Source organism: Somniosus microcephalus, chromosome 20 (genome assembly GCF_052327205.1).
Source record: "Somniosus microcephalus isolate GS21.2 chromosome 20, FLI_Smic_1.0, whole genome shotgun sequence".
Lineage (NCBI taxonomy): Eukaryota > Metazoa > Chordata > Chondrichthyes > Squaliformes > Somniosidae > Somniosus > Somniosus microcephalus.
In genome coordinates, this window is record NC_141006.1 from 32220467 (window position 1) to 32292555 (window position 72089).

The 72089-nt window shown below is 45.4% G+C and overlaps 1 protein-coding gene across 1 annotated transcript; it reads right to left on the reverse strand.

Annotated features, from left to right (window-relative positions):
* Positions 1–355: 355 nt before the first annotated feature.
* gnl2 (G protein nucleolar 2) lies at positions 356–43542 on the reverse strand. Its single transcript, XM_085962425.1, has 16 exons — positions 43343–43542; positions 37261–37342; positions 36318–36412; positions 33416–33555; positions 27467–27651; positions 26429–26495; positions 25333–25491; positions 24331–24444; positions 18319–18447; positions 16913–17017; positions 14415–14573; positions 12093–12200; positions 9641–10092; positions 5866–5948; positions 4774–4850; positions 356–544 (listed from the first exon to the last, which is right to left on the reverse strand). Exons 1-16 carry the CDS (start codon positions 43404–43406, stop codon positions 410–412), a joined length of 2154 nt encoding a protein of 717 aa, XP_085818551.1. The 5' UTR covers positions 43407–43542; the 3' UTR covers positions 356–409.
* Between the last annotated feature and the right edge of the window lie 28547 nt (positions 43543–72089).

Here is a 72089-nt window from a genome sequence, read left to right on the forward strand (position 1 = left end):
GCTGAAAGCTTCTCCACAACCAATTGTCAGGAAGTGTGAGTTAAGCCCGTCAAGCCAGGCATTATTTCTCCTCTGTTTCAAAAGACCGCCTCCTTTCTGGATTCCATTCCCCAGCAAGAGAATCTCACTCAAATGAGCCGAGTTTAGAGGCAGACAGCTCCGAGAACTTGCAATTGTGAATTACATTTGCAGCCAAGCACTCAACTTCAACTGTCATTACAATTAAATTGTGTATTTTTTGTGATCAACTAGAGGGGAATGGACCTTGCACTGAAGAACAGTGCCACAGTCACCAACCACCCCACCCCAGGCACCCAAAAACAATTATGGTATTAAATAGAGTTCGGTACATGTGTAAAAATAATTTTACTTTTATTTAACAAAAAGAAGCATGTCTTTTTCTTCAAAATTATCGTTTCTTTTTAAATTTCTGTGATTTGGATGCATTGGTGTTTTTGTTTTTATTCTTGTTCTTCACATTGTGCGTTTCATAGTATCGCACGCCAACCTTCCTAGAGTGCTGCAGCCGGTCCAGTCTTCGCTTCTGCAAATATAAAATCGCACAGGTCAGAGCAAGAGCTGAATGCTCAACACTAGATTTACTAGCTATACAAAATTCACACTTAAGACATCCCTTTATTTGCCTATTTAGGCTTTACATAGAGTTTACAGCACAGAAACAGGCCATTTAGCCCAGCTGGTCTATGCTGACGTTTATGCTCCGCACAAGCCTCTTCATCTAACCCTAACGGCACACCCGTCTATTTCTTTCTCCCTCATGTTTATTGAGCTTCCCCTTAAATGCATCTATGCTATTTGCCTCAACTACTCCCTGTGGTAGTGCGTTCCATATTCTTACTACTCTTTGGGTAAAGAAGTTTCTCCCGAATTCCCTATTGGATTTATTAGTGACTATCTTATATTTATGACCTCTAGTTTTGGACCCCCCACAAGTGGAAACATTGGCCATGATTTCGCCTAGCGAGGCGGGTCTGGAGCAGCCAGTAGCGCGGTCCCGGGGCAGCCAGTAGCGCGGTCCCAGCCCCCTGCCTGCTCCAGCCCACTCTGTTGAAGTGATTTTACGATGATTAGGCTCGTTAAGCCCGCCCAGCGAGGTTCCTGGCCAATTAAAAGGAAGCGGGTCTGATGATGTCATTTGACGACGCTTCATCAGCCGGTTTCCTTAAAGGGGCCATGTCCAAATTGTTTTTGACAGTTCTGCTGTCAGTGTTCTACAGCATTGAGGTGCTGCAAACACTGACAAGCGCTGCACAGAGGTGCACGGCTGCACCCAGGCTCTCCCTCCATATGCTTATGGAGGGAGTCACAGCACACAGGGAGGTTCTCTTCCCTTCCAATGGGCGGAAGAGACCTCCCCAGGAGATCATCGCAGCCTGGTTGCACATTGCACAGGAGGGCACAAGCAGGAAAGACGTCAGGAGGACCAAGGTGCAGTGGCACAAATCTTTCAATGATCTCAGTAGATCACGAAATTCTACTGCCAAGCCACATTCAACTTCATCCTGCTGTGCCACTCATCACATCCCCATCACTCTGCCATTCCTACCCTACTCCTGCACATCCTTACTCACACCAACTTACCTTGCACCTCCGCCCATCCCTCTCTACATTATCATTCCCCATCTCACTAGCCACCCCTCAACCTAGTGCAAGCATACCAACTAACAATGCACAAGGGTAGGCACTTGGGTGTTTTAGCCAATGCTCATGTGAAGTTTCTGGTAATGTGTTGTCAAACATTGAAACCTTCATTTTCAACACTTTGCGTTCTTGGACAGATTTGTTTGCAACTTTGGAAGTGGCTTAGTGAGTTGCAGTGAATGGTGGGACATAAGGGTACCCCCCACAATGGTGATGAGTGTGAAAGGAATGGCTTGGGCATTGTATGGATGCTTTATGGTGTTGGGTGGTGCCAACCTGGCACATCATATGGCAGCCAGGGTGTGCAGCGTCAAGTGAAGTAAATGTGGCAATGGTGAGACCATCCCTGGCGTCCCGGGCAGCAATGTGTTCAGGTGCTGATGCCCTCTGCCCTGTGTAGTATCAGGTGATTGCGGAGAAGGTTGGTGTGGATATTGATGCTGCTGGTGTGCCTGGTGATGCTGGTATTTGGATTCTGAGGACCAAGGTGAGATTTTTTCAAGGGCACCGATGCTGATGGAATAGATGGCAGGTGAGGTTGAGATGACAGACGCGATCTGTCAAAGGTGAAACAGGTTGTTCCAATGAGGTGACACTGGATAGAGACTTTACTCCAAACACTTGCAGCCTGCATAAAGCTCAATCTGTCTTCCAAATGCAGTAAACAACAGCTTCTAACCGTAGAAAGTGAACACCTATGAAATGGGAGCTTTTACAGACCATTTGCAGCTGTCAAGTTAGTAAATCATCCGATGCTGACACAACACCCGACCTCCTTACCTGACGTGATCCCCGAGCAGCGGGGAAGCCATTGGTGACCACTAAAAATCTAAAGGGAAGCTTAAAATAATGCTTTCCAGCTAATGATCTAAATTGCCTCCCTCGCCACTTGGTGTCGGGTCTGTTCAGCGTTGACAGACCCGACACCTGGGAGACTAGCGCGGAGGCGGGTTGACAGCGGGGTCCCGACCCGCTGTCAATCATTTGAAATTTCACAGCTGACCCGCCTCCAATCCTGTCCTCTCAGCACCAGCAAAATTCCGGCCATTTTCTCTACATCTACCCTATCAAACACATCTGTAATTTTAAAGACCTCTATCAGGTCACCGCTCAGCCTTTCTTTACTGGGAAAAGAGCCCCAGACTGTTCAATCTTTCCTGATAGGTATAACTCTTCAGTTCTGGTATCATCCTTGAGAATCATTTTTGCACTTTCTCCAGTGCCTCTATATCCTTTTATAATATGGAGATCAGGACTGTGCACAGTACAACAAGTGTGGTCTAACCAAGGTTCCATACAAGTTTAACATAATTTCTCTGCTTTTTAATTCTAAGAACGTAAGAATTAGGAGCTGTAGGCCATACGGCCCTTCGAGTCTGCTCCGCCATTCAAGATCATGGCTGATCTTCAACCTCAACTCCACTTTCCTGCCCGATCCCCATATCCCTTGATTCCCCTAGAGTTCAAAAATCTATCTATCTCAGCCTTGAATATACTCAATGACTCAGCATCCACAGCCCTCTGGGGTAGAGAATTCCAAAGATTCACAATCCTCAGTGAAGAAATTCCTCCTCATCTCAGTCTTAAATGACCGACCCCTTATCCTGAGACTATGCCCTCTAGTTCTAGACTCTCCAGCCAGGGGAAACAACCTCTCAGCATCTACATGTAAGCAAGTGTGAGGTCATCCACTTTGGACCTAAAAAGGATAGAACAAGGTACTTTCTAATGGTGAAAAGCTAAAAACAGTGGAGGTCCAAAGAGACTTGGAGGTCTAGGTACATAGATCATTAAAATGTACAGAAAATAATCAAAAAGTTGAATGGAATGCTGGCCTTTATATCTAGAGGACTAGAATACAAGGGGGTAGAAGTTATGCTGCAGCTATACAAAACCCTGGTTAGACCACACCTGGAGTACTGTGAGCAGTTCTGGGCTCCACACCTTAGGAAGGATATATTGGGCCTTGGAGGGAGTGCAGCGTAGGTTTACCAGAATGATACCTGGACTGCAAGGGTTAAGTTACGAGGAGAGATTACACAAGCTAGGGTTGTAGTCCCTAGAATTTAGAAGGTTAAAGGGGTGATCTGATCGAAGTTTTCAAGATATTAAGGGGAACAGGTAGGGTCGAGAGAGAGAAACTCTTTCTGCTGGTTGGGGAGTCTAGGACTAGGGGGCATAGTCTAAAAATTAGAGCCAGACCTTTCAGAAATTAGGAAACACTTCTACACACAAAGGGTGGTAGAAGTTTGGAACTCTCTTCTGCAAACAGCAATTGATGCTAGATCAATTGTTAATTTTAAATCTGAGATTGATAACTTTTTGTTAACCAAAGGTATTAAGGGATATGGGCCAAAGGCGGGTATATGGAGTTAGGTCGCAGATCAGCCATGATCTCACTGAATGGAGGAACAGGCTCGAGGGGCTGAATGGCCTACTCCTGTTCCTATGTACCCTGTCAATCCCCTTCAGTATCTTGTATGTTTCTATCCCTCTTGAAATTAACCCGTGCTTGGTTTGCTTTATTAACCTGCATTGCTACTTTTAATGATTTGTGAATCTGTACCCAGAGATCCCTTTGCTCCTCTACCCCATTTAGACTCTTATTTTCCAAGCAGTACGTGGCCTCCTTATTCTTCCTACCAAAATGCACCACCTCACTTATCTATATTGATATCCATTGGCCAATTACAGCCCATTCTGCAAGTTTATTCATGTCTTGTATTTTGTCACATTCTCTCTCAGTATTAACTATAACCCTCAATTTGGTGTCATCTGTAAATTTTGAAATTGAACTTCAGATTTCCCTAGTCCAAATCATTTATGTTAGTTTTAATTACAGCTGCACATCACTTACAACAGCCTAGACAACAACCTGAAACTGTCTTAAGTTAATTAGACTGCATCTTTACCACATTCCACTTCTGTGGGGTTTTTTCGAATGAACTCCATGGGGTATTTACACAAGGTAAATTGAGAAGAACTTTTGATCAGGTGAAATGCTTTGCCACACAGTCGAGAAAAAGAGGCTTCTTTATTAGTTACATTTGTTACTCTGCTCCATTCTAATAGGTTTAATGTACAATCTTGGATAGGAAACAAAAAGCTTGCCTCTTTGGATGAGAGTTTGGCAGGAGGTTGTTCATCATCGGGTTCATTCTGAGCTTTTCTCTTTCCTTCTGTACAACCTGCAAATTGTTGAACAGAAGTTTTACACAAACAGCGCCCCGTCGGGAACGAGAAAGCAAAAATCCTTTGAAAAGGAGCTGTATTCCACCGCTTATAGAAATGATGAGTTGATATCAGGGAGGGGAGGGGTGAGAGCCACCCTCTCCCCAACATCGTCAGGGACAGCATTTCACATTTTTATTTAAAACAGGAAATAATCATAAATCACAAATGCGAAAGGTAAACATTCCAGTGATTGTTTTAGTTAAAGAGTCCTTGGTTAGTGTCACATTTAAGGCATTGAGCATCTTTAAAAATACTGAAAACAGTAAACTGGATACAGCGTCACCCTTTGTGATCTGCAGGAATCAGTGTTAAAAACACCATACAGGAAACTTTCGGAATGTCCAGAAAGCTCTATCTACCGGCAAAATTCAGGAGCCGTTTCCTGTAAGTTTTTTTACTTCTCGTTGCTTTTTTTTTTTTTTTCCAGTCGTGGCTCCCAAGCGTCTAGCTGAAGCTGTTGCTTAGCTACAGAGACGCTTTTAAGCTGTGGCCGACTGTTTTGAAGCTGTTGCTAAGCAACAGAGTTTGTTGTTTCATACGGAGCTGAGAAGCTCCGTATGTTTTAACATTAGCGCTGGTTTATATGGCAGTTTTGATGGGACGGCACCAACTCGGTCCCGTCAGTGCCGGATACCAGAAAGTTTCCTGTATTTCTTGATGTAATAACTGAAAATAAAGTGAAGGCCGCACATGAAAATAATGCCCGCATCTCATCATATATATCTTAAATAGATGGTTACGAGAAAATCCCAGCGCAGAATTTACAATTCATAAGAAATAGGAGCAGGAATAGGCCACTTGGCCCCTTGAGCCTCCTCCGCCATTCAATAAGATCATGGCTGATCTTGGGCTCAAAGCCACTTCCCCACCCGCTCCCCATATTCGAATCCATATTTTAATTGGTTTCTGCGGAAAGAAAGGGTTGCAGCAGTTTTATAAAAAATTACCTCCCAGGATATCTGAACTTACCCTTTTCTTTTGATTCCTCTGCTTGATCAGTTGCCTTTTGACCTGACTTTGCAAACAATTTTGCAGTAAGTCCCCTGGGAATCCTAGAACATTAAAAAATAGTAGAATTTTGCACAGAAAACATCCACAAACAGACTCCTCCTGCTGCAGCAAACGCCAGAATTTACAAGCCTCGAAATTTAAATCTGACATTTTATTGTGACATTGAGGGGGAAAAATTGGGTGAGTAGCGCCACTTGTTAACGCCGAAAGAGGCAGTCAGTGGCTGTAGCGCCACTGGCTGCGCCTCCCGCGATATTCAGCAGGGGCGCTAATGGTGGCGTTAGCCTTTTGCGCTGCGCCGCCACCGATGACGTCATCGGTGTGCGCAGCGCCCCATTCGCGCCCGGTTCACGGGGCCTTGCTGCGCCGGCAGAGGCGCAAGTTAAGGTGGAGGTGTGGGGCGGCCGCTTTTTCGGCGGCCGCCTGCCAGCACCTCCGTCCCCGGCCTCCTGGTTCCCCCCCCCCCCGCCGCGGCATTGCCAGCTGTTTCCTGAGAGCTCGGCACTTCTCCTTGGTGCCGGGCTCTTTTGCCGGCACTCGCGATCAGGGCTCGTGCTGTTGCAGTCCCCTACCCCTTAACAGTGGGAGGAAGGCCTGCAGTACCGCAGCGTGCTGTGCCGCAGCATGTGGCGTTGCGGCACGTAGCGCTGCGAAATTCACTTTCAGCGCCCTAAGAGGGACGCGGAGTGCCTCGAGCCTCACCCCGTCTCCCTCTAGGGGCACTTCAACTGAATTTGCGGCGATCGCTAATGCGGCGAAAATTCCAGCGCCCAGGTGAACTTTGCACCGCTTGGGCGCCTCAGGCCAATTTCTAGGCCCGAGAATTGGATTACTGAACGTTTGTTGCAAGTAGGTGCAACCTCCTACAATTTTTGTTTTAAATTTCAGCTAGGTTGTAAAAGAGCTGCTGGGGTAACACAGGAAATATATCCGCTCTCCCTATGAAAGTAGTCACAAGCTAGATTTATTAACGAGCTGAAGACTAGCCTTGTTCCAGAGGATGCAGAGAGAAAAGAAATAAAGCAGGATCTAAAGGCAAAAATGATCTACAGCAGCAAAGTCAAGAGTTCAGTGAGAACAGAAAGTCCTAAGCAGTTCTGGAGGATAGGGAACAGAAATGGCCCAACAAATGAACAAGCTAATGCACTGAGGGCAAAACTCACACATTTATGATTGATTGATATACTCCCTCAGTTTCTCTTCAAGGGCACAAGTCAAAGACTCAAGTAATACTTTCTAATGAAGATCTTATGGTTCATTTCAGCAATGTCGTAAGCAATGGAATAGCATTTTATTTTATCCTCCTGGAACTTTAGTTAAAAGCTCAGTTATAGGTTCAAAAAGAGCGATCTTAAATAAAATATTTTGTTTTGATGTACACTGGAGTCGCATGCTATTCCCTGAGCAAAGGGGGAGTGAATTCCATTTTGCAATTGACTGCATATTGTTATGTGATGATCCCCACCTACACTGAGATTCACGCTCACCGAAGACTGGGGAATAAAAACACAACTTCTGAATAAAGCCAGTGCACAGTGTTCTCACACACATTTTGAATAATGCATTGATTCATTTGCTATTCAGATACCTTCATACTATTACATTACAGTTGGCTAGCTGTGGATGATACCAGCAGTCAGAGCAGCAGTACTGTGTACAATACCTTGTCAAAAATTTAATGTGCAGAGAGGGTGGATTTTTAGGAAGATGATAAAACCCAAGATTATTCAAAAAAAATTGATAGATTTCTTTAATTATGTGGATAATTCATAAATTTCATTTACATGCCTGCACGCAGCAAGACCTGGATGACATTCAGGCTTGGGCTGCTAAGTGGCAAGTAACATTCGCGCCACCCAAGTGCCAGACAATGACTACCTCCAACAAGTGAGAGTCCAACCACCAGCCTGACATTCAACCGCATTACCATTGCCAAATCCCCCACCATCAACATCCTGGGGGGGTCACCATTGACCAGAAACTTAACTGGACCAGCCACATGAATAATGTGACTACAAGAGCAGGTCAGAGACTAGGTATTCTGCAGCGAGTGACTCGCCTCCTGACTCCCCAAAGCCTTTCCACCATCTACAAGGCACAAGTCAGGAGTGTGATGGAATACTCTCCACTTGCCTGGATGAGTGCAGCTCCAACAACACTCAAGAAGCTCGACACCATCCAGGACAAAGCAGCCCGCTTGACTGGCACCCCATCCACCATCTTAAACATTCACTCCCTCTACCACCGGCGTACCGTGGCTGCAGTGTGTACCATCTACAAGATGCACTGCAGCAACACCCCAAGACTTCTTCGACAACACCTCCCAAACTCTTGAACTCTGCCACCTAGAAGGACAAGGGCAGCAGGCACAGGAGAACACCACCACCTCCAAGTTCCCCTCCAAGTTACACACTATCCGGACTTGGAAATATATCGCCATTCCTTCCTCGTAGCCAGGTCAAAATCTTGGAATTCCCTCCCTAACAGCACTGTTGGAGTACCCTCACCATACGGACTGCAGCGGTTCAAGTCGGCGGCTCATCATCATCTTCTCAAGGGCAATTAAGGATGGGCAATAAATGCTGGCCTTGCCAATGACGCTCACATCCCATGAACGAATGAAAAAAAACTCATCCACCCTTTAGCACCATTACAGTCGATCCCAACCCAAGCTTCACCCAGCATCCATATATGCATAACGAGTTTGGGGCAGGGAACTTGACATTGAATTCTGATCAGGTGCTGAAACCCCAACTAATCTCTCCACTCCCCCTCCTCAGCCCAAGGATGCCGTGGCAAATGTAGCACAATCACCGCTATCATCTGGAGATCAACTAATTTCACCTTTTAATTTCTTTTGTGCTCAGTGAGGTTTGGTGTTTAGAAAAGGAAAACTTTCCATTTGGGCATCCAACTTCAGCTCTAATCTCAGTATATACAAACCAGGTAGAGTAAAGCTCTCTTTGCTACAGCTCCAATCTCATTAGAACAATGCCCACTGCACCAGTATGGTATTCTTCCATTTCCCACAACAACCATCCTGAGCCAATTTACTGCCAAATTTGGGACAATGTTATGTTTTGACCACATGCCTATCCTGAGCTGAATTTAAACCCAGGACTGAAAGGTCAATCTCTAACATTGTTGCCCTTTAAAAAAAAATAAAGAAGGGTTGTTAGCTAACTTGCCTGCTGCTTGAATCCAATCCTGTTACCAATTCCCACTCAGCTATAACCCCACATGCTCAATGACCTACACTGACAACTGGTTTTGCATTGCCTCAAATTCTTGTCCTCATCTTAAAAACTAGCCACAGCATTGTCCCATCCTATCTTTGTAATTCCTCCGGTCCTCCAACCTCCTAAACATTCCGTTCCCCTGACTCCAGCCTCTTGTGTACCCCCCTTTCACCCCACTATTAGGAGCTGTGCCGTCAGCTACCTAGATCCCACTTTCTGGAATCCCTCCCCAAACCCCTCCATGTTCCTCACCCTTTCTAATCACTTCTTTGGCTCGGTATCCACCTTCCTCACACCTCTGAAATGCCTTGGGATATTAAATAAGCACACGTTGTTATGTAAATACAGCCTAAACGTTTTGTTAACCAACAGAAGGCCGCACCAACTAGATCTGGCAGTCCAGTCCCTACCTGAGCAGATACGGTCAATTCAGTAAATATTGCTATTAAGAAACAATTTCTTGTATCAATTTGTTCTGTATGGGGGAAGCTTACCTAACAGCAGAGAATCTGTTCGCTTTGGCTTTATCCAAGAACTTTTTGTATTTAGCAATCTTTTCATCCAAATCCTGTAGCACTTGTTTTGTTTTTTTTGGTTTGCCCTCAGGTTGAGGACTATCTTCTTGAAGATTATTTAGATCAGCCCCAGTTGGTTCTTTCACTTCACTACCCTCCTTGTCCTGCTCCTCCTCCTCTTCTTCCTCGGAGCAGTTTTCCTCATCGTCGGAAATGTTTACAGGTAGGAGATCGGTCTCGGAAAATTCGGGCGCCACGTTGATTTTCCCAAAGTTCTGCCTGACTTGTGCGACAATTTGTTGTGCCACATTGGGTTTCTCCGTTTTTTCTGGCTCACTTTCTACTTTTGTTTCTACATTTGCTTCTTCCGAAGACTCCTTCGCTTGATTAATGTCGTTAGGTTCTTTGTCCACTTTCAACGTATCTAATGGCTGTTAAAAAAAAACAGGAGGGAAAACTATTAGAGGAAATGCAGTCAGGCTTTGCGTGCGCATTTTGTGGAACATGAGCTCAAATATAAGCCATGAGAAAAATCCAAACAAAAAAATTATATATTTAAAACTAGTGACTTTCACACAAAAACATCAAGGTACAGATCACATTAAAGAACACCAAATCACCAATGAAAAACCAAACAAACATACTTAATGATGAGTTCAAGCTAAAATAATTCAGGAGCACGCATAAAATAGCGCCATGTATTTAGTGCAATGTTATGAATAATTGTAACATTTTATATGTTCAAATCAAAACAGATTTCTTGCCATCTGTAACATTACCAGGAGCTCAAATTATAATTGGTTGCTGAAAAGAAAACAATTCATTCACAAAGGCAGTGAATTTCTAAGCAGTTATTAAAAATCAACACTTCAATTGCTTTATAAATTGTGCCGCTGTCTAATACTTCTTACATCGCTTTACTATCAGTACTTATCTTTAAAACAAACTGTTAACTGATATTCATTTTACATTCTTGTTATTCCAGATTTGTTACAATCTATAAACAGTGAGTGCTGATGGCATTGAGGAGCTTAATTAATATAAATAAAGCACATATTAACACAGCTCCCAAATACAGTCAAGTGCATCAATTCCTCCAAGACAATTTTCCCCGAATGAGAGCAACATTCAACTAGTTAAAATATTTATTTTGAAATTAATGAAAACAGGCAGAGAAAAAAAAAAGACAAATATTGGCCCTGATGGAGAGAAATCTCATTACATAGCTTTATGATTTCATGGTACAGGGACAGCTAGTTAATGCAAAACATTGCATTATGCACCACAAGGCACAAACACTTCAAAAGCCTTGGTGCTAAACATCACTGTGGTTGTATTTACTGTGCTCTGGGTTATATGCTTCCTTTAGACAAACATCATGCATCCATAAATATTTTATGTTCAATTCAGCCTCAGAATTAAATGAAAACACAATTTAAAAAAAAGATCCCACAAGAAGTTGACTACGAAGAGATTTCTGTCGCAACAAGACGTCAGGAGAAGGTTCTAAAGGTAATCTTGGAGTGGCAGCTATGGCTGCTTCCATACATTCCCTCGAGCAGCCTCGCTCCTGACATAATTGGGACTAGTTATTCTGTTTCCATGCAGACCATTAGCCTGACTGCGCCCATGCCCAGCACAAATGGGGTGCAAGGAAGTGATTGCAGGTGTCATTGTTTCTTCTGATAGTGACAATATGGCTCTATCAATCCAGCCCCCTCCAATGCCAGCACAGGAGGAAGCATCTGGCCTGGGCCAGGTAGGCATTGAATGCACAAGTGACACGACGCTGGAACGATGTTCTGCAAGCGTCAGCATCATTGAGACGAGAGCCACCTCGGTCCTCAAGGGTACCATTGGTATAGTCCCAACCACAAACTCCATATCCCCCGACACCGAAGTAGCACCGTACAGGAGTCAAGAGGTTCGATTCCCATGTGTAAAAACAGTTTAAGGCACGGTGATGAGAACAAATAATAGGACATAATGAAGACACTCAGCAAATGTGGGAATTCTATACCGCCTGAATTGTCCAGGTCAATGACTGAAAGGCATCAAAGATGCAACATTAAAAGTTTATTCTTGTTTACTTGCTGCCATTTAGGGTTAGGGTTAGACTTAGACTTCCTTCTGCAGATCATACTACAGTATATGTTGTATATTTGAGCAGTTTTGTGAAAGTTGAAGGGAATAACTGCAGCCAACAGCTCAACTAGCACTTGAAAATGGCTACTGTTGCTTTCAGAGTTAGTATCATTTAAAATTTTGCTTTATGCTTTGGATTATGTTTGTATCAGTTTAAGATGGTATGTATTTCAGTTTTTTTAATATTATATAATTAAATGTACTTTTATATCAACAATTCACACGGAGCATCAACATGGATTTATATTAGCGGACACACAATTTTTATAATCCAAAAACATATTACCTGTGAGCTTACTGCTGCATTTGGTGGTTTTACAAAGAAAGGTATCCGTCCTCTTTGCCAATCGTTTAGTACCATTTTGGCTACAGTTTGTATGTCAGGTTCTCCGCCCTGGGAAACAATAAAAGGTGGTAAACAGAACCAAAACTGACTTTAGGAAGAAAAAGAGAAAACATAAAAACTGTCAGCAACAACACATACTATTTTAATTATTATTGATCTCCCACACCAGGAGACTGAAAGCACTGCACTGTAGACAAAGATTTCCAAGACCACGTTCAAACAGAGATCCAGCTCTGGTACAACACTGCAATATGTAAGATGCAGTTGTTCCACATTTCTTCTTTTACCGATCGTTCCCTGGTGATTGTCATTTTCTTTACCAAGTGTAGCTTGCTCTTCTGAACCAAGTTTCTAAATGTACCGCAATATGTACTTCCCTTACTCGAACATTATTGGAAAATTTGTCACCACCTTTCTGCAATTTATTGTAAACCAATATCTTGCAATAGTAGCAGTCACTTTAAATCGTTCAAATTCAGTACAATAGGCATCAACCGAAGGAACCAAATTCTATACATGGTTAATCTAGCAGTTATTGATTAATGAGCATTCTTCAAGAAAACAGTGGAACAATCACAATACAATGGGCAATAAGCACCATTAGCCAGAATATAGTATATTCCAAACTCTTCTAAGTGCAGAATTTATTTAAACTGGTAATTAAGTCACAATTCATTATTTAGTAGCTCAAGCAAGAGGAAACTAAATTAGAACTGGGATTCACAGACACCCTTTGACAAGAGAACTATACCAGGCTACATACATGATATGGTATTACCACAGTTAACAGTGGAATATAGCATTTAAAAATAAATAAAGTTATTGCACTTGGGTTATAGATGCTCAAACTATGTACAAAAATGTTTCTTTCTATTTCACTCTAAGATTTGAACATATAATTGAGGCTGACTCCAATGCATTACTGAGGGAGTGGTACATCATCAGCGGTACCGTCTTTTACATGAAACATGAAACCAAGTCTACCTGCTCAGGTCGATGTTGAAGGTACAATTAAGAGCAGTACATTCTCCCAGTGTCCTGGCCAACATGCCACAGTCAATCGCCAGCCAAAAATAGATTAACTGGTCATGCATTTCCTTGCTACGTTCTTGGATCTTGCTCACTGCAAAATGGCTGCCTGCATAACAGCGAGTACTTTTAACACTATTCACTGTACGTGAAGTACTTTGGGACATTTTTGAGATGTAATGAGGCCCTATATAAATGCCCTATAAGTCTTGCTTTTAAGTCTTTCAAATTCCCCTGTTTATAAAAACCCACAGGATTTCCTGGCAGTCAGCCTTTGTGAGTTCTGCAACTTTTCCCCGAGGTTGTCACCGGCAGCAGGAGACCCACGAGTCAAGAGTTGGCAGCCCAGCATCCTACTCCACACAATACAAGTGCAGCTGCTTTGTATTTTCATCCTCGATTCCTTATCTGCTGGGTCTAAATTTAAGAGCCGGCTCCCGGGCTGTGCCAGACCACCCAGGCATGGCTTTACGCAACTGTCATGCCACCAACAGGGAGATGCTGCAGCCTCCAATTGGCGTGGTCGGATTGGAAAGCAAAAGGAACAGTACTTGGAACTGTATCCATCACTGCTCCACGGCACTGAGCGTTGGCGCAATACACAGTCACTTTAAAACTTTTCTTCTTTCAGATTTCTTCCGACAGTTTCTGCATAGCATGCCAGGTAAGCGGGAGGAAATCGGTTGTGTACAGCGAGAAGTGAAATCGCTAACCCCCCACCCTCACAAAACTACTGGCTTGCAAACTGCTGTGGTATCAATTTTTGGCTAAGTATACCTCTTATGAAGCACCTTGGGACGTTTTTCTACTTTAAAAGATGCTAAATAATGCAAGTTGTTATTGCTGCTCCACTGGTCAAAGGGTATATATAAATCAGTCGTCCTTTTATGCTAAACAAGATATTTAACAGCAGGTAACATCACACCTTTGCCTGCATAACAATTAGAAACACAGGGATTGTTAAAATTTGGAAAAGAAATATTTTTTTGGGAAAGTTCCTTTTCCACAAATTGTGTCCTACACTGAAAATAGTTTGTCAGTTATCTGTTTTTCTGAACTTGAATTTTAAGCTGGCAATTGTAAGATGTATCTTTCTTCTCGCTGCCTGTAGGTTAGTGGATGAAGTGGTTTAAGACTTCACCACAGATATTATTCACTTTTAGTAATTTCAAGACGAGAGAGGTATTGTACTTCGTGATGTTGAAATGAATGACAAAATAAAAACCAAGTCACCTTGAAAAGCTTCCCCATTCTGAAAGCAAGCTTTTCTAAGAAATCCACTGCATGGCCCCAGCAATCTATCTTGTAGGTCTTGCTGATGTATTCTGCTTTAGCTCTTTCCAGCACTGCAGCAATGTGATCTTCAGGACATTTGATTTTCTCCACCTGAACCTGTAAGAGGAGCAGGAGGAAAAGAAAACCATCGTAAGCGGACAGGGTCTCTCAAACTCAGTCAGCTCTTAACTTGGGTCCGAGTGGGGTCAATAAAAGGAGTCACAAAATCGGGAGCTCATAGAAGGTCACTGGTAATCAACTGCAAGTTATTCCTCAATAAACCTGTAGTGACAACATCAATCACAATTATTCATTGTTGGGTGTCAGTGATCTGGAACAGACTGATAGTTGTGTTCAGCATTAACAGCTGTTTGACACAAAACAACACCTCAAATTAAGTTGAACAAAGCAGCCACCCATTTCTGACTACAAGCCAGTAATCTGCTCATGGGTCAGATGAGAGACAGTTACACTTAACCACCCAGGTTATGTAATTTAAACCTCACAATTGGGTTATTATCTTACGATTACTAGCATGTATCCATTATTCTCAGTGTTAAATACTATGGCCTAGAAATTCCGTGGGCTGCGCCACCCGTTAGTGCGCTAAGAGGGCACTTAGTGGGTTTTGCGCCACTGGCCACGCCTCCCGCTAAATTTAGCAGGACGCTAATGGCGGCGCTAGCCGTTAGCGCTGCGCCGCTACCGATGACATCATCGGTGTGTGCAGCGCCTCGCTACTGCCCCGATCGCGAAATTTAGTAGCGCCCCCTGCTTTAACGCCGGTCGTAATTTGCGACCGGTTCAGGGGGGCCTACCTGCGGCGGTAGAGGCGCTGAGCGGCCATTTTTTTTGCTGGCAGCCTGCCAGCACCTCTCCGCGCCGCCGTCCCCGGCCTCCTGAGCCCCCCCCCCCCACGGACTGCCGGCTGTGTCCCAAGAGCCCGGCACTTCTCCTCGGTGCCGGGCTCTTTTGCCGGTACTCGCGCTCTTCAGCAGGCCCCTCCCCTTTAAGGGGAGGAAGGCCTGCAGTACCACTGCGGCACGTTGTGCTGCGATTTTCAGTTGCAGCGCCCCAAGAGGGATGCGGGGCGCCTCGAGTAGCGCCGCACTTCCGCCTGGGGTGCTGAAAATGAATTTGTGGCGGGCGGCCGCGACTCCTTCCGGGGCGGTACATCCAGCGCCCTGGCGAGGCTGGCGCCACAAATGGGGCGCCAGTGAATTTCTAGGCCTATATCTATAAAAACAAACTTCTTCAGGCTTTACTACATGTTCACTTCCAGGCAGCTGTAAAGAGACTGATAATTCCCAACAGTCTGACCGATAAGGACAAAACTTAGTAATTAGCAAAATTAGTGGTAGCTTTGTAAACAGAGGATGTGCTGAGAGTAGGTAGAGCGAGCGCACCTTCTGTACGTGTCACGCAAGAAGGATGAGCACAGTTTCTATACGTGGCATGTAGGAAGAGCAAGTGCAGTTCCTAGATGTGTTGTGCAGGAAGAAAGTGTGCAGTTTATATACGTGCAGACATTGTATCATCTAAACGGGCCTTTTATATGTTATACGGTGCTGTAGGCAGAGCGACACAATAGTACCTCTCCCGAATTTACTTTTAAATCGTGCTGCCAACCTCTGTCGGCGACAGAGGGGAAGCACATTTACAGAATGGCTGTGAAAAATTAGCCATTGGGCATCTACAATGTAATGCGTGGCATCAAATAATGATATAACAGCCTAAAACATATACAGGACCAGGGCATCCAATGCCATCATGATGTAACAGCATGGTATCACCAAGGGTTTGTGTACTGCTGCTGGTGCAGTACTTCCACTAGGAATAGTTAGACCAGTGGCAGGCACTACAACCCAGGGCAAAATGGGTCTTCCAGGTCGTGCGTTAACAAAATCAGAATACTTTACCTTCATCTACTCACTGATTGCAGGAGTCCCAGGCTATGGGAGCCAGAGGCTGAAGAACAATATTTAAACAGCTCGAATTAGCATATTTAAAACCCTACCACATGGCTTGATGGCAACAGAAGCACCACAAAGGTCTCACTTTGGGGAGAAGCAAGCCCAACCGAAAAAGTGAGGTGCAAGAAAGGAGAAATTTTTTGTTACAATATTTTTTGTAACAAAAAATGTTCAGTCCCTAAATTGTCAATGTTCTTTTCCAAACACATTTGCAATTTTGCTACAAAGAAAAAAGGAAATTTTTCTCTCAATATAATGAACTGTTGCAAATGGGATTACAAAAAGGAGTTTTGCTGCATCATTATTGTCTTGGAAAAAGAACAGCCTCTTAAAATTACCTACTGCTGCTGTTTATTAGGTCACATCAACCTTGGTGGAAGTAATCGACACAATTTACAGCTTTGTGCTCACTTTACTATTCAATCCACAATGAGAATCCTATTGTTTTTCTAGAGCAAAGTTACTTCAAAGTTGCAGACTCACCACTCCCTTCAACACAATTTCAGTCTCGGTATCACCAGATGGATATACAACACCAGGGCAATCAATCAGGAAAATGCGTCGCATCAGAGTGATGTACTGCCAGACCTACAACAGCGAGAGAGAAGACAGCAATTATTGTAGCCTTTTACATCATGAAATTATTCTCACATTAAATAAGAATTGAAAAATACAAGGAGCCACAAGTTCCATTTGAACTACAGAAAATCAAATCACCAAGAGAAACACATTTAAGACAATTGCCAAAGGCTTTCAATTCATACAAGTTAGTTCTTTTGGGGTCTTGATGCTCAAAGTGAAGGATGGCAGTGCTGGAGAATCGACCACTTTTCCAGGGCCCAGGTTAAGCACTCCTGGATTAGATATGGGACAACTAGAAACAGACTAAGGCTATTTCTCCGCTGCCCCAAAATGTACTCTAATCTCAATTTTGTGACATGTTCACTTCTCACATCGGCTATCTTTAGGAGACTGGGATTGAATGTAAAAATACAACTAAGATGAAGGTGACCGAGTCTACAATATCAAGGGAGGTTGTAGGGATAAGCAGCTTAACTTTCCAAGATCAAATTGGATAAGTATCTTGGAGAGAAACACAGTGGCAGTTGCAACTGCTAAGGCAGCAGAAAGGCTGACGAAAGGGACCCATGGTCTTTTCCAGCCTTGAGATGTTCTATATTTCTCTAAGAGAGCTTTTTATGAAATCTGATTGTCTGTTCTGGTTATGCTGCCACTAGGGACAATCAGTATATGGAGAATGAGCTAACTACCTGTGCTGAAAATGGTTGACTCCCACCCATTCTCTGTTAGGATCAAAATAAGTCTGTCCACCTACTCATCATCTTGTTCTAACAATCACCTTTGTGGATCTGGGAAGACGCTACATCTCACTGTCTAGATACAGAATAAACCTTTTTGATCAGTCAGAATGTGAGCTTTTAAATCATTTTGTTGTAAAAAAAAATATTGAGGGTGTGAAATGAACAGTGGGCTACATAGCCTAGGCCAGTTCATTCAGGAGCAACCAGTGCTATTGACCCTTGAGTCACTGTCTAGAGCAGAGAGCAAGCTGCACTGATGACACATGATTATTACACTTACTGAAATATCTGGACAGGTGGGCAGGGAGAGATAGAAAATGTATTTCAGTTACCTCAGTTTTTCTCAAACAAGATATTCTATGATACGAAGATGCAACAGAAAATTTGACAAAAATAAATCGGAGAATGGCTGTCCTCAGTACAGAAGACAGACAAAAAAAAATGGTTCGACACAATTGAAAGTTTTAGTGGCCACATATACACTTCAATTCAATTTCTCCTATTACTGGATTTAGTTAGGTTTTCAGAGTTTTCATTTCACAAGATCTTGAGGTCTGTGTTACCTACCTTTGTTTCACCAGCAATAGGCGCAACCTTGCAGACTTTCTTGGACCGTAGTGCATTAATGATGGAGCTCTTGCCAACGTTAGGATAGCCAATGAAGCCCACACTGATCTGCTTTTTGTCACCGTGCAGCTGTTTAAAAAAGGGGATAGATTACACACAATCAATGCCTTTATAATATTAGTTTGCTCTGGATTACAGTAGGGTAGGTTAACAGTTCTAAAATTTTTGATAATTTGTAGACGTTACATGATATATTAACCCTTAGATACCCCTTATATGCTGCAGGTTTATACAAAAAATGTCCCTCTCCTTAAAAAAAAAAAGAGACGGAGAGAGAATAAAAATGGAAGGTGAATCATAGAAATTTATGGCACAGAAGGAGGCCAGTCAAAAAAGAGCTAACCAGCCTAATCCCACTTTCCAGCTCTTGGTCCGTAGCCTTGCAGGTTGCGGCACTTCAAGTGCATATCCAAGTACTTTTTAAATGTGATGAGGATTTCTGACTCTACCACCCTTTCAGGCAGTGAGTTCCAGACCCCCACCAACCCTCTGAGTGAAAACATTTCTCCTCAAATCCCCTCTAATGCTTCTACCAATTACTTTAAATCTATGCCCCCTGGTTATTGACCCCTCTGCTAAGGGAAATAGGTGCTTCCTATCCACTCTATCTCGGCCCCTCAATGTTATACATCTCAATTAAGTCTCTCCTCTGTTCCAAAGAAAACAACCCCAGCCTATCCAATCTTTCCTCATAGATAAAATTTCCTAGTCCTGGCAACATCCTCGTAAATCTCCTCTGAATCCTCGCTAGTGCGATCACATCCTTCCTGTAATGTGGCGACCAGAACTGTATTCAGTACTCTAGCTGTGGCCTAACTAGTGTTTTATACAGTGAAGGGGCGTGAGAAGGCACGAGAAAGCAAGAGACCGAAAGAGAGCGAGCCCGAGACCGAAAGAGAGCGAGAGAAAGCAAGAGAGAGAGAGAAAGAGAGAGAGAGAGCGAGAGCACGTGCAAGCAAAAGAGAACAAACAGAATTCCAGGATTTAGAAAAAGTTACTACCATTAACTTAAGTGATGACCCTGTACCATTTAAAAACATTCCAAAACTGCAATGATGTTCTATATTTCAAATTCTTAAGTGCAGCAATGAGAGACAGTAGGCCATTAGAATACCACCTGACAGTTATGAACTGATTTACCAAACGTTGCTTAAATAGTTGCAGTTAGATTCGTTTTGGTGTACTATTAACATTGTTAAATCAATGACAAATTGTTAAAATTCTCTCTTTATAGATCAAGCTACAATATTCTAACTGTCAAAGAACAGAAATAATGAATTTCAACAAGATGGAAAATCTGAGCTTCATTCGAACAACACTTACTAATCTTTATAGCCTGGAGTTTGATCCGTTACCAACTCCAAAGGCTATCTTTGGACATGTTGTTAGCAACAAGACAATTCTTCATGTGCAGCATGGGACTTGGACATTGGCCCAGAAATTCGGGTCAGAGGCTTCCCGCGGGTGCAAGCCCCCGACCTGCACTTACCTGGCGCGCCGGCCGTTGTGCTGTGGGCCCCCGTGGGATTCCGATCCTGGGCCTGCTCCAACTGCTGGCGTGCAGTGCTTGCGTATCCCAGGGGCGCAGTTAGTTCGATGCGTCCCCTGGGATCACGTGGGCCATGGAGAGCCAGTGGTAGCAGGGAATGCCCATTCATAAAATTGACAGGAAGAGCTGTCAAAACTATAAATACTATGGCCTAGAAATTGGGTATAGCCCCGCTTGAGGCGTTAGAACTGGCGCTGCGCAAAGTTTATAGCCAGGCGAAACTTATCGCCGCCTGGCGCGATATTGGGTTGCATCGCCCTGAAAGGGGATTGAGGCGCGAATTCAGGCGTTACACAGGACTCCTAAGGCGCTAATCTTCCGGCGCAACCCAATATCGGAGCGGACGGGCGCAGCGCAGGTGCTCTCTATTACTGATGACCACGAGGCTTCCAGGCGCCGGCCAGCTCTTAAAGGGGTGGGTCAGTCAGCTTCAGCATCCACACTCTGCGCCTTGCAGGCCTCAGAATCGGCGCAGGCCCTTCTCTGGCGCTAAAAACTTGGACCAGATGGAGAAGGTGAGACAGAGAGCAGAGCGCTTCACCAATGAGGCGCTGGAGCAATTGGTGGCCGCAGTGGAGCGCCAGCGAGATGTTCTCTAACCAGAGAATGGCACGAGGCCGAATCATAAGGACTACCGACGAGCTTGGAGGGATGTATGCCAGAGGGTCAACTCCAGCAGCATGGTGACCAGGAGCCCTGTCCAATGCAGAAAGAAATTCAACGACCTCACTCAGGTTGTGAGGGTGAGTGTTGTTTCTGCAAACTTCTGCATCCCTTCATTTGCACCTGACTTTATGGCTACAGGGTGGGCTGTGCCCCATTGGCCATCTGCCAGCAAGCACCCATGGCCCTTTCTGGGCACACACATGCACATGTAAGGGCTCTTGCACCATGGGGGGCATGAGATGATCACTCAGGGCATCATGTAACATAACTTCCCCTCCTTTCCCCTGCAGTCCAAGCTGGCGAGGATTGGCAAAGACCAGCTTCGCACCGGTGGAGGACCTCCACAAGTGGTCACTCTGACAGATCTCGAGGAGAGAGTCCACCAGATTCTTGGAGGACGTCCGAGTGGTCCTGTAACCACTGCAGCTGCCGACCCCATTGTCGACAGCGATGGTAAGGTTCTCACCTTTTACAACTGTCTCCTTCCACTTGTTCCCCCCGCCAGCATGCTTTCTCACTGTGGACCCATGTCATAGCCTTGCCGCAATCTGGCATCCCTTGCTGCCAAGCTGTCCTTTTGCTAAAGCCACTCTTCCACCTCCCTGCTTTCAGATGCTGCATCACCAGCTCGGGAGCCGGGCCCTCAAGCTGCCAGTGCCAGTGCCGCCGAAGGCTCAATGAGAAAATTACTGTCCAACAGACGGTCAGCAACTCTCTCCAGCAACGATCAGAATGGCCAGGCCAAATGGCTGCAGCTTTTATACTAGTGCTGTCCCCTTTAAATAGCACCCCCGAGTCCGAGAAGGGCCCGGGAACGCTCCATCCAACTGTCACTAATAGCGCCAGGCGAAAAGGTTGCGGGCGCCACCGAATATCCGGTCCGGGGCGCCAAAAAGGCGTTGCACACTGAAATGACGTCATGATCTGCCTGCGCCCACGGGCAAGCGAAAAGAGTTAGCGCCGGTGCTAAAAGTATATTCAATATGGGAGGTGGCGCTATATTCACTGCGCCCGCCCGAAAATTGGGTAACGCCCCAATTCTCGGGCTCTTTAGGCACTAATCGCTGGCGCTGCCAACCGAATTTCTAGGCCTATAAGCCCTAAAACATCACTAAAACTTCAAATAATTTTTTATTTTAAATCACATTTTTAAAATAACTATAAATTACATAAAATAACTATTTTAAACAATTTAAATTTTTGAAAAAATTAATTACATTTTCTAATGGGGTTAAACATAAACTTACCTTTCTTTAAAGTATTTAAAAATAATAAACCTGTGGAAAAAATGTTTTAATTTTAATTAATTCACCACTTACCTTGTTAAAAGCAGGCCTTGCGACTGCTTGTTACATGTGTAACTCCTGGAGACTTACCCTCCTGGAGAAACCTGGAAAAAAAACGTAAGTTCCACGCGTACGCGCTGCCACTCCGGCGCATGCGTTCGACTTCTGAGCCCCTTCCTTTAAGGGAACGGAAGTTCCGGTTTCCCGCGCATGCGCAGTGCATGCACAAAACCGGCACTTCCGTTGGGCCTACGCGTGAGTACCCCGTGCGTACTCACCCGTGGAGACACAAATTTCTGGGCCATTATCTTTCCAATGTATTGAAAAATCACCTTTTATTTCAGAAAACAATAATTTAAAAATAGCCAACAACCATAAGACTATAAGAAACACAATCTAAAGAGTAAGTTAAAGCTGTATAAACTTATTCCAGTTTTGTTTCTGCGGGCTAACCGGCCAATTAAGGGAAAGTCGGTGACAGATGACGTCAGCGTATGATGCTTCGTCTGTCAAATTTTTTTTGACATAGGAATTGTCAGCGTTCGTTTGACAGCTTTGAGAAGCTGTCAAAGACTGACAATCTCTGTTCTAAGGTGAGCCCTTGCACACAGGCTCACCAAGACCTCTCTCCTCAGCAGAAAGCAGATGGCTGCTGCATCTGAGAATGCAGCAGCCATTTTGTCATGTCTTTCGTTGAGATGAGGCACCTCCAGATCCTCAAAGGTTGAAGCCAGCAGAAAGAAGCAAAAGGTAAAGAAACTTTTACCAACACTTTTTACACTTGCATCTCATACTTACCTGTCCACATTTGCACCCATCACTCACCTCTACAGCTGACATTTCGACCCCCTCACCCCTGCAGACCCACTGCTCGCCTCACTGACCCTGGTGGGGTTTCCCCAACATCGGGAAGCCCGCACCAGCAGGCGTAAAATGATGAAAAGGCAGTTAATTGGCTCTAATCCCCTTCCTGCCTCGAGAAGATGGGTGCCTGCGCAAGTTGGGGACCCGCCTCCTGGGAATATGGTTCGGAGGCGGGTTGTGACCCGCTCCCAATTTTTCCCATTTTCCCAGCAGTCCCGACTCCAAACCTGCCTCCTCAGGGCTGGTAAAATCCAGCCCAGAGTTAATGTTTCAGGTTGATGGCCTTTCATCAGAACGTCAGGTCATCAACTTGAACTGTTAACTCTGTTTCTCTCTCCACAGATTTGCCTGACCCGCTGAGTATTTCCAGCATTTTCTGGTTTTATTTCAAATTTCCAACATCTGCAGTATTTTGCTTTTGTACCCTGTAAATAAATACAGCCAAGTAGTTCTGGCCTAAATATACATCGGTCTATCTTGTGTGATGGTCTCCACCTTTCAGAAGGGTCAGGAGAACACAGTGGGCATCTCACGTGATATCCTGTATTCAACACTGCAATGAGTGTAGTTGTTAATTCTGAGGATGCTATCCCACACGTGTATGAGGGGACAGGTTTCAGTTCATAGGAGACTCGGTCTGTTTACAAAAAGCACCTCAGTGCTGTGAACAATAGAAAAAGAAAGATGCTGGAGGAACACCAAAACCCTAATCGGGAGTGTCATGGTCAAACCTGATGATGTCCTCACACTATCTAAAAATGCACATTTTTGAGCAGGAGTTACTGGATAGTGAGCAGCAGTGGGAACCCCGACAGGTCTTCCTCCCTCCTAGACCTGGGATATGGAGGCCAATTATAACACCCCAACAGCTTCCCCAGCCCAGATTAGCTAATTCTTCAGAAACAAGAACTGAATCTACCGCCTTCTGGTCTGTATTGTTCGACGATGCAATAGATGATGCCTTTATTCAGAAAGTAATCAAGGGAATGATTTATATGCAGATAAATTGGGCAGATTCACAATATCCAGTTCAAAAAGAAATCTCTCACAGCTTTGTGTCTCACCCAGCTCCTTCCCATTACTTTTTAAACTGGTAGGAGGGAGGCCAATATGGGTGTTGCTGTGAATTCTCTCCTCAATCGCATAACAAGAGGTTCATAGGATAACAATCAGAGAGTACAAGAAAACGCATAGCCTGGGGTCACTGCAAAGGTAATAACATATCAAAGCTTTGCAATGACCACACTCTGCCAGCTAAGCCTGATTAGTTCACCTGACATTACAACCCTCAAACACGATCCATCTTCAGTTTGTTTACAGGACTATTCAAGCAAGTGTCTTAAATCAGATTTTTCAGCGGCTGCAAGGGCAACCTCCTGTAACCGCATTGTGTAATCTGAACTACAGTGATAGTGGGTTTCATTTCATTGCATACAGGGAAAGAGCCATTTCATCAATGTGTATTATCCAACATTTATCCATTAAGTATCGTGCACAACAGGCTTTCAAAGTGATGATCTTTGGGTTTTATCTTCAATGCCCCTTTTGTTCACAACTCAGTATTTTCTTTTTCAAAAGACCGCTTACCTTCCCAAATTGCCGCAAAAGTTGGATCAGAGCTCCTTTTCCAAAGGGATTGGTGAGGCTGGCATGAAAGGCAAGAGTTGGATATTCGTGGGATAAGACTGCAACCCATCGTTTCTAGGATATAGAAAATTTAACTGTTCACTTTTATTGCTGTATTTAAAGGAAACGTACAATACATGGAATCATTCTTTTCTTTCAACTATTTCAACATAAAAAATTATTTGGTTTCAACAAATGTTGTAGAGCTTCATTCTAAACCTATCTGCCTCAATGGTTCAACCACTTCAATAATCAGTGAAGGTATTGTTCAATTAACAAATTCATTTTTCTGGTGTTCCAACACTGAATTAGTCAGAACTGGGCTGTTCAAATGGTGCACTAGAGTCCAAATCCAGGCCGGAAACTTCTTAAATTTGGACTCAAACTCCCTCCATAAAAATAGGTATCCACTGATCCCCACTTCATTCATCACCATTTTTGATTCCTTCCTGCTACTTTGTTGGGGATCTGACTCTGGTTTGTGCTGAGACTGTAAATTCCTAATCTTGTGATAGTTTTGCAAAGTCACCAATTCGGAATATAATGCGGGGTTGCTAATATTGCACAGTGTAATTCCAACCCACTTGCATTTACTTGGGAAATCCAGACTCTAAGGTCAGTAACATTTTGGGTCAATAGACCAATTAATAATCCAGATATAGAATTACAGAAAAGTACAAATTTATTGAGCACAACAAAAACACCTTGTATGATAAATCTGTAACCTTATTTCATAAACTGAAGCAAAACTGTTGCCGTAAACTATTCTAGTGGCGCGTTGCATTACTTTAGCAGTGCATCACTAAAAGACCAAACAGGACTTTGAATTCACAACTCCCATTTTTTAAGTTTGCATTTTCAGTTTGGCCAATTACAAGTACCAAACAGAGGCATGACATTTTAGGAAAGGTAATCATATTCCAATGCTGAATTTTTAAGCGATATTATAAAATATAAACTTACAGTTGCCCAGGTAGGTACAAGGTCACACTTGTTAAACACGAACACTAAATGTTTCCATGGCTTTTCCTTCTTTATGTAAGACTCTATACGGGGCGAGCGTGTTCCCAATGGATCTCTGGCATCCAGCACTTGGATTATAACATCTGATGAATCAATTACCTTAACAAGAAAGATTTTGTTAAAAAAGTACAACGGAAATTTTCCAAACCAACGTAATAGATTTCTAATAGCCAAGCAAAAAACATGCGTATCCTCGGCCTTTACCGAACCATCTACAATATTTCATAAAAATATACGTTAAACTGGTGTACAATTAAAGCTAAGTGACAAAGCAACTTATGCAGAAGATTTATATAAAACTGGGGGGGGGGGGGGGGAAAAGAGGTGGGAAGCATCACAAGAGACATGATCAAGTCCCTATGTGTTGTGGAAATTAGCATCTTGATCTTTTGTCATGCAAACAGAACAGAAAGTCTAAGGAACTCACTTGCTAAATGACCCCATTTACAGAGTGAGAAAAGAAGCATAGTGAATCTTTTATAATACAGGAAACTTTGGTTTATCCGGAGGTTGTATGTCCGGAAACCTCGATCTACTGGCAGAAATCAGGAGCCGTTTTGTTAGGTTTTTTTTCTTCTCGTAAGTTTTTTTCCCCCAACAGTCAGGCTCTGCAAAGTCTCTCTGAAGCTGTTGCTAAGCTACAGAGACGCTTCCAAGGTACAGGCCGACTGTTTAGAAGCTGTTGCTAAGCAACAGTGTTTGTTGCCAGATACGGAGCTGCAAATCTCCGTATGCTTCAACATTAACGCTGGTTTGTCCGGCAGTTTTGATGGATCGGCAACAGCTCGGTCCCGTCGGTGTCGGATATAACAAAGTTTCCTGTAGATGACTTTTAAAGAATGCGTGAATAAAACTTATGAAAAACATTGGATGGCACACAACTTGCTCGTGTGTCCACTATAATTCTTAGCAATATTCACTATCTTGCTGACAGCAAAAGTTTGATTACTCGGTTTACAATAAAATTTAAAATCTTGTTAACAGCAAATCCCAATAAAAGACACCTACTGGTAACATTCATCATCAAAACACTTACCTTGTATAGCTCACCCCAAATTCTTTTAGACTGTCCTTTTTTGTAGATTTCTTCTCGGACTTCATCCCTAGACAAGTGTGAAATCAACACTATTTAATCGCCAATAAGATTAGTTAACCTCCATGTTCCCCTCCAAGTTACGCACCATCCTGACTTGGACATATATCGCGGTTCCTTCATTGTTGGCGGGCCAAATTCTGGCACTCCCTACCCAATAGCATTGCAGGAATACCTTCAGCACACGGACTGATACAGTTCAAGGAGATCCATCGCCACTTTGAGGGCAACTAGGGAAGGGCAATAAATGCTGGTCTTTCCAGCGATGCTCATGTCCCAAAAAAGATCTTGGGACCTTATAGGCATCAAATCCGCCTGATTATTAATAAAGAAAAATGGTTTCTTCCCCCATCAATCACTCAGCGGTCAAAAGCTGAACCAGTACTCAAACATTCACTAAAGGTGCTCTTTAAGAACATAAAATATTGCTCAGAGTGACTCTTAGGCACTTTCTGTCCATCCAGGAAATGACTGGCCTCTACTTAGCACCTTCCCCACAACCAGCCAGCTGAGATCAGGAACTCGGGCTGTCACACATCCTACCACTCCTAGCCACAGTGTGGTAATGGTGCAATGCGCTGTAATAGCCCGAGAGTTACCACCTGCCTCAGCCTCAGCAGCAACTACAAGATTTACTTCAGCAGGGTCAGAGGGGTGAGTAAATTATGAAAATTGAACGAGTGAAATATAGCATATAAACACTACTGATGTGCTGTTTTTGAGAACATAGACGCAAAAACATTCTGAAGCTTTGAAATACCAGAAAATTTGTGTTTTTCCTTTTAATTTTGACTAGAGCAATTGTTAAAATCGTTGGGTAGTATCTTTGAAATTTTACAGTTTACATTGTGATTTTTAATTGACCAAAATATTTATGTCTTCCAAAGGGACTATGGCAACTCCAATAATAAATCTGCAATATTCAAAAATAACAGCCACATTTGTGCATCCTAACAGGTCATGTGCCTTGAATTCCCTCACCGTACTCCAGTATCTTCCACAACCAAATCTCGGTCCTTTTCCAGATCATATTCTTCTGCCAATGTTTCAGCTTTTTCCACCAGGCTTTGCACATCACACACGCTAAGATTTGGTCTCTTTCGCTGTGCTTTAGGGCCAAAGGTTGTTTCAAATGTTTCTGTATCCAGAATATGTACTTTTGAATTCTGCAAGCAAACAAATAATTTTGCTTTAAGCATTCATCACTTTGAGACAGATATATACCTACTCAAATATGTAACATCAATATACGACCTCCCCACCCGAGCTCAGTAGATAATGCGCTGCACAGTGTGATACTGAGCCATATGGATCAGAAAGCTCACAATTGATCTTAACTAGGTTAATGCTGGGAGACTACAATTGCAATCAATGGGCATGATTTTAGTCTTCACTGCCTGGGCAGTAACCTGGTGGAGTGGATCCTCCTCCCCACCCCACCCCACCCCGCCCCTCAATAGAAGCCGTCTGATTTTCAAATCAACAGAATGAAATTCAGGCAGCTTCAAAAACGACAGGCAATCCACTCCACCAGATTACCGCCCTAAACAGTGAGCACAAAAATCTACCCCAATGTCTTGGGGTTAGGGAGGTTGTAAAATAGTTAGAAGATTCACACTCCTGATAACTATTGAGTGATCCCCACTGGAAAAACCGCATTAGTGGAAAGTATTTGAGGAAAGAATTGAACTTGGCTACAATGCCTCTATAGTTAAACAGCTTTCCAACATTCATGGTCCAAGCTCATACGTGAAGAATGGTTACTTGGACGAGGTACCCGAGGAGTGCCTGTGAAATAGTTCCCTTGCAGAAGTTGCCACCTTCAAGAAAGGAGCAGAGAAAAGGGAGGGGAAAAAAAGTCATTATTTATGATCTGGCAAATGGGCATATCTCCAGTTGGTATAATTCCTCATATGGGCGAAAAGCTTTCAGCTTTTATAAACAAGATGAATATTCTAAGCACAAGAACTTAAGAGTCAAAGACATTAAGGAAATTACTGTACGAACTTGCCAACCTTAACTGGAGAAAGCGCTGTGCCAGGAGCATCACAGGAATTTGAAGGCTTCTCCATCTGCTTTAGCTCAACTCATGGGGAATTTTTACAATCACCTTTTGTTTTGACTAAAAACTTTAAAATAAACTATGGCTTAGGTAGAAAAAAAAACTTTTTATAATAGCCATCTGTGTCAAGATATGCCTGGAGCAAAAACAGCAATTCGTACTTGGGGAATTCTCTGCTTTTGGTTCTTAGTCACAATGGGCTGGATTTTCCGTGGTGGTAGCGGGCGCGATTGGTGGTGGGTCAGGTGGGAAAGTTTTTTAATTTTTTTTTATATAAAGTGGGTTGGGAAACCGCTGTCAACTCACTCCCGCAAGCCCTTTTCTACAGGCGCGTCGGTCAGTGTGGAGCTGACCCGGCCTGCAGTGGCGGGCGACCCAATTGAAATCAGTACGAGGTATTTTACAGGCACTTAAGATCCTTCCCCCCCCCCCACCCCCATACTTATTAAATTTCCCTGCATGGCCACGGGATTCACACAGCTCGGGAACCACATCTGTCAACCTGAGGCGTGAGTTCCGTGGCCATTGCTCCAGCTGATTACTTGACAGCACGGAAAACAAACCAAAATAAAAACCATGTTGATTACATCAGCTAACAGATTAATGGAGTTTCTGTTCTACTTGAAAAGCTACTGGTAAATGTTAATTTTTCACTGGCCATTCTTGGCTGTTGCCTTCCAACTGAACAGTAATTGCAGTGAATTGATCTGCACTCTAAAAAATGACATATACCATTTGAATAAATTTGTATGTTGTTTCTGGTCAGGTTTTTCTCACAGTATACTGTGACTGCCCAGTTACACATTAAATCAAGTCATCAACCGTAACAATTTCATTCTCATCACTCATTCCACTGGTTCAATTTGCTTTCAGTCCCTGAATAGACTAATATAATTTTTCAGTTTGAGACTTTAGGATGACTTTCTGCGGAGGTTCTCTCACTTGTCCATTGTTCACTTCAATGGAAGAGCTGCAGAAATCCCAGAAACACATTGTAAGCACCACTTACACTGTTTGTCAGGGATTCCACAGCTCTTCTGCTGAACTTGCATAAAATTGTAAATCCACCCCTTTACTACATTTAAAATTTGCTTAATTTTATGTATTCTCTATACACACACATCTGTTATTTGTACCAGTTACTGATACAAAAGTCTATAGATTTGTGATTAAAGCACCAATAACTTCCCAATTAATGTACTTTTTAAATTATGTTCTTGATTGTATTTGTAGATGGAGTCATAATTACGTAATGATAATTTTATTTAAATATTTCTTTGTTACTCATACATATATTATTGTAAAGATTCAACACCCACTATGCTAGATTAAACCTAAAATTTAATGTGGCCAGGGTCCCTTTAAGGATCTCGGCTTAAAACGCATCACGAGTGACGTCACCAGATCCACTCCATCTAATTGGGCCGGGTAACGTGCTGGACGGGTTTAATAGGTCCCATTAAGGTAAGTTCATTTTGTACAGTGGGATGGAGCCAGCAGCAGGGCCGGGGCCCGCCATGGACACCGACCGCACCGGACCCACTCAGGTAAGGAAAATTCTGGCCAATCTGTTTGTCATTTTAAAAAAGGTGCAGATATCTTGGAATGTCAAGACCCTAAGCATATTCAGGAGATTTTTTACAACTTCTGAGATACTGTGTGTATGCCCATCCTGGCTATCTAAAAATTATCTTAAATCCCTCATTTCAAATCATTCTACACCATAAGCAGAGTTTTTATAATGTCCTTGAAACAGTGATGGGAAAAATTTATTGTAGAGCGAGGGAAATATCAACGTAGACAACTGACAAGTGCAGAGAAAATGGTAGGAATGATAAATAAAAGTGGGAGCACTGGAGGAGAAAACTTTGATCAAGTGAAGAAACTCGCAGAGTGAAATGAACTGCATGCTCCAAGTCACATCACCTGTGTAGTGATGCAACAGATTGCCTGAAATTGAGTGAGGATGGGATTTCAGTTATACAGTGGATGATAACTCAGACAAAGTAACAAATATAAATTAATACTTAGGGAGAGACCCAATAATTGAAATTGTTGATAGGGAGGCACTGGGATTTATACAGGAAATGTATGAAAGCTGGTATCTAGACACTGCCTTTCTTCCTCCAAGTTTGTCTACTGTATTAAACTTTTAATACAGAAATATAGTTCTTTCCCACTAAAGTGACTTCTTGACAACATCAACAAGGCCCATTTCATGAGCTGGTCTTAGTCCAGTACAGATTAACCATGATATAATAGCAAAATACTGCAGATGCTGGAAATCTGAAATAACAACAGAAAATGCTGGAAATACTCAGCAGGCCAGGCAGCATCCGTGGAGAGAGAAACAGAGTTAATGTTTCAGGTCTGGTTCTGATGAAGGGTCCCAGACCTGAAATGTTAACTCGGTTTCTCTCTCCACGGATGCTGCCTGGCCTGCTGAGTATTTCCAGCATTTTCTGTTGTTATTTCAGATTAACCATGATCTCATTGAATGGCGGAACAGGCTTGAAGGGCCTCCTTCTGTTCCTATATTGATCTGGAAGTCTATAATTACAAACAGACAGCCAAACCCATAACCTTAACCCCCACATTGCTCCCCCATTTCTGAAAAATTAAGATAAAAGATTAAATATTTGCATACAGCACATTTTTGTGGGACCTGGGACCAAGTAAATATGCAATTATTTTTTGGTGTGTTTAATTCTCAGGTCCCTGGTTATCCATTCAAACTGGTAACTTCCTCCATGTTCAGGAGGCTTAGGAAAGGCTCTAAACACACGCTGCTGGTGAGCCTGGCAGCCAACATTTACAGACTGGAACTACTAACATAGTCCATATTATTGCAGTCTGGGCTTTCACCCAGCAATTAATGTCTTCATGGCAAAAGGTCATTTCCCTAAGTGAACAGTCTCCTATGAACTGAAACATGCACCTTTAATACGTGCAGTAAGTGGGATTGCATGCCACGGGACTAACCATTCGCCCTTAATGTATAACATATCCAAGGCCAAGTTCCTCTGTCTGCACTAGAAGATGGTAACAGATCTTTACATTTCAGGCTAAAACTAATGGTCAGGTTTATTTACAAGTCAGATTATTACGCAAAAGCAAAAATACACTGCAAGTTACTGATGGCACGAATATTTTGGAAAAACAATTACTCCACAATGGGTTAAAATATCTTCCTAAGACAGTCTGATAATCTGCAAAATTTGAGAAAACAATCTTTCATAGATTTCAACGTAAAATTTGGGCGATGCGATTCCGAAGTCAATCCAGAAAGTTCAAGTGTCAATTCCAGAAACTGAAGACATAATGAAGACTGTATATGTATTCTAATCCAAAAAGCATCTGAAAAGGCAATCAATCAATAAAGCTCAAAGATACAACAGCGTATCTTGAGCACAAAACTGCTTGACGAGCAGCTGTTCACACCCTGTCCAGGCCCCTCATTTCTAAATATTTTGACGATCATTAATTTTAGCAGCACTTAGGACAAAGCTTCTGCATCGTGGCTAATCTACAGATCAAAGAACTGTTTGGGCCCTGCAGAGAGCTAATCTCTGGTCTCCATCTTGGAAGATTAGCAAGAAAAGACAGCTTCCACTTTAATTCCTTATTTCTGAAATACGTTTTAAAGTGTGTATCTACAGGCATAAAAGGACAACACAAAAAGATTGTTATTTGGTACAGGACAAATCTCTACTTTTGTCAAAGCAGATACTCATTCGTTTTGCGATAAAATATTTTCACAGGATTAGCATGAAGTGCAAATATTGCAAAACTATTTTACTATTACCAGAGCGGCTTTGCTAAAAGCAGCAACCGCGGATTAAAAAGTCCGAATTACAGCACTGGGTCGCAGTGTCAGTTTACTGCACAGCTCTGTAAATGGCCAGTGAGTGCACGGCCAGCCCTGAAAATTAGAGCTCACAGTGACTTCTGACTACCAAGAGTCAAGGACCCCCCATGGCTGATGAAAAAGAGACCCGCCAGAAAGGATCACAACGCCTCATTTATTTATGTTTTTGATTAAAATGTGGCAAATGCTGAAGAGCAAAAAAAAATCTTAAAAGTATCCCACAAATTCCTTTGAAAGAAAACCCTGCTTTAAGGAATTAGTCACACAGCTGCTCCAAAGTTCTAAGGACAGGAGCCTTTTGAATCATTCCAAATGTGCTGGCATCAGAATAAAATGCCCACATACTAATGCTTTACTCAAGAGAAGTTATACCAAATATTGAAAGTAACTTCAAACAGGATATAACTGTCACAAGGATAAAGCTTATGATCCCGTTGAACAGGCTCACGTAAAAATGTATTCAAAAAAATACAGCAGCCCAAAAGCCACAAGGTGTACTGCTGATTAAGAGAACAGAGTTTAAATCATTTCCAGCCAGCACTGTAGTTAGGCATTCCCAAAATGAGCTTTTTTCCCCCCCAATTAGGAGTCACTATTTAACTTTTAGATCCCCAATCTATAAGACAAACCTTGACACTGCACGTCCTCCAGGGTACACAGACAGCATCGGGAATGTGGCATTAGAACTTGCATCACCGCAACCAGAAACCTTCACAGTGAACTACTTCACAGTAGAGTCTATAATGCCAAGAAATCACACACAAATGTAGATTGACTGAGATATGAAAGAACCAGAGCATCTTCTTTTGGCTAGTGTTTCTGGATTTGGGATTTTAAGCATAAGCCAGTGAGAAATCTGGATACTGCAAATACTGCAATGCTGCATTAAAAACTGGAACTAACAACTACTTATTTTTTATCATTCAGAGTCATTTGATACCAACTGATTGCCAGGTTCCTGAATTTCTATTTAATCAACAAAAGAAAGTTAATAACTTACATGAGGCTTGATTCGGTCATTCAGAAGCGACATTGGAAGCTTGGTTTGTTTCATAACTACCCTATAAGGGTCTTTCATAACGTTGCCCATCTCATCTTGGAATTTTTGCAGAGACGACTGTTTTATGACTCGCGTGTTAGCTGTTCACAAATCAAAAAGATTTGAGTATTAGATCCTGCTTTTTAAAAAAAAATATAAAGTAGTCTTTTGTGTCAGTTTTTAGAACATAGAAACATAGAAGATAGGAGCAGGAGATTTGGCCCCTCGAGCCTACTCCGCCATTCAATGAGATCATGGCATCTCGTGAAGTGGTGCGCCGATAACAACCTGGCCCTTAACATCAAGAAAACCAAAGAAATCACTGTGGACTTCAGGAAGTCTAAAGGCGGAAGTCACACCCCCATCCACATCAATGGGGCTGTGGTGGAAAGGGTGGACAGCTTTAAGTTCCTCGGAGTCCACATCACGGAAGACCTCTCCTGGTCCCTCAATACCTCCTCTCTGGTGAAGAAGGCCCAGCAGCGCCTATATTTCCTAAGGAGGCTGAAGGGATGTAACCTGTCACCCCTGATCCTCTCTAACTTTTACCGCTGCACAATAGAGAGCATCCTGACAAACTGTATCACAGTATGGTATGGCAACTGTAGCTACTATGACCGGAAAGCCCTGCAGCGGGTAGTCAAAACTGCCCAACGCATTACCGGCACCCGGCTACCGACCATAGAGCACATATACCAGAAACGCTGTTTACGGAGGTCACGGTCCATCATCAAAGACCCTACCCACAGCCTGTTCGTCCTCCTGCCATCTGGGAGATGCTACAGATGCATTCGCACCCGAACAACCAGATTTAGGAACAGCTTCTTTCCCAGGGCTGTCATCCTACTGAACTCCACAAATAAACTCTAAAGCCTGCACATCTGCCAATGCACTTTATTATGGTTATGTTTATGTTAATGTATTACAAGACAAATGAATGTTGAATGTTTAAATGTCTTAATCTAAATGTACACTCTCGGGAGCCGCAAGCCTACATTTCGTTGTACTGCACTTGTGCACTAACAATGACAATAAAGTTGATTATGATTATGATTATGAAATTCAGTACCCTGTCCCTGCTTTCTCCCCAAATCTTCCTGCTCAGTGTGCCAACACCAGAGGGTGTACACAGGTAACTTGTTCCCAAGCTTCGGATCTTGGATCAGGCCCCTAGGGGGTGGAGATATTCCCTGCGGAATTGATTTGCTCGGCTCAACATTTCGTCTAATGGAGGAGCGGAGGTCAGGCACTTCCCAAGTGGGGAAATCTTGGATGCGAGTCTGCATCCTATTACCCAGGAGCACCAACACTTTAAGCCAAGGGAAAATAAACAAATAAAATCATGTGCAAGGTTCAATTCAAACAGACAGTGAAAAATGTTAAATTCATATGCATAGTTGAAACATCTATGAAACATCCTAGGTTGATTATTAATTCAGCTCCCTCATTTCTTCGCTCCCAGTAACTCCTGCTACTAAATTCTAATATATCGACATGTACTGTGAGAAAGAAAAATCAGACCAAAATAGGCCCCAAAGATGTTCATTCCTTGTGTTCATTTTAAACAAAGGTGTCTCAGTTACTGTACAAGCCAGTAAATAATCTCATTATCTCTTTGGAGTCCGACATGTACAATGCCTTATTACCCAATCATACCTAGATCACAAATGTTACTTTGTAATAATTATAGGTCATACAAACACCAGCAACGTCTCAATAGAAAACAATCTCATACTTCCTTTGCATCCCCTGGACTTGTATTACTGCTTCAGATCCCTCCCACCCACACAACAGTGCAAGAGACAGTCTTTGGCACACTGTTCAGCACCATTCGAGACTCGTCAGCTACTGACACAGTCCGTGTCCATATGCAGCAAGACCTGGACAACATTCAGACTTGGGCTGACAAGTGGCAAGTAACATTCGCACCACACAAGTGCCAGGCAATGACCATCTCCAACAAGCGAGACTCTAACCATCTCTCCTTGACATTCAATGGCATTACCATCGCTGAATCCCCCACTATCAACATCCTGGGGGGTTACCATTGATCAGAAACTGAACTGGACCAGCCATATACTGTGGCTACAAGAGCAGGCCAGAGGCTGGGAATTCTGCGGCGAGTGTCTCACTTCCTGACTCCCCAAAGCCTTTCCACCATCTACAAGGCACAAGTCAGGAGTGTGATGGAATACTCTCCACTTGCCTGGATGAGTGCAGCTCCAACAACACTCAAGAAGCTCGACACCATTCAGGATAAAGCAGCCCGCTTGATTGGCACTCCATCCACCACCTTCAACATTCACTCCCTCCACCACCGGCGCACCGTGGCTGCAGTGTGTACCATCTACAAGATGCACTGCAGCAACTCGCCAAAGCTCCTTCAACAGCACCTTCCAAACCCGCGACCTCTACCACTTAGAAGGACAAGGGCAGCAGACGCATGGGAACATCACCACCTACAAGTTCCCCTCCAAGCCACACACCATCCTGACTTGGACCTGTATCGCCGTTCCTTCACTGTCACTGGGCCAAAATCCTGGAACTCCCTTCCTACAGCATTGTGGGTGTACCTACACCATATGGACTGCAGCGGTTCAAGGCGGCGGCTCACCACCATCTTCTCAAGGGCAATTAGGGATGGGCACTAAATGCAGGCCTAGCCAGCCAGTGACGCCCACATCCCACAATGAATTAAAAAAAAGTGTTACCGTAAAACTCCAGAGAGAAGTTTTCCACTGACTCTGGCCACCCAATGCCGGTGATCATTGTGAACACTTCAGTTATGTATGTAGATAGAGCCTTTGTATCAAAGCCTGAAAACTATACCCACATTCTTTCTGCGTAGAAAATATGAACTCACCAAACCACTTGATGTTTGGCTCCACGCGGGCTATAGTGCCAGATGCAACTGTTGACTGGAACTGCAGGGGCTTGATGAGCTTTCCAAATTTGTTTCTTGAAAGAAAAAAATATGATTAGGCATGCATGAAAGATTTCACACCGCTAAGGAAGTGGGTACACTGTGAAATAGTGTGAATATACAAATAAGATTCATAAGCAGATGGAGCTACTTTCTTCAAGATGCACCATCACAACATCAGGAAAGAGAGTTCCATCATCCTTAACAGAAAATGAAGCAAAATCACAAGGTGGATAAGCCAGACGAATGCAATTATTGAATGCGGCTTAATAAACCATACCAATCCAAAAATGGCTTTAGTTGTAGGGACATCACATCAGTAATCATGTTAGAAAGCAAAACAATGGTAAACCTCCATTTTATCTCACAACTGAACACGAAGCCCAGTAATCTTCTGCCAGGTATCTGCCAACATTGCTGTAAGCTGACTGCAATAGGTCCTCCATCCAGCCATTGCTAATTTCACACAGCAATGCTGCTAAGATTCAGAAATTCTGCACTATGTGTAGAAATCAAACCCACATCCCACATCTGTGGCACTATGCATTTGGGCTTCATGTTAGTGTCACTGATTACTTGAATCGTGACAAGAGTTGTGGAGGTGTTTTTCCCCTTAGGTGGAAAGTACTTCAGTTGATGTCACAACCCGGAGCTCACCAGGGTCTTATTAATATCCCACTCCTCTCTCCTCCCTTTCCTAAAGATACAGCAGATCAATAAAGTTCTGGTGAGGTCAAATTATGGAGCTGTGCCATCTTTCTGAATAGGGGTTTACTCGATGAGGATTACTGAAACACGACTGGGAGTTATCTAATTGTACAGATAAATTCTACAATTAGTGCATTGAATTTTGTGACAAAAAATAATTGTAGGAGACACCTACCTTCTCTCTTTATCTCTGTACATATTCAGGCGTTTAATAGTTGCCCTGTCCCTCCTGTGGCTTCCTGCATCTTTGGGCCGATCTGCACAGAAACAAAAGTACCAATTAAATACAACCAACTGACTAAGATTCCATATTGCATACTGCCGCTATCTGGATTACAGTCTACTCCTGAAAATTCAGTCATTTGTGCACTAGAAATTGTGTGCTAATTTTTAATTATCAGATAATTTGAATTAAGTGACTCTTAATGAAGAGGAGCAGACTGTATAGGGCATTCTAAAATCTTAAAGATGTTTCTTCTTTCCAACACATGCGCTATTCTGTAACCAATGTGTATGTTATGACTAGCTAGAGCCATCAGCATAACTTAACAGAACATTGCTTTGTGTTTGGGGGGGGGGGGGGGGGGGGGGGGGAGAGAAGAGAGAAAGATAGCAGGAAGAGATTTAAAATGAGTACGTTGGTGGAAAATGCAGCCTTAGCTGCTTCTGACTTTTACTTCAAATAATCTCTCTCTAACAAGCTTGTAGAAATCTTGAATTTGATTTGCAACTCCCTAAAACCTGAGTGATTCAGTCAGGGTTAGCATCCGCTTCATTCCCAGGTGCTGATCTCAAACAGGTTTGGAATTTTTGAAATTCGATACTAGCTTAGAGAATGACAGGTAAGACTGTAAATGAACTGCTAAATTATTGATAGTTTTATGCAGCAGACTCGTGCATAACAAAAAAGTGGACCGAGGTCATCCAAACTCACTTGGCGTAGATGCCACGCAGCATGTGCCACCTTCATAATCAATGAGACTACACTACTGTTGTTCCAATCTATCCCCCCCCACCCCACCCCCAACAGTCTGGATGCAATATTTCAATTGAAATCCCGAGTTATAAACAGAAAAGCATGTCAGTGCCATATTCGCAATATTTGTCAGATGTATCACTGGAAAAGTAACACAGCTCAGGTCACTGGAGGGTATATTTTCATAATGCAGGAAACTCTCTTTTAACCGGCACCTAAATATCCGGAAACCTCTCTTACCTGAACCTACTCCTGAATTTTGCCGGTTAAGTTTTACAGGAAACTTTGTTATATCCGGCACCGACGGGACCGAGCTGTTGCCGATCTATCAAAACTGCCGGACATACAAAGTTAATGTTGAAGCATACGGAGGTTTTCATCTCCGTATCTGACAACACGGTTGCTTAGCAACAACTTGTAAACAGTCGGCCCATACCTTGGAAGCGTCTCTGTAGCTTAGCAACAGCTTGAGAGAGACTTTCCAGAGCCCGACTGTTGAAAACAAAGCCACGAGAAGAAAAAAAACCTAACAAAAACAGCTCCTGATTTCTGCCGGTAGATCGAGGTTTCCGGACATACAACCTCCGGATAAACCAAAGTTTCCTGTACTTTATATTAGTGGCCGTGTAACCGGGGTTCCTGGATCTGTGGCCGTGTAACCGGGGCTCCTGCACTTGTGGCCGTGTATGGGGCTCTCGTACCTTAGTAAGTATACCTCTCTGTAATCCGGACTTTTTGATCAACCAGCACCACGCCGGTCCCGTCAGTGCCGGATAAAAAAAAGTTTCCTGTACCATTTTCAGTGAAAATAGAAATCATCCTTTTTTTTCATACATTATAAAGGAATGTTTGCTCAGATTACAAAAACTGTAAACAGTGCTTCTTAAAAGTCCTCCTCCCATTGAAATTGTACCGTAAGGGTTGTACATAACCTCATCAGGGCGGCCAGGAGATAGTGGCCAGCCTCTTATTATGGAATTTGTGAAAGCTGGGCCCTCCCCTCCTACAATTCATACCCCCTTCCACTTCCAAGCTGCTGCCGCCATCGCTTTGGAGTACTTTTGAGAGATCAGGCATTCCCATCCACAGCATACAGTAGAATTTAATCTCAGGGTTAAGCAGCAGCAGGGAGAAGCCAGGAGCAGCAGTGAAGGCGAATCGGAGAAGAGTGTCAGCGTGAAAGAAGAGGGGAGAGGGTGGGAAGCGGGCAAGAGAGAACCGCCTTTGTGAACGGGAAGGGAAAGAACATGCCCCTGTAAAGGGGAAGGGTGGGAAGAGAAGAGTGTCTTCATGAATTAGTGAGAAGTCACACAACACCAGGTTATAGGCCAACAGCTTTATTTGAAATTACAAGCTTTCGGAGCGCTGCTCCTTCGTCAAGTGAAGTGAAGAGATGCATATAGGCACAGCATATATAGTCAGAGAACACTGCCAGATGATTACAGGTAATCTTTCTAACTGCCCTTTATCACACCTCGGCAGAGAGATAATCAAAGGTGTGAATGGTGTCCAAACTGGTCAGTCAGGAAAACATTACATCCAAGAACAATGAGGTGGGGTCACAAGGGGTCAAATGTTGCAGATGCTGGGGTCTGTATGAAAAACCAACAAAAAAAAATAATGTTTTTGCTGGAAATCACAGCAGGTCCGGCCACATCTGTGTAGAGAGAATTAGGAGTAAGGAGGAGAGAAGGATGCTTAATCACTGTGTCAACTGTACAAAATTTTATATATTCTTTTATATACAAGAATATATAAATTGTAAGAAATTAAATAATTCCCACAATTTTGGCACAGTCTCACAGTGACTGTGCTCATCACTGCAATCCCCATGCCTCAGTTGGTGCATGCTCTGTGGAATGGATCCAGACAGACCAGGAATGTCTCAGGTTCAATCCACCAGTCTGCGTTGGGTTAGCCAGTCAAGTTGGCAGTAGGAATGATAAACGTTTCTTCATCAGCCTTGTGTTAGGAAGGGGAAAATCAGCCCAGAATTTCCATTCACAATCACTATTTAATCATCCCTTTTGAAGGTTCATCTGTGTGGAGGTCAGCAGAGAGCGTAATCAGGCTTCCTTGTGATGCCCTGTGCTGTTAAATAGCACATTGGCACACTACCAGGGACCCCACAAGAAGAATGACTACTTATCCTCGCACAATGCAAAACAATAACAATCCCCGCATCTCCGAAAACGTAAGCACCCAACTCTAAATCCCTCAACCCTAACCATCTAGCCCTGAACCACCCGCCCAACCTAACCTTTTAACCCTAAACCACCCAACCATAGAATCATCATAGAATAATACAGCAGATGGAGGCCAGTATCCCCATCGTGCCCGCGCCTTCCCTGACTCCCCAGCTCTGTCCCCATTGCCCGGTTATTTTTTTCCCTTCAAGTATTTATCCCATTCCCTCTTGAAAGTTACTATTGAATCTGCTTCCAACACCCTTTCAGGCAGCACATTCCAGATCACAACAACTCGCTGCGTAAAAAAAAATCCTCATGTCGCCTCTAGTTCTTCTGCCTAACAACTTAAATCTGTGTCCTCTGGCTACCGACCCTTCTGCCACTGGAAACAGTTTCTCTTTATTTATTCTATCAAAACCGTTCATGATTTTGAACACCTCTATCAAATCTCCTCTTAACCATCTCTGCTCGAAGGAGAACATCCCCAGTTTCTGTAGTCTCTCCACATAACTGAGTCCTTCATTCCTAGTAACATTCTGGTAAATCTCTTCTGCACCCTGTCGAAGGCCTTGGCATCCTTCCTAAAGTGTGGTGCCCAGAATTGAACACCTCCAGCTGAGGCCTAACCAGTGTTTGAAAAAGGTTTAGCATAACTTCTTTGCTTTTGGACCCTATGGGCTGGATTTTGTCAATGGGGACGTGATGGAGGCAGGACGCCCTCTTTTTGGGTTTTAGTCCCGCCTCCATCCTTGTTACAACCTTGTTCAAAAAAGGGTGCAAGGATAAACCCAGCAACTACAGGCCAGTCAGTTTAACCTCGGTAGTGGGGAAGCTTTTAGAAATGATAATCAGGGACAAAATTAACAGTCGCTTGAACAAGTGTGGATTAATTAAGGAAAGCCAGCATGGATTTGTTAAAGGCAAATCATGTTTTACTAACTTGATCGAGTTTTTTGACGAGGTAACAGAGAGGGTTGATGAGGGCAATGTAGTTGACATAGTGTACATGGACTTCCAAAAGGCATTTGATAAAGTGCCACATAATAGGCTTGCCAGCAAAGTTGAAGCCCACGTAATAACAGGGACAGTGGCAGCATGGCTACAAAATTGGCTAAGTGATAGGGAACAGAGTACTGGTGAATGGTTGTTTTTCGGACTGGAGGGTGGTGTTCCCCAGGGGTCGGTACTAGGACCACTGCTTTTGTTGATATATATTAAATGACTTGGGAGTACAGGGCACAATTTCAAAATCTGCAGATGACATAAAATTTGGAAGTATAGGGAACAGTGAGGACGATAGTGATAGACTTCAAGACAGACAGACAGGCTGGTGAAATGGGTAGACATGTGGCAGATGAAATTTAATGCAGAAAAGTGCGAAGTGATACACTTTGGTAGGAAGAACGAGGAGGGGCAATATAAACGAAAGGGTACAATCCTAAAGGGGGTGCATGAAGAGAGACCTGGGGGGTATATGTGCACAAATCGTTGATGGTGGCAGGGCAGATTGAGAAAGCGGTTAAAAAAGCATATGGGATTGTGAGCTTCATAAATAGAGGCATAGAGTACAAAAGCAAGGAAGTTATGATGAACCTGTATAACACATTGGATCGGCCTCAACTGGAGTATTGTGTCGAATTCTGGGCACCGCACTTTAGGAAGGATGCGAAGGCCTTAGAGAGGGTGCAGAAAAGATTTATGAGAATGGTTCCCGGGATGAGGGACTTCAGTTACGTGGATAGGCTAGAGAAGCTGGGGTTGTTCTCCTTGGAGCAGAGAAGGTTGAAAGGAGATTTGATAGAGGTGTTCAAAATCATAAGGGGTCTAGACAGAGTAGATAGAGAGAAACTGTTCCAATTGGCGGAAGGGTCGAGAACCAGAGGAGACAGATTTAAGGTGATTGGCAAAAGAACCAAAGGCGACACGAGGAAAAACTTTTTTACGCAGTGAGTGGTTAGGATCTGGAATGCACTGCCTGAAAGGGTGGTGGAGGCCGATTCAATCGTGGCTTTCAAAAGGGAATTGGATAAGTACCTGAAGGAAAACAGAATTGCAGGGCTACGGGGAAAGGACGGGGGAGTGGGACTAGCTGAAGTGCTCTTGCAGAGAGCCGGAATGTGTTCGACAGGCCGAATGACCTCCTTCTATTTATGCGGTACTTTGTCAAACACCTTTTGAACGTCCATATACACATCAACCTTCTCTGTTACTTCATCAAAGAACGCAATCAAGTTATTAAAACACGATTTGCCTTTAAGAAAGGGAGTACCTTCACCACACAGACAGAAGCGGCGGCTCACCACCACCACCTTCTCATGGGCAATTAGGAATGGGCAATAAATGCTGGCCTTGCCAGCAACACCCACATCCCGAGAGTGAATTTAAAAAAAAACCATGTTGACTTTCATTAATCAGCTCCTATTTTTCAAAGTGCCAATTCATTCTGTCCTGGATTATTGTCTCTAAATGTTCCCCCACCACTGATGTTAGGCTGACTGGCCAATAGTTGCTGGGTTTATCCCTCTCCCTTTTTTTGAACAGGGGTGAAACATTTGCAGTCCTCCAGCACCACCCCCATATCTAAGGAGGATTGGAAGATTGCGACCGGAGCCTCTGCAATTTCCGCCCTTACTTCCCTCAGTAACCTAGGATGCATCCCAACCGGACTAACTTGAGTACTGCCAGTCTTTTAAGCACCTCCTGTTTATCTATAAACCTTAACGCTAAACCACAAACCCTAACCTTTAACCCTAAACTTCCCAACCCTAACCTTCCCAACCCTAACCATTACCCTAAACGCCCCTACCCTAACCTTTGACCCTAAACTCCCCATCCCTAACATTTGACCCTAAACTCCCCATCCCTAACCTTTGACCCTAAATCCCCTAACCCGAGCTCCAGTGTCAATAGTCGATGTGACGTAATCAGGGCTGCGGCTTCAATCCTCGACCCGTCCCTCCCCTTTACCCGGCCCGTGTGTCCCCCACTCTCGGCTCACTCGCTGCTCCCACACCGGTCGTGGCCGCTCCAGGGGACCCAGGCTCGGGGTGGGCGCGCACTGACGGCTGTAGCTGGGCTCCGCGGGCACTCACCCGGGTTGGTGCTGGAGGTGGACGGGTTGATGGTACTGCGACCCTTGTACTGAGGTTTCACCATGGCGAGGCCTGGAGCCGGAGCCCAAAAGTTAGAGACAAACTCCGCGACAGACCCGCGTGGCCGCTCTGACAGTCAGCCTGCGACCGCCCTGAGTGTCATCAAACCGCGACCGCAGCCTCAGCGTCATCAAACCGCGACCCCCTGTCTCACACATCATCAAACCGCGCCGCGCAGGCTCAGAGGCTTTAAATCATCTACAGGGGCGGAGCTGCTGAGGGAGCAGGGAGCCAGACTTGCATTTCTACAGCGCCTTTCACCACCACCGGACGCCCCAAAGCGCTTTACAGCCGATGAAGTACTTTTTGAAATGTAGTCACTGTTGTAATGTGGGAAAAGAGTTGCTGGACGAGTGCTCTGCCCTCGCAAACGGTTTAAAACAAAAAGAGAAAATGCTGGACAACACTCAGTAGGTCAGGCAGCATCTGTGGAGAGAGAGAGAAATAGAGTTAACATTTCAGGCCGATGACCTTTCCTTCCTCCAGATGTTAAAATCATAGAATAGTTACAGCACAGAATGAGGCCTGTCGGCCTGTGCCGGCTCTCTGAAGAGCACTTCAGCTCGTCCCACTCCCCCACCCTTTCCCTGTAGCCCTGCAAAATTGTTTCCTTCAGGTACTTATCCAATTTCCTTTTGAATGTCACGATTGAATCTGCCTCCACCTTTCAGGCAGTGCATTCCAGATCCTAACCACTTGCTGTGTAAAAACGTTTTTCCTCATGTCGCCTTTGGTTCTTCTGCCAATCATCTTAAATCTGTGTCCTCTGGTTCTCAACTCTACCACCAATGGGAACAGTTTCTCTCTATCTAGATCCTTTATGATTTTGAATACCTTTATCAAATCTTCTCTGCTCTAAGGAGAACAACCCCAGCTTCTCCAGTTTATCCACATAACTGAAGTCCCTCATCCCTGGAACTATTCTTGTAAATCTGTTAGGGGCTAAATCACTCTTCATGTGCTTTATTGAGCAATATATGCAGTGAATTTGATTAACTGTATTAAGAAAAGACAAAAGAAAGTAAATTCTTACACAAGGCAGCAAGTAGTGAGGGTGATTTAAAAAAAAAAATCTAATATATCTCTCTAATTTCTCACTCCAAATTACCTGGAATGTCAAAAGCAACAGTGAGCACGTCACCGGCATAATTTTACTAAGGGCTTCCTATATAACAGGTTCGGCAATACAAAGCTGCCACCTTCTCAGCCATTTAAAAGACTTCTCTGCTGGGATAGCAGCAAACCTAAAGAAAAAAAATTAATAGCTCCTCCTGTGGCACTGCTCATAGTGAGTCAGAAGATGCACCATTTTAAGGATAGTGTAGCGGTTCGTGTAGATCGCCACTAAATAAGAGAGTTTGACTTCGACGAACTATAAATAAGTTGTTTATTTACAGGAACAGGCTAATTACATCAGGTAAGATAGCAGGTAAGATGGCTGACTGTAGGAGCACCGTGGTGTAGGTCTTGTCCCAGCGGGGACTCCACGAGGACTGAGTTCGCAGTCCTGTGGGGAGCGTGATGATGTCATCACGCTCGCGTGCGCTTAGGCGGTCACGTGACCTGCGCCGTTGCGTTGGTGCCTCTTCCCGGTATGGAGGCTGGCCATTGAGACCGAGGTCGCGAGGCTGGGCTGTGTCGGTGCTTGCCGCGGGAGCGGAGGATCGCTTCGCTCCCGCCGGCTGGCTGATGCGGCCAAAGACGCTAGGCCGGGCTGTGCCAGCAGCCGTCCTGGAAGGCCGAGTCGGGCCGGCGGCCACCGCACGCACGTCACGTCGTACGTGATGTGACGTCAACACGTTAGGGTGCCTCTTAAAGGGGCAACGGCCCCAACAGGTAAGTTAAACATACAGTAAGGTAAGTTAAAGGGAATTATGTGTCTCAATGTAAGGGACAACCAGTGGTACCGCCACATAGGCCCCCCCAGAATTCGCTTTAACGAAAGTCCAAGGATGTGATGGTCTGACGAGCTGGTGGTCACGGCGGTCGTGCTGTCTCGACTTGGTAGGCGAGGTCTGAAGATGCTGCTCATGAGCGGATCCTTATGTGCGTCGTGGCGAATAAAACGTATCCGTCAGGCAAAGGACTGTGGAGACGTGCGAAACAGCAGGCCTTGTCAGAGTGACGGGCAGGTTGGGCGGACGCGGGCGATGTCTCCGTTGATGGGTGAGCGAAACCTTCGGGAGGCTGGAACGCACGGACGGTGCGTGCCATAGTGCTACGATGTGAACACAATGGAGGGTGAAGAGTTGCTGCGTTGATCAGTGATCAGTGAGGCTAGCAACTTTCACGTGGCTGATCGCGGCCGCAGGATGCCCGTTGGACCCGTCCTTGATGTGTGCAGCTTCAGTAGACGTTTGCGTTTGCTAAAGGGAAAACTGGATAAAGGGCAGCAACGGTCCAGGTTGTTGTTGCTTTCGGGCGGGGTAAACTCTGCCTGGAGGGCGGCAACACTTGAAACTGTTCTTGCTTTAGGAGAAAATGGCCGGGAGGGCGGCACGCTTTTGTTCACGCCGAATCGTGTAGTAGGTAACACAACCAGCAGGCTGAAGGGCTGGTGCGTCGTCGGCGGAGAAGGGGTCGTCGTTTCGCATGAGGGATGGGTCCTCGTGCGCGAGGAGTGCGTCCTCGTGTTTTGCGGGTAGTCCTCGTGGTATCCCCGCGGGGCGCGCTCCGATCTTGTGGGCCCGAACATGCTGTACCCCGCGCTTGGAGAGATGTATACTTGCTGTTGCTTTCGATGTAGAGGCGGACGATCCGTGTGGCGGTAGAAGAGTCGAATACGGAGACCGTGAGCACGTGCGTGGTCTGTGCCGCATCGATGTTCTCGGCGAACAGGGCTTCTACCTGCATAAAGCACGAGGTAGACCGTGGCTCCCTGGATTGCGGTAGCGACAGCAGAACGGCTGATGCTTCCATAGCGTGCTTCGTTTGTGAAAGACGTTCACAAACCCACCAATTGTAGCGCTGGTGGATGACGGTTGCCGTTGGTCGTGCTCTACCTCTGTGACATCGTTCGTGAAAAACTGGCTCATCTCCAAGCTGCGCTTCCATTGCGAATACGTACGCAAAGACGGGGTCGCTTTTGGTGGAATCGGTGTTAGGCGGTTGCTGTTCCGTGGTTGTTCGTCGGTTGTGCGTTGGTGGTCTTGAGTGAAGACGAGGTTCAGGCGCGCGTTGCTACCGTGAAAATCGTTCACGGATACGGGTTCACCATTGTAGCGTTGGAATTGATGAGCTCCCGTACTCACGTCGTGGGGTCACCAATGTAGCGGTTCGTGTAGATCGCCACTAAATAAGAGAGTTTGACTTCGACGAACTATAAATAAGTTGTTTATTTACAGGAACAGGCTAATTACATCAGGTAAGATAGCAGGTAAGATGGCTGACTGTAGGAGCACTGTGGTGTAGGTCTTGTCCCAGCGGGGACTCCACGAGGACTGAGTTCGCAGTCCTGTGGGGAGCATGATGATGTCATCACGCTCGCGTGCGCTTAGGCGGTCACGTGACCTGCGCCGTTGCGTTGGTGCCTCTTCTCGGTATGGAGGATGGCCGTTGAGACCGAGGTCACGAGGCCGGGCTGTGCTTGCCGCGGGAGCGGAGGATCGCTTCGCTCCCGCCGGCTGGCCGATGCGGCCGAAGACGCTAGGCCGGGCTGTGCCAGCAGCCGTCCTGGAAGGCCGAGTCGGGCCGGCGGCCGCCGCACGCACGTCACGTCACGTCGTACGTGATGTGACGTCAACACGTTAGGGTGCCTCTTAAAGGGGCAACGGCCCCAACAGGTAAGTTAAAGGGGCAACGGCCCCAAAAGGTAAGTTAAACATACAGTAATGTAAGTTAAAGGGAATTATGTGTCTCAGTGTAAGGGACAACCAGTGGTACCGCCACAATAGGAACATTATACTGTTTAAAATAGAATGTAGGTGTGTCATTTTAAGACTAAAAGGTTTAATTACTGTTAACTCTTGAAATGAATGATGGGGGTCAGGCTGTAGATCAGAACCCTGGCTTTGTTTGATTGACGGGTTAATTAACAAGCTGGGCGACACTGTGGAACCAGTAATATTCTTAAGAGCGGGAGCTAAAACACACATTTTAAGAATAGCTTTACATCTGTATGAAAGAAACCCGAGAGGAGGAATTAAATGTCAATTATCCTGACTGTAAGAATCATTGTTTAAAAAGATGAAACTTTCCTTCGTTTGGCCCTAGCTTGGAGACGTTGAGTTTTTGATTTGTTTTAACTTACTTCTCCATGGTCTGCTGCAACTCTTGAAAATGTGGAAGATCTCTCCGGCCCAGCCATAGGAAGAGTGACCCAAAACCAGGTGTCGTAAAATAAATTTGAATATTATTAAGTGTGACTGAGAAGTGTTCAAGAGATGATTTACAGGAACTATTACACAAGAGTTACAGAAGTGTGTACTGCCGCACACTATGGAAAATACTTTTATTACATTGCTAGTGGCATTGCTCATGGTAAGTCGGGAGATTTGTTCTCTCAGACCTGTCTCTGTTGCCTTTGTGTTGCTGCTTCCCTGAGGCTGCAGGCTGTGTTTTCTCATTGTATTTGCAGGGCATTGGTCAAATAGGGAAGGGCCGAGGGATACATTTTCGCGGGGCGGGGGGGGGGGGGTGGTGGTGAGTGGGGGCGGGGGGGGTGGTGGTGAGTGGGTGCTGGTTGGGGAAGGGACCTGGCCAGGCGCTGCAAGCCAGTTTGATGTGGTGTGGTTGCTTTTATGGTTGCAGGTTGTGGCTGGAAGGACCTGGGCTGCAGTCGGCAATTTATTATGGTGGGTGTGGGGATGGATCTGCCAGGACTGCAGCTTAGGGAATCACAGCTGCCTTTCAAGGCATAGGTGGTTGCTGACAAGTGGGGGAAAAAATCTGACTAGGGCTATATAGGCTGGCTTTCACGTCGTGGGTGAGGGAAGGGTTCTGGCTAGTGCCCCGGGCCAGCAATTGGGAGCAAGCATGAGGTGGGTAGTGCTGTGGAATATAGCTACCTTAGAGAGGCCTGAAAGCCAAGGATAAAGGAAAGTATACAAACCTGACAGTCTAACCCAGTAGTCAGCTGCGACGTACAAGTGTGATATTCTTGAAGTCACAGGTAAAAGGAATATAAAGTCTTGCATTTATATAGCGCCTTTCACGACCTCAGGATGTCCCAAAGCACTTTACAGCCAATGAAGTACAGTTACTGTTGCAATGTAGGAAATGTGGCAGCCAATTTGCGCACAGCAAGCCCCCACAAACAGCAACGTGATAACCAATAGATAATCTGTTTTGACGATGTTGGTTGAGGGATGAATATTGGTCAGGACACTGGGGAAAACTCCCTGCTGTTCTTCGAAATAGTGCCATGGGCTCTTTTAAATCATTGAGAGCAGATGGGGCCTCAGTTTAACGTCTCATCCAAAAGACAGCACCTCCAACAGAGCAGCACTCCCTCCGTACCATACTGGAGTGTCAGCTTAGATTTTGTGCTCAAGTCTCTGGACTTGAAACTACAACCTCCTGACTCAGGCGAGAGTGCTATCAACTGAGCCACAACTGACGCAGCTATCCCAACTCCTTATACCTTCAAGAATATCTTCACTAATTGTGAGCTGCTAGATCTGTTCTGATTCTATCCCATTTAGCACAGTGGTAGTGGCACACAAGACAGTGTGAAGATGGGACTTTGTTTCCACAAGGTCTGTGCGGTGGTCACTCGTTCCCTGAATGGACAGATGAATCTGCGACAGATGGATTGGTGAGGACGAGGTCAAGTAGGTTTTTCCCTCGTGTTGGTTCTCTCACCACCTGCCGCAGGCCCAGACTGGCAGCTATGTCCTTCAGGACTCGGCCAGCTCGGTCAGTAGTGGTGCTACTGAGTCACTCTTGGTGATGGACATTGAAGTCCCCTATCCAGAGTACATTCTGTGCCTTTGCTACCCTCAGTGCTTCTTCCAAGTGGTGTTCAACATGGAGGAGTACTGATTCATCAGCTGAGGGAGGGCTATAGGTGGTAATCAGGTTTTCTTACCTGATGCCATGAGACTTCATGGGTTCCGGAGTCAATGTTGAGGACTCCCAGGGCCACTCCCTCCTGCCTGTGCTGCCACCTCTAGTGACTCTGTCCTGCCAGTGGGACAGGACATACCCAGGGATGGTGATGGAGGAGTCTGGGATGTTGGCTGATAGGTATGATTCTGTGAGTATGACTATGGTGTGGCTTGTCTGTGGGACAGCTCTCCCAATCTTGGCACAAGTCCCTAGATGTTGGTGAAGAGGACTTTGCAAGGTCGACTGGACTGGGTGTGCCTTTGCCATGTCCACGTCTGATGCTTTGGTTGATGCCGGGTGGTCCGTCCGGTTTTGTTCTTATTTGTAGCAGTTTGATACAACTGAGTGGCTTGCTCGGCCATTTCAGAGGGCAGTTAAGAGTCAACCATACTACTGTGGGTCTGGAGTCACATAAAATGGCAGGGTTCCTTCCCTAAAGGACATTACTGAACCAGTTGGGTTCTTACGATTAATCTGATAGCTTCATGGTCATGTAAGCCTTTCTCTTACTACTGTTCGGACTTTGAGAATTACAAATAAGTGTAGCAATGACAGATAAGTATGTGATCAATAAAATTGGTCTTTATTCACACTACAGTTCAAAATTCAAGTGTACATTGCAATCAATATGCACCCAATTTACCCGTACATAAAAGTACCCCCAGCAACTCATACGCTACCTCCTGGTGATTTATTTCCCAAGTCAACCGTACATAAAAGTATCCTTTAACAATATCTAAGCTCTGTGTCCGACTTTTATACATACTCCTTTATCTCTGGGTGATCGGTCCAGGAAAAGTCGTAAGTCGAAAACATAGACTGGCCAGCTTTCTTTGTTTGTCTGTTCTTTTCTCTTTGTTCTGAATTTCCCCCCCTCTGGGTTATCTCTTTATAGCGCCATTCTGCCGGCCTCCCTTGTATATCACCATCTGCCTCCCTCTGATAGGTCAGTTTCACTCCAAACCTTCCCTGATTGGAGTTCTTTCCGCATGACACGTTCATGTTCCTGTGAGGTGTGTGGGGGCAGGACTTCCTCTTCAACCCGGTGTCTCCTTCCTGTCCATGTGGTCTTACAAACAAAGGACCATGCTGATCACCAGGCAAAGTACCCCCTGCTGACTTCTGCCATTTTGTGTCTTCACAAACAAAGGACCGTGCTGACCACCAGGCAAAGGACCCCCTGCTGACTTCCGCCATTTTGTGTCTTCACAAACAAAGGACCGTGCTGATCACCAGGCAAAGTACCCCCTGCTGACTGCTGCCATTTTGTGTCTTCACAAACAAAGGACCATGCTGATCACCAGGCAAAGGACCCCCTGCTGACTTCCGCCATTTTGTGTCTTCACAAACAAAGGACCATGCTGACTTCCTAGTATTCCATAACCATTTCACAATTCGTTCTGAACTTCGATCGCCACACGGTAGCAGCGGTTTTATTAGGGTTTTTAGAATCTTACAGTCACCATTACTGATACTTGCTATTTATTCCAGATTTATTTAATGAACTGAACTGAAATTCACATACTGCCATGGTGGGAATGGAACACAAGTCTCCAGGCCTCTGGATTGCTAGTCCACTAACACAACCACTATGATACCGCACTCCTTCTGGATTGCGATTGGATTTAAAGGGGCAAGCAACAGCCCAAACACTCCAACTTTTAACTCTCTTCCTCTCCACTCTCTTACAGGAAATCTGAAATGAAAACACTCAGCAGGCCAGGCAGCATCTGTGGAGAGAAAGAGTAAATGTTTCGGGAGTTCTGATGAAAGGTCATCGACCTGAAACGTTGACTCTATTTCTCTCTTTACAGATGCTGCTTGGCCTACTGAGTGTTTCCAGCATTTTCTGTTATCCCAGTTATTCCATCTGCTCTCTACCCAACTGAGCCCTTACCCCTTCTGGTCCCGTCCATTCCTATCTCCCTTTTAATCCATAACACATTCAGCCAACAAGCTCCCTCGATCCTCTCCCAATCCAGCTCCCAACCTACCGAACTTCACTGCCTTAGCCGATGCTTATTAATGCCATTAACCTGTCTCAATTCTCTGGGACTGTCGCCAACTCCTTTGATACTGTGGCTTGCATCTGCTTCTCCAAAAACCCACCCTTATCTCCTCCACTCTCTTCAACTACCACTGCAACATTCCTTTTCTCTCCGAAAACATGTTGTTGATTTATAACTGCTCTCCCGCCCTTCCTTATTTGAACTCTTCAATCTGGTTGTCACTATTCTCACAGTATTGAACCCGCATTGATAGACGTCAAAGACAACAGCCTATGTGATTCTACCTTTGACTTTCTGACTCTCCTCATACTCTGCTATCTCTCTTCTACCTTTGACTATTCCATCCTCCTCCAGTGTCTCTCCTCTGAGGTCCAGCACCAAGGCATTGCTCTCTCCTGATTTTGCTCACACCTATTACAATACAGGCAATGCAATGCCTTCAATGGATACTCCTCCATGTAAACATTGTCATCGCTGGTGAACCTCAAAGTCAATCATTAGTCCCCATCTCTTCACAATCTACCTGCTGACCCTTAACAACATTATCAAGAAGCTTGGGGTCAGTTTTCATGTATATGCTGACTCACCCAGCTATACTTGTCTGCTTCCTCACTACAATCCAAAGGCTGTTGCTATACCTTCAACTCATTGTCTGCCATCAAGAACTCCATGAGCAAAAATTTCCTGCAGTTTAGTGTTGGCAAAACTAAAGCCATTTTTTTACTCCTGCCAGCATCTATGCACCTCTGATCTTGACTCCATTAACCTCCGTGGTTAAATCAGAAAGTGCAGAAACTTGGCTTACTGCTTGACCCTAAGCTTTGCTTCCTCTCCTACATCTTTTCCATAACTAAAACTGCTCTCTACCACGTCCAAAGCATTGCCTGCCTCTGCCCCTACCTCTCGCCCGTCCTACTGCAGTGAACCCACTCCATGTCCTGTTTATCTCGAGGCTCAATTTCTCTAAAGCTTTTCTAACCAACCTCCCTCCACAAGCCACAAGGCATTCAAAGCTTTGCAGCTCTTGCACAAAGTCCTACACTCCCATCACCCCCATCCTCTCCATTCTCCACTGGCCCCCTTGTGCCCCAGTGAGTTAATTTCAAAATGTACATCCTCACTTTCAAATCCTTCCTGTCCTACCTGATTATCTCCTCCTGCCATATGTGCCACATATTTTTTGTTTCTGTATTTCTAGGGTTCTCCTTCTGTTCTACCATTGGCCACTTGTTTCGATACCACATCTGGAGTACTGGGCACTGCACCTTAGGAAGGATATATTGGCCTTGGAAGGAGTGCAGTGCAGATTCACCAGAATGTTACAAGGGCTCCAGGGGTTAGATTATGAGGAGAGATTACATAAACTAGGCTTGTATTCCCTGGAATATAGAAGGTTAAGGGGTGATTTGATTGAGGTGTTTAGGATATTGAAAGGAATTGATAGGGTAAATAGACAGAAACATTTTCCGCTGGTGGGGGAGTCTGGGACAAGGGGCCATAACCTTAATATCAGAGCCAGGCCATTCAGGAGAGAAGTTAGGAAACACTTCTTCACGCAAAGTGTGGTCGAAGTGTGGAACTCTCACCCACAGAAAGCAGTAGATGCTAGCTCAATTAATAATTGTAAATCTGGGATCGATAGATTTACTGCTAGACAAGGTTATAAAAGGATATGGAGCCAAGGCAGGTGGACGGAGTTAAGATAGAGATCAGCCATGATCTCACTGAATGGCAGAACAGGCTTGAGGGGCTGAATGGCCTCCTCCTGTTCCGATGTTCCTATACCATGCTTCTGCCATGTGGTACTTTTTGCCCAGTTTTCTTCACCACGCTACCTCCCTCTCTACTTTTAAAAACCACCTTAAAACCCTTCTCTTCAATCATAACTTTGGTTTCCCCATACAAGTCTCTCCATTTTCAGCATCGAGCTCTCAGTCGAGATGGAGAGTGAGGAAATTGAATCAGAGACTAAGGTCCAGAACTTAAATAAAGGGAATTACGAGGGTATGAGACGGGAATTGGGTAAGATTGATTGGGTGGTGTTTCTGGGGGGATTGACAGTGGATAGACAATGGCAAGCATTCAAAGATAGAATGGAAGAATTCCAGAACATGTTTATACCGGTTTGGCACAAAAATAAACCTAAAAAGGTGACTCAACCGTGGATAACGAGGGAAATTAGGGACAGCATAAAATCAAAAAAAAGGGCATATCAACTGGCAAAAAAAAGCACCAGACTGGAAGATTGGGGGCAGTACAAGATACAGCAAAAGAGGACAAAGGGATTAATCAGGAAGGGGAAAATAGAATACGAAAGTAAACTTGCAGCAAACATAAAGACAGACTGCAAAAGCTTTTATCGGTATATCAGGAGGAAAAGACTGGTAAAATCCCAAGTCGGTCCCTTGCAGTCCGATTCGGGAGAATATATAATGGAGAATAAGGAAATGGCAGACCAATTAAACTCATACTTTGGTTCTGTATTCACAAAGGAGGACACAAATAACCTCCCAGGAATATCGGCAAACATAGGGACTAATGAGAGGGAGGAGCTGACAGAAATTAGTATCTCTAGGGATATGATGCTGGGTAAGTTGAGGGGACTGAAGGCCGACAAATCCCCGGGGCCTGATAAACTACATCCTAGGGTACTTAAGGAGGTGGCCCTGGAGATAGCAGATGCTCTAAGGATCATCTTCCGGAACTCCATTGACTCGGGAACAGTACCCGTGGATTGGAGGGTAGCTAATGTTACCCCAATATTTAAAAAGGGGGGTAGAGAGAAAGCAGGGAATTATAGACCAGTAAGCCTTACATCGGTTGTGGGCAGAATGCTAGAGTCCATTATTAAGGATAAAATAGCGGAGCACTTGACAAATGGGGAAAGGATCGGACAGAGTCAACATGGATTTACAAAGGGTAAATCGTGTTTGACTAATCTGCTGGAATTTTTTGAGGAAGTAACTGGTAAAATAGATGGGGGAGAGCCAGTGGATGTGGTGTACCTTGACTTCCAGAAAGCCTTCGATAAGGTTCCACACAAAAGATTATCATGCAAAATTAAGGCTCATGGGATTGGGGGCAAAGTATTAACGTGGATAGAGAACTGGCTGGCGGATAGAAAACAGAGAGTTGGAATAAATGGCTCGTTTTTGGAGTGGCAGGCAGTGACCAGCGGGGTGCCGCAAGGATCTGTCCTGGGACCCCAGCTGTTCACAATATATATAAATGATCTGGATCAGGGAATTGGATGCAATATTTCCAAATTCGCTGACGACACTAAACTAGGAGGAGGGGTGGGCTCTGATGAGGATGTCAGGAGGCTACAGTGCGATTTGGACAGGTTGGGGGAATGGGCGGATACGTGGCAGATGCACTATAATGTGGATAAATGCGAGGTTATCCACTTTGGGGGTAAAAACAGGAGGGTAGATTATTATCTAAACGGCAATAGATTGGGAGATGGGGAAGTGCAGAGGGACCTGGGTGTTCTTGTGCACCAGTCACTGAAGGAGAGCATGCAGGTGCAACAGGCGATTAAGAAGGCAAATGGTATGTTGGCCTTCATATCAAGGGGGTTCGAGTATAGGAATAGGGATACCTTACTACAGCTGTACAAGGTGCTGGTGAGACCGCATCTGGAGTATTGTGTACAGTTTTGGTCGCCCCATCTGCGGAAGGATGTTCTTGCCATGGAAAGAGTGCAACGGCGATTCACCAGGCTGATACCTGGAATGGCGGGAATGACCTACGAAGAGAGATTAAATAGTTTGGGCTTGTACTCACTGGAGTTTAGAAGATTGAGAGGGGATCTCATCGAAACATATAAAATTATGGCAGGCCTGGACAGGCTGAATTCAGAGAGAATGTTTCCAATGGCCGGGGAGCACAGAACCAGGGGCCACAGTCTAAAAATAGCGGGCAAATCATTTAAAACAGAGATGAGGAAGAATTTCTTCACTCAAAGAGTGGTGAGCCTGTGGAATTCCCTGCCACAGAGGGCTGCGAAGGCTAATTCAATAAATATTTTCAAGAGAGAATTGGATATATTTCTGAAGGCTAAGGGGATTAAGGGTTACGGAGAAAAGGCGGGGACGGGGTACTGAACTGGTAAGATCAGCTATGATCTCAGACGAAGATCAGCCATGATCTCATTGAATGGCGGAGCAGGCTCGAAGGGCCGAATGGCCTACTCCTGTTCCTATCTCTATGTTTCTATGTTTCTATGTCCTCCTAAGGTCAAACACTTTGAGGCACGTGAAGAGAGCTGCAAGAATTCAAGTTGCTGTTCCTGTTGTTGAAATGCAAGTTGTTGTTGTTAAAAATGTTTTACAAAACCGAAACACATAATTCAGCTCTTTAAAGTTATTTAATTATTCTTATTGAGCATTTCTTTTTGCAAAGACAGCATAGAATCCGAACATGATATCACTGGCTTTCAAATGGTCCCAGGTCACATCGTACATAAGAAACTAGCTGGGGGAGCCCGGCTTTGCCAGGGCTGTTTTGGGCCGGGCGGTTTAAATCGAGTCCCAGGCTTTGGGGCCTCTCTGTGTCCCTCTCTCAATCTGCTGCCGGGCAACATTTTAAATCGAGTCCCAGGCTTTTGGGCCCTGTCTCTGTGTCCCTCTCTCAATCTGCTGCGGGCAACATTTCTACCTTTTAATACCTTGAAAGATGAAAGTGAAAGTACTTATAAAACGTTTTTGGTAAATCTATGTTATTTTAAAAGCGATACTAACTTTTTCGAAGCTGGATGAGCAGATTTTGAGCTGGAAGTAATGGGGTTTTTAGCTTGAGGCAATGGCTGCCAGATCCCTGAGATGAAAACGATTAGTCCCGCCCACAGATGCAGCGATTGGCCAACCATCAGGCGACTGAACTGTAGGATTGGTCAATCGTGACGGCACAGGATTGGTCGAACCTTGACGTCAGTCAATCAATGCTAATTAGCAGATAATGAGTTTAATTTTGAAGGTTTTTTGCATAAGGCTCGAACAATTTTCATGCGACCGAAAAGTAAATACGCTTACGACCGTCCTGGAACCGTAAGCTTTCTTTGGAGGTAACGCACGCGTAGGTACGCTCTATAACTTTCGAGCGCATAGCCGGACAGACGCACACCGGAGGACAGACAGACAGATCGATCCTTTATATATATATACTAGCTGAAGTGCCCGGCGGTGCCGAGGTCTTTTGAGGGCATGTTGTTGTTGGAAGAGAGAGAGAGAGCGACTGGGGGGGAAGAGAGAGAGCGACTGGGGGAAGAGAGAGAGCGACTGGGGGGAAGAGAGAGAGCGACTGGGGGGAAGAGAGAGAGCGACTGGGGGAAGAGAGAGAGCGACTGGGGGGAAGAGAGAGAGCGACTGGGGGGAAGAGAGAGCGACGGGAAGAGATAGAGCGACTGGGGGGGAAGAGAGAGAGCGACGGGGGAAGAGAGAGAGCGACTGGGGGGAAGAGAGAGAGCGACTGGGGGGAAGAGAGAGAGCGACTGGGGGGGAAGAGAGAGAGCGACTGGGGGGAAGAGAGAGAGCGACTGGGGGAGAGAGCGACTGGAGAGAGAGAGCGACTGGGGGGAAGAGAGAGCGACTTGGGAAGAGTGAGAGCGACTGGGGGGAAGAGAGAGAGCGACTGGGGGGAAGAGAGCGACGGGGGGGAAGAGAGAGTGAGAAAGAGGGGAGGGAGGGAGAGGGGAGGGGGGGAGGAGGAGGAGGAGAGGAGGGGGGAGGGAGGGAGAGGGGGAGGGAGAGGGGAGGGGAAGGAGAGGGGGAGGGGAGGAGGGGGGTGAGGAAGGGGGGCCTGAGACGGCCGATTGCAGCTGGCCGGGCCCGGTTGCCTTGGTAACCCTCCCCCTCTCTCCGCCTCCCGATCTCTGGGCCTGAGCGGCCGATTGCGGCTGGCGAGCCCGGTTGCCGGGTACCCCTCTCCACTCCCCCTCCCCTCCCGAGCCCCGTTGCCTTGGTAACCGTCCTCCCCTCTCCGCCTCCCGATCTCCGGGCCTGGGCTGAGCGGCCGATTGTGGCTGGCGAGACCGGTTGCCGGGGTAACCCTCTCGCTCCCCCTCCCCTCCCGAGCCCCGCCCCCCCCCGAATGAACGCCAGGAGCTTGCAGTGAGCCCAGCCAGCCTTTACCAAGATGGCTGGCCGCTGGTTCGGAATCGGGCCCAGCGGGGGGGTGAGGGGTGGGAGGAGCTTGCCACAAAACAATTGCCTAGGGTCCAGCATGGCTGGCAACAGATGCCCAGGCTTCGAGGCCTACCTGGAAAAACGGGGAAAGGCAGGAAAATTAATGAGATTAGATAAAAGATTTAGAAAGTAATTAACTTTTTTTAAAAACAATATGTGTTTTAAAAGCAACTTTTTTTTTAAGACGCAGAAAGCGGGAAAAAAAAAGGAAAAGTTTGGAATCAAGATGGCGGCAATGCACTCGGTTCAGAACGATAAGGCCCGCCCACACACGCACCGATTGTCGACCGTCAGGTGACCGAAGCGTAGGATTGGTCAATCGTCCCGTCACTCGACTGTAGGAGGGCCCGCCCGCACGCGCCAGGAACCCGGCGTACGATTGGTCGACCTCGAGGTCACTCTATCGCTAATGAGCGGATAATGAGATGCTAATGAGCGGAATTTTGAAAGTTTTTCGGATACCGCGGGCGCAATTTTCGTCCGGCCGAAACGTAAATACACTTACGACCGTCTTGGAAGGGTAAGCTTTCTTTAGATGTAACGCACGCGTAGGTACGCTCTATAACTTTCGAGTGCATAGCCGGACAGACGCACACCGGAGGACGGACAGACAGACAGATCGATCCGTTTATATGTATATACTAGCAGAAGTGCCCGGCGGTGCCGAGGCTTTTTCGAGGGCATGTTGTTGGAAGAGAGAGAGAGCGACTGGGGGGAAGAGAGAGAGCGACTGGGGGGAAGAGAGAGAGCGACTGGGGGGAAGAGAGAGAGCGACTGGGGGAGAGAGAGAGCGACTGGGGGAAGAGAGAGCGACTGGGGGAAGAGAGAGAGCGACGGGGGGGTAAGAGAGCGCGCGACGGGGGGTAAGAGCACGCGACGGGGGGTAAGAGCGCGCGACGGGGGAAGGGAGGGCGGGGGGAAGGGAGGAGGAGGGAGGGGGGAGGGAGGGCGGGGGGGAAGGGCAGATGGGGGAAGGGAGGGCGGGGGGGAAGGGAGGAGGGAGGGCGGGCAGGGGGAGGGAGGGGAGGGCAGGGGGTGAGGGAGAGAAGGGGGGAGCGGGGGAGAGAAGGGGGGTGAGAAGGGGAGAGAAGGGAGCGTGGGAGAGAAGGGGGGGAAGAGGGGGAGAGAGACAGAGGGAAGGAGAGAGAGAGGGCGAGTGGCCCGCGGCCGCAAATGGAACCAAGCCCCGAGAACAGGCGTGAGCCGGCTTGAGGCTGAGAGACGGCCACGGCCACGCCCGGTTGCCGGGGTAACCCTGCCGCGCCGCCCCGCCCCGCACTCCCGAGAGCCCCGCTCTCCGAGCCCCGCTCTCCAAGCCCCAGCCACCCCGCCCCGCCCCGCACTCCCGAGCCGAGAACAGGCGTGAGCCGTCTTGAGGCTGAGAGACGGCCACGGCCACGCCCGGTTGCCGGGGTAACCCTGCCGCGCCGCCCCGCCCGGTACTCCCGAGTGCCCCGCTCTCCGAGCCCAGCCGCCCAGCCCCCGCCCCGCACTCCCAAGAGCCCCGCTCTCCGCGCCCCGCACTCCCGAGAGCCCCACTCTCGAGCCCCGGCCGAGCCGGCTTGAAGTCCACCAATTGCGGCTGAGAGAGACGGCCGGCGGGCCCGGTTGCCGGGTTAACCCGCGCAGTCTGTGAAACCAAGAGAAATTTTTTTTTTTTTTTTTAAAAGCTGCCACGGAGAAGGAACGCGCAGTCTGTGAAAGCAACAGAAATTTAAAAACATTTTTTTTTAATAAACGGGTGTTAAGAAGATGGGAGGCCATCTTGAAAGTTTTTTAATGTTTTTAAAAAGCTGCCACGGAGAAGGAACACGCATTCTTGCTGAAAACACCAAAAGTTATTTTTTTTTAAACGGCTGTTAAGAAGATGGGACACCATCTTCATTGTGTTTTAACGTTTTAGACATTGTGTTTTGACGTTTTACACATTAAAAAAAAAATCGCTCCTAACAAATAAACACACAGAAGGTGAGAATAAAGATGGCGGCCACTCACCTCAGTTCAGAACGATAAGGCCCGCCCACACACGCACTGATTGGTCACCTGACGGTCGACCAAAGCGTAGAATTGGTCAATCGTCCCGTCACTTGACCGTAGGAGGGCTCGGCCGCACACGGCAGCAACCCGGCGTACGATTGGTCGACCTCGAGGTCACTCTGTCGCTAATGAGCGGATAATGAGATGCTAATGAGCGGAATGTTGAAGGTTTTTCAGATACCGCGGGCGCGATTTTAGCCCGGCCGAAACGTAAATATGCTTAAGACCGTTTTGGAAAGGTAAGCTTTCTTTCGACGTGACTTTCGAGCGCATAGCCCGCCAGACGCACACGTGATGACAGACAGACAGAAGGACAGACAGACAGAAGGATAGACAGACAGAAGCATCACTTTATAGATAGAGATAGAGATAGAGATAGATAGACTAGCTGGGTTCATGTAATGCTGTTCACAACCTAAGGTTATCCAAAAAGTGTGGGGCAAAAGTGCTTCACAGCAAATAAATCACTTTTGATGTGTAGTCATTGTTGTTACACGGGCCAATGTGGCAGCCAATTTGCACACAGCAAGATCCCACAAACTGCAATAACAAAAATGATGAGGTACAGGAAACTTTTTTTTATCCGGCACGGACGGGACCGACGTGGTGCCGGTTCATCAAAACTTCCAGAAAACCGAACACTATAGTAAAAGATACGGAGCTGAGAGCTCCGTATAAAGCAACAAACCCTGTTGCTTAGCAACAGCTTCAGAACAATGGCCACAAGTGCAAGCATCTCTGTAGCTTAGCAACAGCTGCAGCCACACCCTTGCACAGCAACAAATGGAGGAAGGCAAGTAATAAAAGTTACCTGAACCTACTCCTGAATTTTGCCGGTTAACAAAGATTTCCGGTTATTTAGGTGCCGGTAAATCGAGAGTTTCCTGTAATCTGATTTGGAGGTGCTGGCGAGGGATAACTGTTGAAAAGGACACCAGAAGAGCTCCCTTCTCTTCTTTGACAAAAAGAAAGTCTTGCATTTATATAGCGCCTTTCATGACAACAGGACATCCCAAAGCACTGGAAATTGTGTCGTGAGATCTTTTACATCCAGCACATACACCCTGACTGTTGCTGGGCCAGGTGCTCATTTATTTAATTATCTTATTTAATAAATCTTGGAATGACATAGACAGCATGACAAAGGTGTTTGTCAAAACATAAAGGAAAATCTTGCCCTAGACAAAATGATAAACAGAGGAATACTCTACAACTGAAATTAAAATGAATGTGTTAGTTATCTGCGGATTATGAACTGAATGACATTTCCTTGCTTCCTTCACTTTTTATTCTCTCCCTTTCCCACTTTAAGCTTCCCTGCATCGCACACTTATTTCCTGACTGGCATTGGCAAATATCATCTTGTAAATAATCACTTGGAGGTGCACAAGGACAGCTCGGGTACAAACCCGGATATCTCCCATCCAATGCTGCTGTGGGAACTGGTGCCACTCTGAGTGATTCAACCACTAGTTAAATATAGGTAAGAAGATCAAAGACTGTGTTACATTGAGTCAACATACAATCCTTTAACCTCTGGCACCTGGGTTTCAATCCAGTCCAAACTGATGGGATGGCATTCTCCACTCTGCCAGCTTACAAAGTCCTGTAGGAGATGGGTTTAGGGTAGCCTCAAGGCAGTTCATAGTGGGCTTAGTGAGCATAGTGGGCTCATTCATGCCTTTCTTACCTCTGGACTTGACTATTCCAACTCACTCTTGGCTGGCCTCCCACGTTCTACCCTACATAAACTTGAAGTCATCCAAAACTCGGCTGTCCGTGTCCTAACTCGCACCAAGTCCTGTTCACTCATCATCCCTGTGCTTGCTGACCTACCTTGGCTCCCTGTTAAGCAATGCCTCGATTTTAAAATTCTCATCCTTGTTTTCAAATCCCTCCATGGCCTCGCCCCTCCCTATCTCTGTAATCTCCTCCAGCCCCACAACCCTCCAAGATATCTGCGCTCCGCTAATTCTGGCCTCTTGAGCATGCCTGATTTTAATTGCTCAACCATTGGTAGCTGTGCCTTCAGCTGCCAAGGCCCTAAGCTCTGGAATTCCCTCCCTAAATCTCTCCACCTATCTACTTCTCTTTCATCCTTTAAGATGCTCCTTAAAACCTACCTCTGACCAAGCTTTTGGTCATCTGCCCTATTTTTTCCTTATGTGGCTCAGTGTCAAATTTTGTTTTATAACACTCCTGTGAATTTTTACTACGTTAAAGGCGCTATATAAATGAAAATTGTTGTTGGGTGCAGAGCAGAAAAGCTGTCTATAATTTGGTACTAATTGGCCTATGGCTAGTGGTTTGCTAAATTGCAATATCGCACAGGTGCAGTCCTTTGGAGTTGGGGTGAAGTAGAGGGAGATTTACTCTGCATCTGGGCTAGTTGATTTCAGTTCACTCTATACCTGACACTGAGATCAAAAAAGTAACAAAATGCTCAATTTCCAGCACTGATATCTCTCGCCTTCATATTACAAAATTCACCCAACGTTGAGAAATTAACTATAAATTTGAAGAAATACAGTAAAATATTTGCTAGTCTATCAAACATTTCGTAATTGAAACTTTGCATAAATCATTCCTTGGGTTCACGCAGAAATACATATGTTTATTAAGGGTACTTCTTCTTCTTAGGCAGTCCCTCGGAACCGAGGATGACTTGCTTCCACATTAAAAATGAGTTTGCAGGTGACTGATGAGTCCAATGCGGGACCAACAGTCTCTGTCATAGGTGGGGCAGACGGTGGTTGAAGGGGCGGGTGGGTGGGGTGCTTGGGGTGACTTGCGCTCCTTGCGCTGCCTGCGCTTGGCTTCCGCTTGCTCCCGGCGAAGAGACTCGAGGTGTTCGGCGCCTTCCCGGATGCTTCTCCTCCACTTTGTGCGGTCTTGGGCCAGGGATTCCCAGGTGTCGGTGGGGATGTTACACTTTTTCAAGGAGGCTTTGAGGGTGTCCTTGAAGTGTTTCCTCTGCCCACCTGGGGCTCTCTTGCCGTGCCGGAGCTCCGAGTAGAGCGCTTGTTTTGGGAGTCTCGTATCGGGCATGCGGACAATGTGACCCGTCCATCGGAGCTGATTGAGCGTGGTCAGAGCTTCGATGCTGGGGATGTTGGCCTGAGCAAGAACACTGACGTTGGTGTGCCTATCCTGCCAATGGATTTGCAGGATCTTGCGGAGGCAGCGTTGGTGGTACCTCTCCAGTGCTTTGAGGTGCCTGCTGTACATGGTCCATGTCTCTGAGGCATACAGCAGGGCGGGTATCACTGCTGCCCTGTAGACCATGAGCTTAGTGCCAGGTTTGAGGTCCTGGTCTTCAAACCCTCTCTTCCTCAGGGTACAGTAGCCTAGTGGCTATGGTAATGGGTTAACAACCCAGAGGTCATGAGTACAAATTCTCCCATAGGAAGTTTTTAAAACTAAATTCAATAAATCTGGTCACTTCTGGGCCGGCACCAGATAATGACTACAAAATCTGCTGGGTTATCATAAAAATTCAACTGGTTCACTGATATCCTTCAGGAAGGGGAACTTGCTAGTCTGGCCTCCATGTGACTCCAGTCCCACACTATAGGGGGGATTTTTTGCGGGGGGGGGTGGTGGTCAGCGGGAGCATTTGGTGGCGGGTCGGGTGGGAAATTTTTTTTTGTCAGCGAGCTGGGAACCCGCTGTCAAGCTGCCTCCATGTTAATCTCCCAGATGTCGGGTCTGTCATTGCTGAACAGACCCGATACCAAGTGGCGGGGGCGGCAATTTAGATCATTAGATAGATTGTTAAGAGGCAATTAAATAGTATTTTAAGCTTACCTTTCAATTTTATGTGTTCCCCCACAGGTTACACGCTGCTCTGGGATCACGTCAGCTCAGCAGGTCGTGAGTGGATTCAGCATTGAATTATCTGATTACTTGACAGCTGCAAAAGTTGTATAAAAGCTTCCATCTCACAGCTGTTCACTTTCCAAGCTCAGAAACTGTTGCTTACTGCATTTGGAAGATACATTGAGCTTTCTGCAGCTTGCAAGTGTTTGGAGCCAACTCTATCCAGTGCTACCTCATTGGAACAACCTCTCTGACCATTGACAGATCGCTTCTATCATCTCAACCTCACCTGCCATCTATTACATCAGCATTGGTGCCCTTGAAACACTCTCACCTTGGTCCTCAGAATCCCACCACGATCATCCCCAACACCAGCAGCACCAAGCACACCAGCAGCACCAACAACAACACCAACCTCCGCAATCAACTGATGCTGCACAGGACAGAGGGCATCAGTACCCGACCACATTGCTGCCCGGGACACCAGGACTATGGTTCATATGTTGATGCACTTGTGCCCTTGCTTCACTCTGTGAATATTCAAATTTAGTCCTAAATAATGGAGACAGCCTTAATGCATTAATAATTTTTAGTTGGAAAACCACTAGAGAATAATAGGTGCTTGGCAGTGAGGTACAGACCAGGTAATAGGAGCCTGGCAGTGATCTACATACCAGATACTAGGGGGGGAACTCTGCGGGGGATCAGTGGGTGCGTTCAGCGGCTGGTCGGGTGGGATTTTTTTTTTGACAGCGGGTCTCAACCCCACGCCACGCACCTTTCCCAGGTGTCGGGTCTGTCAGCGCTGAACTAACCCAACACGCGGCGGTGGGGGAGGCAATTCAGGTCATTATGACCTTGTTAACAGCCCATTAAGAAGTCTTTCGAGCTCACTTTTACAATTTACGAGGTCGCCCATGGGGTCCACGCTGCTTGGGGATCACGGCAGGTAAGCAGGTCGGGAGTTGTATGACCATGGGATCATCTCATTACTTGACAGCTGCAAATGTGCTTTAAAAGCTCCCATCTCACAGCTGTTCACCTTCCAAGCTCAGAGGCTGCTGCTTCCTGCATTTGGAAGACAGATTGAACTTTATGCAGTTTGCAAGTGTTTGGAGTAAACTCTATCCAGTGTCACCTCATTGGAACAACCTCTTTCGCCATTAACAGATCGCTTCTGTCATCTCAAGTTCACCTGCCATCTATTCCATCGGCATGGGTGCAGTTCATACTCTTTCACCTTGGTCCTCAGAAGTCCACCACAATCAGCCACAGCACCAGGCACACCAGCAGCACCAACAACAACATCAACCTTCTCCGCAATCACCTGATGCTGCACAGGACACAGGGCATCAGCACCCGACCACATTGCTGCCCGGGAGGCCAGGGATGGCTTCACCATGGCCACATTTACTTCACTTGACGCTGCACACCCTGGCTGCCACATGATGTGCCAGGTTGGCATCACCACACACCAACACCATAATGCATCCCTACACTGCCCAAGCCTTTCCTTTCACACTCATGACCATTGCAGGGGGTACCATTATGTCTCACCATTCACTGCAACTCACTAAGCCACTTCCAAAGGTGCACACAAATCTGTCCAAGAACACAAAGTGTTGAAAATAAAGATTTCAATGTTTGACAGCATATTAATATAAACTTCACATGAACATTGGCTAAAACACACAAGTGTGTGTTGTTAGTTTGTATGATTGGACTAGGTTGAGGGTGAGCGTGAGGGGTGGCTAGTGAGATGGGGAAGTGATAATGTAGACAGAGGGATGGGTGGAGGTGCAAGGTAAGTTGGTTTGAGTAAGGATGTGCAGGAGTAGGGTAGGGAAGGCAGAGTGATGGGGATGTGATGAGTGGCACAGCAGGATGAGGTTGAGTGTGGCTTGGCAGTAACGTTTCGTGACCTGGGATCATTGAAAGGTTTGCGCCACTGCAGCCTGGTCCTCCTGACAACATCCCTGCTTGTGCCCTCCTGTGCAATGTGCAACCAGGGTGCGTTGATCTCCTGGGGAGGTCTCTTCTGCCCATTGGAAGGGAAGAGGACCTCCCTGCATGCTGTGACTCCATAAGTATATGGAGGGAGTCATGGGAGAGCCTGGGTGCAGGTCTGTGCCTTTGTGCAGTGCTTGTTAGTGTTTGCAGCATCTCAATGCTGTAGAACACTGACAGCACAACTGTCAAAATCAATTTGCGCATGGTCCCTTTAAGGAAACCGGCTGATGACGCATCATCAAGTGACGTCATCAGACCCGCTTCCTTCAATTGGCCGGGAAACGCGCTGGGCGGGCTTTACAAGCCCAATAAACATAAAATCTTTTCAGAGGCCGGGATGGAGCCAGCAGCGGGGTCGTACCCCGCCACCGACCCAGGCCGCACCGGACCCGCCTTGGTAGGTGAAATCACGGCTTATGTGGTTGACTTTTAATGCCCTCATGGCAACCAGGGATGGGCAATAATTGAGACTTATCAGTGTTACCCAGGAACTTAAAAAAAATACAACATAACCTGTCAAATGGCACTGGGTCATCCTGAGGGGGCTTTTTATGGGTTCCACTGTTATAATATAATTTTTTAATATTCCTACTAGTTGATCTCTTGTACTGTTACTTTTTTCATCAGGTTAATGTGTGTGTGATGTGTGTGTGTGAGATCTGTTTGTGTGTGTGTGATGTTTGTGTGTCTATGAGAGATGTGTGTGTGTGTGCGTGAGATCTGTGTGTGTGTCTGTGGTGTATGTGTGGGTGTGATGTGTGTGTATGTGGTGTATGTGTGCGGTGTGTGTGTGATGTTTGTGTGTCTATGAGATCTGTGTGATCCATCGAGGGAGTGCAACGAAGGTTCACCAGACTGATTCCTGGGATGTGTAAGGCTCGCAAAATTCTACAGATTCCCCCAAACCAAGAAGAGAAGGTATTTTGGACTGTTTAAAAGAATATTGGGCCAGAAAGGGGCTTAAAGTCAAAACCCCAGGATTTTGGCTATTTTATAAAGGCATGTTCAGGCCTGTGGAAGGCTGCCACAAAAGGAGTTGGGATGGGGCACTGTAAAACAAGTATTGGAGTGGGCCAGATTGTCTGGGAATGTTCTGGTCTGTCTCAGTCATTCTACATAAAGACAATAGGCCTACGGAAGGACAGTTCCCGCCAAAAACTACAGAACCATCACAAATATGAATAATACAATACATGCCACTAATCAACAAAAGAGACCCTGGCCCCAGCAGGAGAAGACAATCGAACAACAGATGAACCACTTAGAGGAACATCCAAAACCACTTCACACACTTAAACCGATTTCGAAGCAATCCCGAAACTAGTTAAAAGTCAATTAAAGATAGATGGGACCAAGTCAAAACTCGATAAAGAATTAAAACTATTAAAGTTAACGAGCCCACCAAAATTAACAATGGGCCAGAGAAGATTTGGCGGGCAGATAAGCAAAGCCTCAAACGGTATAATTGAGGCCTGTTTTTACACAGAAACAGTCAGAGAGTCAGTCAGACAGTCAGTGAAGGTTATCCAGACGGTGTGTGAACTTGAAGGTACAGTTCACACAGAGGCACAACTCAGAGTTTCATTCAGCCCCGGGACAATCAATCGACGGAAGGACAACAGAAGGAGAACGGAAGGGAAGGAGAACGGAAGGAAAGGAGAAAGGAACCGCGGCAACCAAGGGCCCCAAAAAACTAACAATATTACCAACAACTAGGTAATACTGGGCCACCGCGACCAACAAGAAACCAACTCGGAAAAACCAAAGATCTGCAAGTTTATCCCACTCTACAAACTATTCCTGCGTTTGGTGAGCATTTCCCTGGTCCTCTGGAATCCAACCTAGTTAGTATGGGATTGGGAGGGGTGAAGTATTTTGGCTATTGTCATTCTCCCTCGTATAGTTAATAAGGCCTTTCTAGTGCAGAGTGACTGTTGGTAAACCATTTAACTGGTGTAATTAGAGGGATTGATTTAATTTAAATCCAATTAATTAAAGGGGATACTAACATCTAAAATCGGGCAGAGGGTGTCCATAACTAACAATAAAAAATTTAATTAATTACATAGAATGGAGCAGGTGATGTGTTACTGTTGCGAGATGTGGGAGCCGGTGGACCCCATTGAGGCTCACGGTGATTACATCTGTGACAAGTGTCTGCTGCTACAGGAACTCCAGCTCCGTGTTGATGAGCTGGAGTCTGAGCTTCAGACACTGCGACACATCAGGGAGGGAGAGAGTTACCTGGACTCTGTGTTTCAGGAGGTGGCCACACCTATGAAGTTAATTAATACAGATGTAGCCCATGGTCAGGGACAGGACGGTGTGACTACGAGTGAGGCAGGTACGGGGATCCAGGAGGTAGTGTTGGAGGAGCCGCAGCCCTTGCTCTTGTCCAACAGGTTCGAGGTTCTTACTCCCTGTGGGGACAGGAGCAGGGACTGCAGGGAGGATGAGCAACCTGGCCACAGCACCGTGGAACGGGGGGCCATTCAAGAGGGGGGAGTAAATAGAAATGTTGTAGTGGTAGGGGATAATATTATTAGGGGGATAGATAGAGTTCTCTGCAGCCGAGAGAGAGAGTCCCGAAGGCTGTGTTGCCCACCCGGTGCCAGGGTTAAGGACATCTCCTCTGGGCTGGAAAGAAACTTGCAGTGGGAGGGGGTGGATCCAGTTGTCGTGGTCCATGTTGGTACAAACGACGTAGATAGGTCTAGGAAGCCGGTTCTGTTAAAGGAGTATGAGCAGCTAGGGGTCAAATTAAAAAACAGAACCTCAAGGGTAATAATCTCTGGATTATTACCTGAGCCTCGAGCGAATTTGGCTAGGACAAATAAAATTAGAGAGTTAAATGCGTGGCTCAAAGACTGGTGTGGGAGAAATGGGTTTTGCTTCCTGGGACACTGGCACCAGTACTGGGGCAGGAGGGAGCTGTTCCGTTGGGACGGGCTTCACTTGGCCAGTGCTGGGACTAGAGTCCTGGCGGATCATATAACTAGGGCTGTAGAGAGGGCTTTAAACTAACTAGTGGGGGGGGGGGGGGGGGAGGTTCCTAGAGAGCAAATAATAAAAATGACAACAGAGAAGGTCATAGACTTAGGTAGCAGTGGGGAAATTAAAAACCAGAGCATGTCAGGAAGGGGCAGAAGGTATGGAGTAAAAGGTAAAGTAATAAAAAGGGCAAAAGCAGGAACTAAGTGTCACAAAACATATTTGAAAGTTCTCTATCTGAATGCACGCAGCATTCGTAACAAAATAGACAAGTTAATGGCACAAATAACTACATATGGGTATGACCTTGTGGCCATTACAGAAACATGGCTGCAGGGTGACAATGCCTGGGAATTAAACATACCAGGTTATTTAACGATCAGGAAGGACAGGCAGGAAGGAAGGGGCGGTGGGGTGGCTATGTCAATAAAGGAAGGAATCACTGTAATACAGAGAAATGATATTGGGTCAAAAGATCAGGATAATGAAACAGTTTGGGTGGAGGTAAGGAATAATAAGGGGAAAAAAACACTAGTGGGCGTAGTCTACAGGCCTCCGAACAGTTGCAACTCTGTTGGACGGAGTATCAATCAGGAAATAGTTGAGGCTTGTAATAAGGGAACATCTATAATTATGGGGGATTTTAGCTATCATATTAATTGGACAAATCGAATTGGGCAGGGCTGCCTTGAGGATGAGTTCATTGAGTGTATTAGGGATGGGTTTCTTGAGCAGTATGTAACTGAACCGACCAGGGGGCAAGCAACCTTAGGTCTGGTCCTGTGTAACGAGAGAGGATTAATTAAAAATGTCCTAGTAAAGGATCCCCTTGGAATGAGTGACCATAACATGTTTGAATTCCATATTCAATTAGAGGGTGAGAAGGTTGGATCTCAAACAAGCGTGCTAAGCTTGAATAAAGGAGACTATGAAGGTATGAGAGCAGAATTGAGTAGAGTGGATTGGGAAAATAGATTAAAGGGTAAGACGATACATGATCAGTGGTGTACATTTAAGGAGTTATTTTACAACTTCCAAAAAAAATATATTCCACTGAGAAGAAAAGGGTGTAAAAGAAAAGACAGCCATCCGTGGCTAAGTAAAGAAATTAAGGATAGTATTCGACTAAAAACAAGGGCATATAAGGTAGCCAAATCTAGTGGGAGGATAGAGGATTGGGAAAACTTTAAAAGACAGCAAAAAATAACAAAAAGATTGATTAAGAAAGGGAAGATAGATTATGAAAGTAAATTAGCAAAAAATATAAAAACATAGTAAGAGTTTTTATAGTTATATAAAAAGAAAAAGGGTGGCTAAAGTAAATGTTGGTCCCTTAGAGGATGAGACCGGGAAATTAATGGTGGGAAATATGGAGATGGCAAAAACACTGAATGAATATTTTGTATCAGTCTTTATAGTAGAGGACACTAAGAATATCCCAACACTGGACAAACAGGGGGCTATAGGGGGGGGAGGAGCTAAACACGATCAAAATCACTAAGGAAGTGGTACTCGGTAAAATAATGGGACTCAAGGCAGATAAATCACCTGGACCTGATGGCTTACATCCTAGGGTCTTGAGGGAAGTGGCGGTAGGGATTGTGGATACATTAGTAATAATTTTCCAAAATTCCCTGGACTCAGCAAAGGTCCCGGCAGACTGGAAAACTGCTAATGTAACACCCTTATTTAAAAAGGGCAGTAGACAGAAGGCTGGAAACTATATGTTAGCCTAACATCTGTGGTAGGTAAAATTTTGGAGTCCATTATTAAGGAGACAGTAACAGGACATTTGGATAATCATAATTTAATAGGACAAAGTCAGCATGGTTTTCTGAAGGGGATGTCATGTTTGACAAATTTGCTGGAGTTCTTTGAGGAAGTAACATATAGGGTGGATAAAGGGGAACCAGTGGACGTAGTGTATTTAGACTTCCAAAAGGCATTTGACAAGGTGCCATACAAAAGATTATTGCTTAAGATAAAAAATCACAGGATTGGGGGTAATATTCTGGCATGGATAGAGGATTGGCTATCTAACAGAAGGCAGAGAGTTGGGATAAATGGTTCATTCTCAGACTGGCAAACAGTAACTAGTGGTGTTCCGCAGGGGTCAGTGCTGGGTCCCCAACTCTTTACAATCTATATTAATGACTTGGAGGAGGGGACCGGGTGTAACACATCAAAGTTTGCAGATGATACTAAGATGGGAGGGAAAGTAGTGAGTGAGGAGGACATAAAAAACCTGCAAGGGGACATAGACAGGCTAAGTAAGTGGGCAGAGATTTGGCAGATGGAATACAATACTGGAAAGTGTGAGGTTATGCACTTTGGCAGGAAAAATTGTAGAGCAAGTTATTATCTTAATGGCAAGAAACTGGAAAGTACTGAAGTACAAAGTGATCTGGGGGTCCTGGTGCACGAAACTCAAAAAGTTAGTATGCAGGTGCAGCAAGTGATTAAGAAGGCCAATGGAATGTTGGCTTTCATTGCTAGGGGGATAGAATATAAAAATGGGAGGTATTGCTTCAGTTGTACAAGGTATTGGTGAGACCGCACCTGGAATACTGCATACAGTTTTGGTGTCCATACTTAAAATACTTGCTCTCGAGTCAGTACAAAGAAGGTTCACTCGGTTAATACCGGGGATGAGGGGATGGACATATGAGGAGAGGTTGAGTAGATTGGGACTCTTCTCATTGGAGTTCAGAAGAATGAGAGGCGATCTTATTGAAACATATAAGATTGTGAAGGGGTTGGATCGGGTGGATGCGGGAAGATGTTCCCGATGATGGGTGAAACTAGAACTAGGGGGCATAGTCTTAGAATAAGGGGCTGCTCTTTCAAAACTGAGATGAGGAGGAACTACTTCACTCAGAGGGTGGTAGGTCCATGGAATATGCTGCCCCAAAAAGCTGTAGAAGCTACATCATTACATAAATTTAAAACAGAAATAGACAGTTTCCTAGAAGTAAAGGGAATTAAGGGTTACGGGAAGCGGGCAGGAATTTGGACCTGAGTCTAGGTTTGGATCGGACATGGCCCTGTGGGTAGCGGAGCAGGCCCAGGGGCCTTGTAGCCTGATCTTGCTCCTATTTCATGTGTCTAATTCTGTTAGATTCAGGAGATGGTTCTGTGATAGTGGATTGGCGGTTAGGATCAGATCAGCCATGATCTTATTGAATGGCTCGAGGGGCCGATTGGCCTACTCCTGCTCCTATTTCTTATGTTCTTATGTTCTTATACTCCAAAGTGTTCCCCCCTTTTAGAGTGATAAGATTATTGTGTTGTGTATATTTTCTTGTCTCAAATAAAAACCAAAGTTCTTGTATCAAATTCAGTTGTTTGCTACAATTTCATTACAACCCCCAAATAAGTCCAGGTCTAGAACCAAGGGAGTGGGAGCGATTCGAACCGCTCAGGAGTCAGAGGCAAAGCTGACCACACACACCACCCCTTACAGATGGGGGGATTGTCCTATGAGGAGAGATTGAGTAGACTAGGCCTATATTCTCTAGAGTTTAGAAGAATGAGAGGTGATCTTATTGAAACATACAAAATTCTTACAGGGCTTGACAGGGTAGATGC

Bases quoted from the DNA above. Each gene is read 5' to 3' on its own strand.
- gnl2 (XM_085962425.1), bottom strand. From the start codon at position 43,406: ATGGTGAAACCTCAGTACAAGGGTCGCAGTACCATCAACCCGTCCACC. The intron at 33,556-36,317 runs GTGAGTTCATAT...ATTTGTGAACAG, and splicing joins GCCAAACATCAAGTGGTTTG to CTAACACGCGAGTCATAAAA. The intron at 24,445-25,332 runs GTAAGTTTATAT...TCTATATCCTAG, and splicing joins TTGTACCTACCTGGGCAACT to AAACGATGGGTTGCAGTCTT.